The following is a 71,606-nucleotide window of genomic DNA, read 5'->3' as shown; positions in this document are numbered from 1 at the left end:
TTTGATCATAAAAATGTAGGAGCAATCTGGAAAATGACAGTTTCTCTGCTAAATGTGAATTGCCGTCACTTAATTGAAGGTGTTTCATTGTAATAAATGAGGGAAAATCTGTAAAATACCAGTGTTTCTCTGCAAAACTGTTAGGGCTGCCACTTTATTGAAGGTGATTAATCTTAATTAAAGAAGCCTGACTTAATGAATGGTGTTTGCTCGTTATAAATTAGGAAGAATCTGTAAAATAACAGTATTTTTTGCTGAACTTGTAGTACTGTCACTTTATTGAAAGTGTTCGATATTAATAATAAAAAAATCTGTAAAATAACAGTTTTTCTCTGCTGAACTGTTAGGGCTGCCACTTTATTGAAGATTTTTAATCTTAATTAAAGAAGCCTGACTTAATGAATGGTGTTTGTTCGTAATAAATTAGGAAGAATCTGTAAAATAACAGCATTTTTTGCTAAACTTGTAGTACTGTCACCTTATTGAAAGTGTTCGATATTAATAATAGATACAAAAATCTGTGAAATAACAGTTTTTCTCTGCTGAACTGTTAGGGCTGCCACTTTATTGAAGGTTTTTAATCTTAAATATCGAGGAAAACATTGTAAAATAACAGTGTTTCTCTGCTATACTTTTAGTACCCTAACTTAATAAAAGGTGTTTGCTCGTAATAAATTAGGAAGAATCTGTACAATAACAGTTTTTCTCTGCTAAACTGTTAGGGATGTAACTTTATTAATGGTGTTTGATTGTATTAATTGAGGAAAAATCTATAAAAAAAACAGTTTTTCTCTGCAAATCCTTAAATGGAAATATCTGTAAATATAGGGTTTTTGCACTTTATTTGAATTAGGATGTTTTACTTTAATTTTGCGGTTTTTGTTTGGCAGCCGTAGCTGCCAGTAATTTACTGTTTTTTTACAGATTTTTTTTTTACAGTGTAACTAAAGAGACTGAGTTGATCCCCATCATGCTATATGCTAGAATGGTGTAGATAACTTTTCTGTGTTCCAAGTTAGAATTTGTGTGTGTATCTTTTGCGACCAGTTTAACGTGAATGTCTGTTATAATTTAGTCTGTGTTGTCTGTGGTAATGCTGTGTGTGTAAGTTAGTCATTTGTGTACCATCATTGTCTTTGTTATGTTGAGAATACACCTACCTGTCCCTCCTGCCTCACTGTATCCTGTTGAATATGCTTTAATAGTGAAGCACATCAGGTAGGTAACACACACATAGAGAAACAAGAGGGAGGTTTAACTTTGACATATCAACAACACTGATGGCGCACAGATACACTAACTAAAGCAGGCGCTAACACACAGGCATTTACAACATGATACACAGATGAGAATGATAACAGTGACACATGCTAACATTAGACACCAAAGGGAGACTGCCAGGGGTGCTGCAAGCCTCAGGCTGTGTGCGGTGAATGGCCCACGAGTTTCGAAGGAAATTGAACACCAGGGCCCTCTGTGCGCACAGTTCAAGCTGACCACTAGGCCCCTGGGTGATCATAGCGTGAACTAACCACTAGGGGGCCCTCAGACCCTTCAGTATTTATAATGTCAGGCCCTACCTTACTAAGATTGCGACCGCTGCTTAATCTGCGGTCGCACATTAACGCACGGTGTTTTTGCGCATTTACCGTGGTATTTATCAAACCAGATCTGCGCTGGGCAATCTGTGCTTACACCGCCCTTTAAAGGGCCTGATTTACTAACATTGATTTGCGACCGCAGCTTAATCTGCGCCTTTGTCAGGCGCACATTAACGCAAGGTGTTTCCCCGCATTTTCCGTGATATTTATCAAGCCAGATCCGCGCTGGGCAATCATTATTTAGCACACAGTTAAAAGACGGGAGAAATTGCCTGTAAATAATATGCTATTGGTGGCATTAATGCATTAACTGTCTATTATAACAATATAGATGTGTACATGGCAAGATTAATACGTTCTACAAGGGACATAGGTTCACTACATTATATCCCCACTGAAACAAATACATTTACCAAGTAGCCAGGCCTCTCCAAAATCACCGTTGCTCAATCATGGATAGATGGCACTATTCCGGAAGATACAACTGTCATGGACAGACCACTACCACGTAAGTAATGGTCATGTTGGCATCACATATGACCTGGACATTCATTGAATATGTGTGCTTTCTGTTTCGGTAAACATGTTCGTGGATTGAAGGTGGGACTGTTTGCATGTGGGTGCGATACATGGCTCCAATTACGTTTGGAAAGTTTAATTTCAGCTATCTTAGTGGGGAAATGTATATTGACCAGTGCGCCGTAGCAATGTGTCGAGCACCTGGGTGAATATTTGGCTGAGTGAAGGCTGAGATATACCAACTGCTGATGCTATAACTGTTTCAAATGATCCGATGCCAATATTTGTAATGTTGTCCTGAGTTAAGGGTTCGATGTCGTCTCTGATCTGGTCCAGTAATTGAAGTATTGCGTGGCTGGTTAACCTGTACCGTCTAATGATTTATGGTTGGCTTAACTGAAAATGTGTTATACGAGTTGAAAAAAATTATTTCTGTGCGCTGTCTCTGTCTTCTTTCTTCGCCTTGCTCTTATAACTGCTGCCATATCAACGTTTTCAGACTCAATGGAAATGCGCTTCCTGGTTAAGACGTGCTTTTATGAGGCGGAGAATTAGCCCGTAAATCAGAGACGTGCGCTCGACTGGCAGTTTTAGTAAATACCACGCATAGATCATTATGCGCACCCCTCCCATTAAATTGCGCTTCACGCCCTGGTTACCACCCACGTTTTCGTGCCATCCCACCTGTTTGCAGGTACACACCCTCAAAGCGTTAATACGCGGCTCTACTCAAATGCGCCCCCTTAGTAAATACCGTTTTATGTTTACGACCGCTATTTTACGCCAGAAATGGGCGCAATCCTGTTAGTAAATCAGGCCCTTGGTGTTTAAAACATGAGTTGACCACCACTGCTCTCCAGATCCCTTGCCACTTACAATATGATTCCTGGTGTTCATTCTTAGCTTGGTGTGCATTCTTAAAATTAATTGTTAAACTCTGTTGCCAATCTCCCACTTAATCAACATCGGCACTTCTATAAGGTATTACAAACATAAAGGGATAATACGTTTTCATTAATGCTTACCAAACAAATGTGAAGTTGACACACTCAAGAGTGGAATGAATAGAACATTCTGGTAGAAAATTAAGAGTCGAGAAAGATGGATAAGCAAAGGAAGAGATACATTTATTGAAAGAGCAAAAAGATAACAGTGTCTGTGTGTGTGTGTGTGAGTGTGTGTGTGTGTGTGTGTGTGTGTGTGTGTGTGTGTGTGTGTGTGTGTGTGTGTGTGTGTGTGTGTGTGTGTGTGTGTGTGTGTGTGTGTGTGTGTGTGTGTGTGTGTGTGTGTGTGTGTGTGTGTGTGTGTGTGTGTGTGTGTGTGTGTGTGTGTATGTGTGTGTGTGTGTGTGTGTGTGTGTGTGCATACTCTCCATGTCCCTGAGTGCAGTGGGTTGAGATTCCTCCACAGTAGTCTCCATCAGGCTCAGTTGGAGAGGTGAGTGAAGCGTATGCAGTAAGGGCTCCAGGCCTGCCCTGTCCCTCTCTCTCTCTCTCTCTCTCTCTCTCTCTCTCTCTCTCTCTCTCTCTCTCTCTCTCTCTCTCTCTCTCTCTCACACCCACACACACACACACACACACATCTGCAAAACCTGCTCCCAGACACCAATCCAACTGCTGTTTGCAACCACCACCCTGTGTACCTGCACAACAGCCTGTAGGAGCAGAGTGGGTATGCATGGTGTCTGGTTGCTTTAGGGGGGCAACAGTCACAAGAACAGGACAGAGGAAGATGAAGAGAGGAGTGAGGATTGGCACAGAGGAAGATGAGGAGAGGAGTGGGGATTGGGGCAGAGGAAGATGAAGAGAGGAGTGGGGATTGGGACAGAGGAAGATGAGGAGAGGAGTGGGGATTGGGGCAGAGGAAGATGAAGAGAGGAGTGGGGATTGGTACAGAGGAAGGGATGAAGAGAGGAGTGAGGATTGGGGCAGAGGAAGATAATAATAAAAACGAATTTTGATATGACAAAGAGAGGAGTGGTGATTGAGACAGAGGGGAAATCAGCAGACACTTGGCTTCACGTGACGTTGTTATCCCAGAGAGATACTTAACGAGACGTGAAAAAGGGGAAGAGAGGAGTTTGGGTGGTGAATGTTTGCAAAAAAATTGTCACAGGGAAGAAATGGGCTGCACTCAGCTTTCAATTTTGTAAGAAAAAATTGGCAGCACTTGCATGAATTAATGTTTTTAATCGAACATCGTATTTGCGATGTTCGATTAAAAACATTAATTCATGCAAGTGCTGCCAATTTTTTCTTACAAAATTCTAAAAGAAAAAAGCAGTGCAGCCATACTTAGTTACACTACAGAAGATGAAAACTATGACTACAATGATTAACAACATTCGTATAACACTAAGCTCTAAGTTCAACAGTGATTATTTTTAGGACTGAGATCAATTTGTATTCATTATGCTGAGTCATTGCTTTTTGCCATTTTGAGACTTGGGGTCACCCTGACGTCTGACTAGTGGCATTCCCAAACTGTCTGAGCTTGAACTGTTGTCATACACTTAGTTCAGTTGTCACGGCTGGTGAGGCCAGAGGGGTGAATTCAGGACCCAAAAGCAGACACAATTAAACTGAGGATGTGAAAAGAGATGTTTAATGAGTCTATCCCTAAAACAGAAGGCCAGGCAAAAAGATTGTCAGTAAAACACAGTACAGAGTCACAGTTCTGACAGCAAACAAAAATAGCAACAAATACACAATTCAGAGGTACTGAGGAGCATGCAGAGCTCAATGTACAAAAAACAGACAGTGGTGATACACATAAAAACAAGACAAAACCAGGCAGATACAGATCAAGATTTTCCCCAAAAATATCAAAAACACCATGATTCAGTTCAGTCACACATTCAAACTGATCTTAAATTAATAATCTAAATTACAAAAAACTCAGAAAACACAGATGAAACGTGCAAACATTCAGAGGATATGAAATAAAAGTGTGGTAGTCTCTGGCTTCTGAGACCTTTATTCAAAGTAATGTATTTAGCTGCAGGACTAAGATCACTGCACCACTCACACCAAGACCATTAAAATCAAAACAAACATAATAAAGAATTCATATTGCAATGCCATACAACACCTAGTACCCTTCATTTAATTTACTCATCTTAGTTAAACCCTTATGTGTAAAAGCACAGGGAGAAAAACAGAGACAGAGGGTAGAGATGAGAGCATCAGGAGGAGTAAGAGAACAGTCAACCTAGTGAACCAATGCAACCCTGGAATGTTGTCAAACACATGTCCTGTAAACAACTGACCCACACCTAGACGATCTGTGTTTTAAGTTCCAAAGGTTATCAGCCCGCAACTTAGAGCCTTACATTACAACCAATGTCCTCCTTTGTGTTGCATTTTGAAGGGTAGTGGCTTCAAAAGGCACAAAAATGTTCAATGTCTGATTGCTGTGTGTAATGTTTTGCAAGAAGTGTTTAATGAAATTGTAAAAACTACAAAATAGTTATCAACACAATATAACACATGGAAGAAAATGGCTTCTTGTAGGATAAATAGTCTCATGAAATTCGTACACAAAATACACAGGGGAAAAAATCGTAAAGGAAGAAGTGCTGAAAGCTGATGTTTACTGTAATAGCATGCACAAGTATGGAAATCTGTTTGAATGGCTCCAGTTCCATTCAAGCTCTTACTTCACTAAAATGATTTGTACTTGCTGTATGGATTATTCTATGGTTACATCCTGAAGCATAAAAGATACATTTAAAGCAGAACACACTTGTCCTTGTATTTTTCTTCCCATTCTTTTATTCTTTTTCTCAGTTCATCTTGCTGTAAATTGTGTATACCCTCTAAATTCTTGTTGAATTCCTCTGCTTTCTTTCGGAACTCATTCTCGTGTTTTTTAATCAACATCTCAATTTTATTTTGATTCTGTTCTTCAATTTCCTTTAACTTGTTCTTGTGCTCTTCCTCTCTGTCTTCATCCTCTTTCTTTCTCCTTTTCTTTTCCTTTTCCTTTTCTTTTTCAAATTCTTCCTGAGATGCTTTGATCTTCCTCTCCCTCTCCTCATCCTCTTTCTGCCTTCTTTCTGTTTTTTCTTTTCTTTCTCTACTCCACTCCCTTTCTTGCCTTTCCTGAGCCTGCTTCATTTCTTCTATCTTTTCTGCATGTTTTTCCTCAATTCTCTCTCTTTCTTTCCTTTCTTGCTCTCTTCGTGCTTCCTCTTTAGAGTCCCTTTCTTTTCCTGCTCTTTCCTTCTCAGATTCAAAGTCTTCTTTCATTTTCTTTTGCAACCTTTCCCACTCCTCTCTCTCATTTTTCTCATTTTGTTTTTCTTTCATTCGTTCATCTTCCCACTCCCTCAACTTTTTACTTCTCTCCTTGTGAGTCTCCTCAGTGAGTTCTTCAGCGTCCTCCACTTTAGCCTTTAACTTCTGTCTCTCCAGTTCCTCTTTCTCCTTCCTAGACCTCTCTTCTTCATCCCTTCTCCTTCTTTCTGCTACTTGTCTACTTTCAAATTCAGATCTCTCTTTTCTTTGCCTCTCAAGCCATTCCTTGTGTTCTTTTGCTGCTCTCTCTTTCTCTTTTTCCAGTTGTTTTTTGTGCTCCATCTCCCATGCTTCTTTCTGTTCCTTATGCTTTCGCTCAACTTCCTCTAAGGTTCTAATCCATGACTGTCTCTGGGTCTCCTCTTTTTCTCTCCTAATTTTATCCTCTGCTTCTCTCTCTTCCTTTTCCCTCCTCACTCTCTCATCTCTTCTTTGAAGCTCCTTGATGACGTACTCCTCTTTTTCTCTCAGCAGCTTATCTCTCACTTCTCTTTCCCTCTGTATTTCTCTTGTCTTTTCGTCCATCATTGTTCTAATTTCCTCATCAAATTTTGCCTGCAGCTGTTCCTTCTCCCTCTCGATTTCCAGCTCCCTCTCTCTCATCGTGTTTTCAAACTTCTCTTTAATTGCAGCTTCTGCCATTTGGAACATATCATTGGTGTAATAACCCCCACCGTTCTTCTTCACCATCCTGTCAATTTTTTCCATCAGCTCAGTCACCTGTTTGCGATTCTTTTTATCGTTGTTATTGAACACATAATACCGTCCTTCACAGTCAGATATTAGTCGTTCAATTGCACAATCACTATTTTCGATGTACTGCTCAATTGAATGAGAACGTAGATGATCCCCTTTTGTGAAAAGGGTAATTGTAAACTTTTCAGCCCTGGTCCCAAAGGTATCTTTGATGAGTTTCAACGTGTCCTTTTCCTCTGGTGTCATCCTGGTACCAATCGAAAGAATCAGCAAGAACACATGGGGTCCAGGGGCCAGCAAGCTGAAACACTTCAGAATTTCTTTCTTGACATTTTCATTTGAGGCACCTGTATCAAACAGCCCTGGTGTGTCTACAACAGCAACAGTTCGGCCATTTACTTGTGCTGTGTCTTTCTGACAACAGGTCGTCACTGATTTACCCCAAGGTGCAGATTTAAAAACATCTTTCCCCAGAATGGTGTTTCCTGTTTCACTCTTCCCGACTCCTGTCTTCCCAATCAGCACGATCCTGACACAATCTGGGGTGCTGTCTGGATTCTGAATGACTACAAAATCAAAGAATGAGAAATGATAGCACTATTCCCATTGTCCATTAATAACCTTCATGAAAATGTGCAGAAAGTAATCAAAGAGAAAGCTGTTATTAACAGACTGGCCTTGAGATAGCTCTATGACAGCTATGACAGATTACTACGCAACACTGGCATGTTGTCTTTGGGTAGAAAGCTCTAACTAAACCTCCTAGAAACTGTGCTGCATGGGCCAAATGCTGAATATCTGTATTTTTAAAACGTCTTTACACCACGCATGTGGTGTACATAAAAACATTTGTGATAATCACTGAATCTAGAAGGACTTCAGTAGGTAGTAGTATTTAAATATACAAATGTGGAAATAACTTCTCATAGATCAACACATTCAAGTGCTTTCAAGGACTAAGAGAAAAGAAATCTAACATGCTTACGCTACCTAACATACTGTATATGCAACTTAATGCACTTTTTTAAATTATAACCTTTTGTTTTTTCACACCTTCTATTCCATAAATGCTGTGTGCAAATTATTACACCAGAAAAGGTGAAGTAAATCATTTGAAATGCAATATTTTGGGTATGGCGATGTCTCTGGATGTAGCCATGTTTCTGGATGTAGCCATGTCTCTGGATGTAGTGAAGTATCTGGGTGTAGCAATGTCCCTGGATGTAGTTGCAGCTATGGACCACTACATGGCAAAGCAAAATAGGAAAGCAAAATATGTCTTACCTGGTGAGCTGTTGAGCTGCTTCTTCATCTCCTCAATTTTCTTTTTTTCCTTTTCCAACTCTGTCTGGAGCCTGTCTCTCTCCCCTATTTGAGCTTCCACAAACATATCAATGGTGAAACATTTGTCTGATTTGCCCTTAATCTTCTTGAGCATTTCTGATATGTGTTCATGCCCACCCTCCTGGCTAAGCATAAAGCAACCTTTAGGAAACTGCTGCTCTAGATTTGTGTTCACTTGCAGACTATCCTGTTCAGGTTTGTCTTCGGGACATGACGCATTTGTGTAGAGTATCATAATGTAGTCATTCACACGAGGACCAAAAGTGGTTTGAATCATCTGTAACTCCTCTTTGTCTTCATCAGTAAAGGGACCCCCAGGCAGAGAGAGTAGGAAAGCATTGATCCCAGGTGCACACTTGGAGATGCAATGGTGGCTCTTCTCTAGTACTTCTTTAAGTGAGAGAGGCGTTGTGGCAAGACTTGGCACTTCAACCAGAGTGACTGCGTATCCACATACATCAGCTTGCCTCCTCACAAAGTCTGAACTGAAGTTCTGCTTTAAGTAAGACTGTGATAGTATGATGTTGCCGATGGATGTCCTTTGGATTCCTTTCCTCCCAAACAGCACCAAATTCATCGGTGGCAAAGGTGCTGAGATGGCACAAAAAGAAAAGAAAAAGTTGTAAACTCAAATATTAACCTGGCGGCCATTTCCTTCATGGTTATGGCATAAAATGTTTCATTATGTAAACTGAACTCTCATGAAGTAAACTGCAGAATGCTTTGAAAACTGTGTACATATTTGGTTCACCATATCTGCACCATAGTGGTTATTACAAACAACCATTTAGATTTAGTATTCTTTAAAATAGGGTATAGAACTGTTTTTAACGGCAGGGGATTACTTTCTACTAGAAAGTTTCAAGTGATGGTATTCAATGCAATACCAGCGCTAACACGTCAAACTCACAGGGACATATAACAGAGTGTCATTGTGCTATGTTGTCCTTACTTAATTATTTTCATAATAATGTAAATAATCAAGAGTGCAGCTTGCAATTTAGTTGTTATGTTCAGCAACATTATTTTTTTTCTGTTGCCTTTTCCAGGGAAACCCATCAAAAGACAGAGGACACACAATGGCGAGCTAAGCTTGCTGGTGCTGACTACAATCAAATGAAACTAAATTTCAACGTGTCTTAATCAAGTCTCTCTCTTATAACTTTCTCTGCAACCTCTGTTGCTCATGCACAGTGAATGGGCTTCCCATTCTTACTCTTGTAATAATCCAAGAACACAAAATACAAACGAGACTTTGTTCTGGTCCACAACAGTATTAGTAGTTGTGAACAAATTCAAATAAACAAAGATACTAATTCTACGTTCTTAGTCTGAGTCATACATCAAAACTACTGTTTCATAATCATGTTGATAAAGTGAAGGAAGATGTTAGCAACTATTTTGATTAAAAAAAATGTAAGATATCTTTGAGGTATTACATACCTGCTTTTGGTGATTTCGATTTGAATAACTTGCCTTAAAAAGCATGTATTGAGAGATGGTGAATGTGTGTTTGGATCGATGGATGGATGGAAGGCAAAACAAATAAATTGTTGGGATTTCAGTTAGAATCACACCACAACTGTTTATACAGTACAGTTCACATACATGCCATCATTTTCATCACAACTTACTTGTCAAAGATTTCTTCTCTCTTTCTTTGAGTTCAGCATGCTTGGAGGAACTTGCTGTTAGATTGTGGGAGACAGAAAAATGGAATATTAGGTCAAGCAAGTCTGTGGAATAATACTAGATCCTAGTTGCAAACATTTTTGTTTCAAGAAGGAAAACACTGAGTAAAGCAACAAGAAAGAGTGTGATTCTTACTAGACTATTAATGGCTTCAAAGCTAACAATGGGTCCATGGGATTACTTACAAACAATTTCAGGATTTGGTTTCTGGCTTTGTTGCTGAAATGTGGCAGATGCATCGTGAAATTCATCCTTATTCATTATATTGTCAATCTTTTTCAGAATTTCTGCTTGCATTTGGCCCTCTTCATGTTTTCTGTTCAATCGGTAACACCCTCCTCCACAGGCTTGTATCAGACAACGCAAGGCATCACTGTCATTGTCATCAAGACTTCTACTATATCCATCTTTTTCTTCATCTTCATCTTCAGGTAGGAACTTCACTACAAGTGTACGTTCCAAAGCCTGATCAAGCACAGAGGTCAAAATCCTCTCCACGCTCTTATGGTCATCTCCTGTGAGGTCTTGAGGTTGTGCAACAAAAAGATATACCTGAGGACCTGGACCACATAGGGAAACACATTCTTTCATCCTCCGCTGTAAGTCTTCCTGTGTGAGTTGACTATTGATCAGATTTGGGGTGAGGACAACAGTCAGGTGTTCATCATCCACCCATCCTTCTGCAGCTATGCACTGATTTGGAGGTGCTTGACTTTCAAATGCATAGCTGCCCAAAATAACATTACCCACATGGCTTTTCTCTGACCACTCCTTCCCGAAAATCATGATCCCAACTGGAAAAAAAGACATTAGACTGACACATTAGATTTTTACAAAGCATAGCCATGGAGCTCCTGTTGAACAGCTGGTAACAGATCATCAGTTCTTTAAAATTAGCACCAAACAAAAATGGATCCTTAGTTATTTCTGTCATAAACCCGTAAAGCTGCTAGCCTGAGGGCACGGATCACCTGAAAACAGGGACCGGTGAGTGATAACTTAGTCATGGCTGATCACAAACGCATTTTGTTCTTTCTTCCAACTAGTTCATCAGTGTCACATTTTAATGGAAGTGCCTAGCACAGGGTTCAGTGTTTGATTGCAAGTAGAAAGTGAATTGTGAACATGGGCCTCGTTTCCCGAACGCGAAAAAGCACTTGAAATCGGTCGTAAGAGGGATCCTACGTTGCAGAGCAGGTTCCCGACGCCGCACTTAGCTTAAATTGTTCTTTCGCTGAGAAGAATTCTACGTGTTGTCAGGACCAGTAGTAACTTCACACTTAGCGAACTTCACACTTAACTTCACACTTAGCGATGCAATCCACCAGGGGCGTCGTTCGCCCGTCGTTCGGAAGAAAGGGGAATTTAAAAAAAAAACATGGCTCCTTGAAGTGAGAAATATATGGTTACACTTTATTTGAAGCCGTCTACATAAGGGTGACATGACACTGTCATAAGAATGACATGACACATGTCATACACATTAATGACACGTTATTTTTGTTCATGACTGGTTCATGACTGTTGTCATAATGTGTCATTCGGCGTTTGTAGGGTTAAGGTTAGGGTTAGGGTTAGCTGTGTGTACAAACACCGAATGACACATTATGACAACAGTCATGAACAAAAATAACGTGTCATTACTGTGTATGACATGTGTCATGTCATTCTTATGACAGTGTCATGTCACCCTTATGTAGACGGCTTCAAAATAAAGTGTTACCGAATATTTTACATTAATAAAGCTATCTACACAACTTTTTATATGTTTATAATGACTCGGTTTGATCTGAAATGTGCTACGCGACCGATGCAGAGTATGTATGTCTTAACTGAAGCTTTCAAACAGTAGTTTTAAGGCACAATTAGCGCTTATGCCACCACTCCATTGGCTTATATGGTAGCTTTCTAGCTAGATGCTAAATACATTACATGTAAGTATTTTTGGCTTATAATTAATTTAAAAATGACGACAGTCTTGTTTCGTGCTCTACACAGTTGTATACATATATATTTGCAACCATGTTCTTCATTGAAACTTTTTTTAAATCGCTAGTTTCATAGCTCATACAGTCACGCATGACGTACGCTTCAACCCCCCTCGACACCTTATCCAGGGGCGTCGTTCGGCGTTACTATCCCCGCCCCGAATTCAGTGCACAGTGCACGTTCGATGCACGCATAGGCTAGCTAATTTCACAGCAATTAACGTAAACAGGTTAACCTGACGTAAACAGCTCTTAAGATATACTTAAGAACTCGTGCACGTTGCGCTCGTGCACCTGACTTTAAGATGATGTTCGGGAAACGCTCGTAAATAGAAAGTGTTACTGAGTCTACTATGTCTTAAAAATCCACGTAGGCCGTTAAAATACGTCGTTATCGGGAAACGAGGCCATGGTGATTTGCATAATAGTATGACATTAAAACTGATTGTTATAAACTGATTGCAATAAAAATGCTTGTGGTTTGCCAAACGAAACTGGGTTTTTAAAGCAGCATTCCGGATCAATAGCTATTTGCTAACGGTATGCTAGCAGCTAAAACTAACGAAATCTCTTGAAAATGTGCTGACTTTGACATTATGACAAACTAGTTACTGTCCTTACACAGTCAAACATCAAGCAAGTGCAACACAAGACAAAGCAAGAAGGCAAAATAGCTACTTACTAGTTCCGCAGAACGTAAACAATACAGGCCGGCGGGCTGCGTCAGGCAAAACTACAGAACGCAGTTATATGCCTATGGACCCTGGTATGGCAATGGCACGGAGGTGATTCTCCATATTAAAAGTCATTGTAGCGCCCCAATTTTTTTGAAGCTGTTATTTTAAGTTTAAACTGCTTATCCTAACCCTAATCCTGAAGTACAATTGTTGCATACTGGGGCTTTAAAGTGTCAGCATATTCATTTGAATTTGAATGAATGTATCTGTACAGTGGTGAAACTTATTGGGGTGAAAAAGGTGACTGGCCTTATAAAAACCCCTAAGATTGCCCACAACAATCGGTCTGACATCAACCAACAATACAGGGGTAGACTGGCGGAAGAAAGTCGCCCGGGAGCTGTGGAGTAACTTTTTTTTTCATGTTTGTAACCGCCGCCACGCCCCCTCCCCCTGCACACATATTCTGACTATAGCACTTGAAACTGTGACATTGTCAGGGTGGGTCACTTACCCCTGCCCGCATATTCTGCCTTCAGACTATTTCTATTGACGTGAATATATTGAACCGGCCCAAACTCCGTCGGCCTTACCAGGGATTACCCCGGTATCCCCAATGGCCAGTCCTCCCCTGCATCAGTACACCACCCATCAGTACACCACCCATTAGTACATCATCCATCATTACACCAACCACCAGTACCCCATCCTCGTGGTGCCCTTAAATATGACCTACAGTACTATTCCCCCAAACCCCTACAAAGCTGAGCAGTAGGTGGACCAGTGCAAGTAGACCAGTGTGCTCATTCACTCTTGACTGACTCCTCGAGATCAGAGGTGGCCATGGAGTATATAATCTATTTACACAAGTAGTACAAGTAATTGTCAAAGAAAAAGCTCTGAATTCAAAGTATAATTTCAAATAATTTAACAGAAGTACGAGGCAAATGCTCAACGGACAGCAGCACCAATCACAAGAACCTTATTTATTTTCACTATAATCTCTTTACACAAGCAGCACAAGAACACTTTCCTCTTGGGCATCTACACTGTCACAATCATGCACATTGAACCATAGGGTCAGACCCATCGGTGTACCTATTATTACCACCCCACTCCTTTTGAACATGTTCTCCCCGTGTGTATTTGATTTGTGTATGTGTGCCTGTGATTTGTGTAAATTCTATAAACTACTGGATGTCCTAAAATTTCCCTTGGGATTAATAAAGTAATAATCTATCTACTGTATTTATCAATTTTAATTTGAGCTTTGAATTTACTGTAGGTGAAGAGCTACCCTACATGTAGTGACTCATCCTATGGCATAGCGGTGCATAAATTACTGTTTTGTTCCGTTTTTTATAGATCATTTCTAATTATTTAACAGAAGTACGAAGGTGAATGCTCAACGGACAGCAGCACCAAACAATTGGAATTTGAACTTTGAACTTACTGTAGATGAAGAGCTACTCCACAGATACCCCACAGATAGTAACTTACTGTAGGTAAAGAGCTACCCCACAGATAGTATCTCAACCTATGGCATAGTGGTGCATAAATGACTTCCGCATTTAAATATTTTCTGTCCCAAGAAAATTGTGTTATCTTGAAAGATGACATTTCTGGCAATGATAGATAAAAATCTTATTCTAAGTGAAAATTTAAGGAGCTATAGTTTGTGGATGTGGCAGCTGTACACATAGGGTGTGAAGCAGTACCTATGAGTTATGTTGTGTGGTTTTGCAACCTGTCTCGGTGAATATGAGGATGAGTGTGCCTTTATAACAGATATATAGTTGTGCTCAACTTGAGCATTTTGTGAAATTTACATGAGCAACAGTATGACATTCATTGTATAACTGTACTTGGCATTTATTTATTTAGAAATAAATGCATGTAGGCCTATAAAATGTAGGAGAAATTAGTGAAAGGCAAAGATATGTTTGAAAACAATAGTAAATATAGAGTGAATATATATACAGCCGCGGAAAAAATTAAGAGACCACTTCAAAATTATCAGTTTCTCTGGTTTTACTATTTATTGGTATGTGTTAAAGTAAAATGTACATTTTTGTTTTATTCTATAACCTACTGGCAACATTCCTACCAAATTTCAAATAAAAATATTGTCATTTAGATAATTTATTTGCAGAAAAATGACAATTGGTCAAAATAGCAAAAAAGATGCAGTGTCTTCAGATCTCGAATAATGCAAAGAAAACAAGCTCATATTCATTTTTTAACTACACAATACTAATGTTTTAACTTAGGAAGAGTTCAGAAATCAATATTTGGTGGAATAACCTTGATTTAAAATCACAACTTTCATGTGTCTTGGCATGCTCTCCACCAGTCTTTCACATTGCCGTTGGGTGACTTTATGCTACTCCTGGCGCAAGAATTCAAGCAGCTCGGCTTCTTTTCATGGCTTTTGACCATCCATCTTCCTCTTGATCACATTTCAGAGTTTTTTTTATGGGATTCAGGTCTCGAAATTGGGCTGGCCATGACAGGGTCCTGATCTGGTGATACTCCATCCACACCTTTACTGGCCTGGCTGTGTGGCATGGAGCATTGCCCTGCTGGAAAAAACACTTCTCAGAGTTGAGGAACATTGTCAGAGCAAAAGGAAGCAAGTTTTTCTTCCGGGACAACGTTGTACTTTGCCTGGCTGAGGTTTGTAAAAGACCATAAGGATTGAACCAAAGCGGACTGGAGGGTCTCCTAGTTCGTCTTCTCTGATGAGTCCAATTTCACAGTAGGTGCAAGACTCTGTGGCTTGTAGGCCTCTCCAGGTCTCCGTCTAACCATCAGACGACCATGTGTTGGGCAAAGCTGAAAATTGGACTCATCAGAGAAGACGAACTAGGAGACCCTCCAGTCCGCTTTGGTTCAATCCTTATGGTCTTTCACAAACCTCAGCCAGGCAAAGTACAACGTTGTCCCAGAAGAAAAACTTGCTTCCTTTTGCTCTGACAATGTTCCCCAACTCTGAGAAGTGTTTTTTCCAGCAGGGCAATGCTCCATGCCACACAGCCAGGCCAGTAAAGGTGTGGATGGAGTACCACCAGATCAGGGCCCTGTCATGGCCAGCCCAATTTCGAGACCTGAATCCCATAAAAAACCTCTGAAATGTGATCAAGAGGAAGATGGATGGTCAAAAGCCATGAAAAGAAGCCGAGCTGCTTGAATTCTTGCGCCAGGAGTAGCATAAAGTCACCCAACGGCAATGTGAAAGACTGGTGGAGAGCATGCCAAGACACATGAAAGTTGTGATTTTAAATCAAGGTTATTCCACCAAATATTGATTTCTGAACTCTTCCTAGGTTAAAGCATTAGTATTGTGTAGCTTAAAAATGAATATGAGCTTGTTTTCTTTGCATTATTCGATATCTGAAGACACTGCATAATTTTTGCTATTTTGACCAATTGTCATTTTTCTGCAAATAAATTATCTAAATGACAATATTTTTATTTGAAATTTGGTAGGAATGTTGCCAGTAGGTTATAGAATAAAACAAAAATGTACATTTTACTTTAACACATACCAATAAATAGTAAAACCAGAGAAACTGATAATTTTGAAGTGGTCTCTTAATTTTTTCCGCGGCTGTATATACGTAGCTTCAAAGAGCGATGATTGGGGTCCAAGCAGAATGAGCAAACTGCTGAAATCAGCAAAAGATTGAATGATTTAACCGCTTCAAAAGGTTAATGTGTTGTAAGCACCTTTGGACTAAAGCACGAGGCCCCTAGGTTTACCAAATGGTGCTAGAATAAGTTCAGTCTTAAACTTGTTTCATGAAGCAAAAGAGAACCAACCGTGTAAGATTGTGTCCTTAAGTGGGGAGATGGGTTAACGTTAGCTTTTTTTACCATTAAAATCAGGGGTTTCAGGCACACCATACTGATGCCAATGTCAATAAAATGCTCCTAATGCCTATACATGTATATGTAGATTCTATATCAGTGTGTCCAAATTACCGCAGTAAAAACAGACGTTAGGTGTCACTATGTACGACCTCTCCTTCCGGCCTTTCCAAGGTTTTCCTACTTACAATTTGGGCGACCAGGATTTGAGCGATCGCTTGCGTCTGAGCTTTTCCTTCCTGTTGGAGGTCTGTTTGACTCTGTAAATAAACAAAAAAGGAATTTTCAGCCAATTTTAGTCAAATTGACTACTTCGTCATATTACATTTACTTATTTAATAGACGCTTTTATCCAAAGCGACATACAAGGAAATGTTTTACAACAGGAGCAGTTCAGTGTCTTGCTCAAGGACACTAACACATGGTATGGAACTAGCAACCTTCCAATTACTAAACGACTGCTCTACCCAGGGCCGGATTAACAATTTTCTGTGCCCTGGGCAACTAGGCTCAAGGGCCCCCCAACAACTGGTCTCTCCCTTAAAGACTGAACTCATGACTACACAAACAATTATGAGGCCTAATGACCTATCTTTACTTTTAAAACTTCTCTCATTAACACTAGGGGTGGGCGATATGGGCAAAAAAGAATATCTCGATGTTTTTTTTTTCATTTTGACGATAACGATAATTAAACGATATTTAAAACAAATGTGATTGGAATTCTCAGAGTTATACCTTCTTGGAAATTACAATAATGGGCACAATGTTTAAGGAAAACACTTCTTTATTGTCTTTAAACTAAAATATCTTAATTGAACTGCAATGCAGAAATATTGAACTCTTGAAATAAAGTGCTCCATGCATCCATGAGAATAGTTGCACATCAACAGCAGTGATTATGGCCTTATTAAACTTAAAATTCTGTCCCGGATTGTACAAAAATACAAATACATGAGCATTCGAGCATGGATTGGGACGATTTTTTCTGTCCGAGCCCGGCCCGGTCCGACAGAATAGTAACCGAGCCCGGACCCAGTCCGACAGGTATTCAAATTTTTTTTTTTTTTCGAATCCGAACCGAGCCAGAAGGAATCAATCTCAACTGTTCATAGTACTAATGCCACATTGACGTACGTTTTTTTTATGAATAGCCTGGCTTTATTAAACTGAGGCATCAACAGTTATATGCTCTCTCACACAAACAAGCGCTGTTAAACGCACAAGCGTGCACAATAAGGCCAATAAGTATATTTAAATTAAATGATTGACATTGCAAGAACGTTTAGTAAAATGGTGCGGCTCCTTTAAGAAGAGCACGTACAGGGAGGGAGAATGGTGACGCATAGTTTGGATGCAGCGACAAAGATTTATGTGCTGTAACAGTGTTAATCAGTATGTGAGTAACGTGAGTTTTAATAAAGCATAGCGTGTGTAATGTGTAGCTATTAACCTGAAGTTAAAAACATGTAGGCTAATCTACTTCGGCCGTGGAGCATTTTACTCCCCTGCAATCTCCAACTACGAGACAGCCTCCGACAGCAGGAAAGGTTAACAAACGGAATGAAATAGCTACACATTACACACGCTATGTTTTAATACAACTCATGTTTTATGCTATACCAACGGAGGCACAACAGACATCACCATGCGCTGCCAGGACTGCGTTCATAACGTGATATTTGTCAACAACGTTGTCAAGTGCCCCTTCGATGTCATGGGCCCTGGGCAAGTGCCCAGTTGCCCTAATGGTTAATCCGGCCTTGGCTCTACCTCCTGTACCACTGTGACCCATATGATATATACCCTAAAAAAAATCAAGAATGCATAGGCACATTTTTTTAATATTTCATTCCTGTTTCAATGAAGCCTAATTTTGCTTTTCAACAAACTCTCACAGTAATTGATAGAGCCTAATTGGGAACGGCACTGACTTTACATCGGCATATGATATACATAATTTTAGTTTTATCGTACACTATCACACCTGAAAGATCAACACACAAAGATTGAACACAATTAAAAGAAATCGTAGTCGAAAAGTCTGACCCAGCCAAAGGGCATGAATGCTGACATTTTGCCCCCTATCTCAAATCTGAATCCTAATAAATACAGCATTGTACCATTGCATTGTTAAGGGAGCGATTCTCAGGGAGGACACATAGTAATGAAACATATGTCTATCATGTTAACACACTATTATCATATATAGCTACTATAGGCTTATCTACTTTGTTATCATTGTTGTCATATATTATTAAGGCCTACTGTAAAAAAGGAACCTGAGTATAGTATATATTTAAATTACAGGAATTCACTGATAAAATCATATATTTATTTTCCAAACTTTTTATACGTGTTCCTTATGTGGTGGTACACCATATGGAGTATTATTATTAGCCTGCAGTGTTTAAAGGGTGATTTTGTTCATTTTAAGTGAACAGGCTACTACTCGTTAACCGGCATACTTTCTAGAAAAGGCCAAGCGATAGCATACATTTTTTTTGTTATTCTGAATTATTAGTCATTCAGTATACCATCCAAAATTCCTCATTGTTGGATTGAAAGTTACATTCTAGAAATCTCCCTTCTTTCACATGAATTGACTCACCATCTGAAGGGCTGTCGTTGGGTTCCTTCATTGAGTCTGTGCTTTCCCTTCGTCTTGAGGGATTTATCTCTGACACTGTAAGCATCAAGAAATAAGTCTTCAGGAAAATATATCATATTTCAGTTCTTGCACTCTGAGGGTCTTTTGTGCGTGCACAGACCACCACCAAGTTAAAAGGCAATACAAATAAATTGCAAATAAAAAGAAAATGTCTGTACAACACAAGACAAATTATTTATCCTGAATTGACTTACTGTTTGGATGATCACATATGTTTAATTAAATAATAACTGGATAGTGATTCCTCTTCATCTTGTGGGTGGCAACTGTAAGAAAAATGATTTCACTCAAAATGCACCATGTTTCAGTCATTCATTCACATCCAACCATGTTACTGTATAGGTAAGTTGACAGCAAAAACTGGTGACATAATGGAAGTGAAGGAAGTGAGCCAACAGAAACAACACTACCTGAAACCATTAAAATACACTACTTTACAGATGTGCATTTCCAAAGTTTCCATTCATGGTTTGTATTGGAAACCAAAGCACCAATTTATTGTGTGTCTATAGATGAGTGTGAATCGAATATTGCAAGTCTGGCGTGCTCATTCTATCATGTGTGTGTTTGTAAGCCAGAGCCTGAGAGATCAAGACAATGAGAGCTACACAAAACACGCTGATAAACTGTCCTAAGATCTCATATTTTCAAGTACTAACATGAAAGGAGGAGACATTTTCCAAGACCGTTTGCATTCTTACCTTTTCCTTTTTTGTAAAAGGGAAATGAAACAAAGATCATGCCCGTCCCTCACACATCCATAACATTTCATTGGCTGGTCAGCATGATCTGATTTTGTATTCGCTGATACGCAGTAAAGAATTTGGAGGACAGAGACTGTATAGGCTGCAGCCGAATTTGATACAATCATAGACATGAAAAGACCATTAGCTCAGCACAATGTTTAAATAACTAGGTAGCCATTTAGAACACAACCAAATTATATCCCAGTCCGAAAGTGTCGTTCCACAATCTGTTAATTCTTTGTGTCATGTGCAGTTAAAAATAGGCCACAAAAATAGACAACATTCCTTTGTAAAGTTGGTATTACATAGGCTATGAACATAGTTCTATCAAATGGTCCAACATTAAGAGTTGTCATAATTTAAATCCGTGGTATTTATCAAACCAGATCCGGGCTGGGCAATCATTATTTAGCGCAACGTTAAAAGACGGGAGAAATCGCCTGCAAATTACTGCCACCATGGAGAGTCGAGGAAGAAAAAACTAAGGTTCAGCGAAGAGGAGATAGATAAATTGGTTCACGTTCGCTCAATCACTGAACCTGATTCAATGTGCACAGGGTTATATTGTTGTTCTGCCCGCCATCACCTACAATGAGATGTTTAAAAGAACACGATTATAAAGAATTTGCTATTGGTGGCCTTAAAGGCACCCAGTGCAACTTTATGTAAACATTCAATGAAAAATAAACATTCAATTTCTAGTCTTTTTTACACGTAGTAAGTTTCAATAACTCCATACCATTACATATCGACATTCAAGGAGCAAAGATGAGACGTCGTTGTGTGGTCAGAACTGATAGAAAATCGTAAACAACAACAATCGCCGGTGGGGAGAAGCCATTTTTCCATTGACTGGAAGCCTGCTTTATTTATTGTAGGTTACAAAAAATAAAGAAAATGGCGGCGATTGTTGTTGTTATCGATTTTCTATCAGTTCTCACCACACAAGGACGTCTCATCTTTGCTGCTTGAATGTCGGTATGTAATGGTATGGAGTTATTGAAACTTACTACGTGTAAAAAAGACTAGAAATTGAATGTTTATTTTTAAGCCTCGAAAGTTGCACTGGGTGCCTTTAATGCATAAACTGTCTATTATAACAATATAGATGTGTACATGGCGAGATTAATAAGTTCTACAAGGGACATGGGTTCACTACAATATATCCGGAAGATAAAACGGTCATGGACAGATCCAGGGTATTTGGCTACCACGTTAGTAGTGGTCATGTTGGCATCACATATGACCTGGACATTCATTGAATATGTGTGCTTTCTGTTTCGGTAAATGTGTTCGTGGAATGAAGGTGGGACTGTTTGCATGTGGGTGCAATCAATGGCTCCAATTACGTTCGGAAAGTTTAATTTCAGCTATCGTAGTGGGGAAATGTATATTGACCAGTGCGCGGTAGCAATGCGTCGAGTACCTGGGTGAATATTTGGCTGAGTGAAGGCTGAGATATACCAACTGCAGATGCTATAACTGTTTGAAAGTATCCGGAGGCCAATATTTGCAAATGTTGCCAGGAGTTTATCAACTGATGGAATGGAATGTGATCGCCGGCTGGAGGGTTCGATGTCGTCTCTGATCTGGTCCAGTAATTGAAGTATTGCGTGGCTGGTTAACCTGTACTGTATAATGGTTTGTGGTTCGCTTAACTGAAAAAGTGTTATACGAGTTGAAAAAATTCTTTCTGTGCGCTGTCTCTGTCTTCTTTCTTCGCCTTGCTCTTATAACTGCTGCCATATCAACGTTTTCAGACTCAATGGAAATGCACTTCCTGGTTAAAGCAGCACAACGGAACAATAGCTATTCGCTAAAGGTATGCTAGCAGCTTAAACTAAAGAAATCTCTTGAAATTTGCTGACTTTGGCATTATGACAAACTAGTTACTCAACGACTGTCCTTACACTGTCAAACATCAAGCAAGTGCAACATAAGACAAAGCAAGATGGCAAATAAGCTACTTACTAGTAGTAAACAAGTCAGGTTGGCGGGCTGCGGCAGGCAAAACTACAGAACGAAGTTATATGCCTATAGACCCTGCTATCGCAATGGCACGGACGCGATTCTCCATATTAAAAGTCATTGTAGCGCCCCAATTTTTTTAGGCTGTTATTTTATGGTTAAACTGCTTATCCTAACCCTAATCCTGAAGTATAATTGTTGCATATTGGGGCTTTAAGCTTTTATGAGGCGGAGAATTAGCCCGCAAATTAGAGACATGCGCTCGCCAGGCAGTTTTAGTAAATACCTCGCAATACATCGTTAGGCGCACTTTACTTATCTCCTCCCATATATTTGCGCTTCACGCCTATGTTTCCACCCACGTTTCCGTGACCTCCCACCTGTTCGCAGTTCACACCCATAAAGCGTTAATATGCGCCTCTACTCAAATGCGCCCCCTTTGTAAATACCGTTTTATGTTTACGACCGCTATTTTATGCCTAAAATGGGCTTAATCCTGTTAGTAAATCAGGCCCTAAATTCTTGTTACTTATTATACGGCTCTTCAGAACGGTACAACGTTCATTCCGCCAGAAGTCCAGTCATTTTAACGCAACAGTAGACAGTAATTTTAAGTCAGCAAGTAATGGGTTGCTATGCAACACCTGAAACTTCAAAGTTCTATTAGCTTGAAGAACTTTTTATTTCTAAACGGGACTCATGAAACGGCAACTAAATCATTAAAAAGAGGTATGTTGGAGGAATGTCTTCTATCGTTTTTGGCAAGTAAACGTATATTAAGCGGGATAATGTATTGTCCGTCGTTCATTCTCCAAAAATAATTCCCTTCAGGACGCTGCGCGTCGGGGTGTTGTTTGCCCCGTCGGGAATTATTTTTGGAGAATGACCTCCGGACAATACATTATCCCTTACTTGTGGTAAAAATACTCAGAAAGTCCAGCAGACTGACAGAGTGTGAAGCAAGGAGTTTATTCGGTCAGTGCGATACCAACATCACAAACCTGAGCATGTCCAAAGACAATACTCCTGATACAAAGTTTGCAATGGCTTATATACAGTAGATGTCACCCTATATTTTCTAATCTCCCCCCCTCTGTCTACAACGCAACTTCTAATTTCTGCTGAGTAGCCAACGTTTTGCAGGTGCAAAAGATGAACTCTATTTGACTCTGGTTGACACATTCAAGGGACTTCATTGGAGACACTGGGACTGTCCCTACGGGACTCTCCCAGCCTAATATGTGTGTGTGTGTAGGGCTCCTGCAATCTTATGTCAGTGGAGTAGCTCATGCTGTGTTTTAACTTTTATCAGCTTACTATCATGAACATTCTATTGATTACTATAATATTAATATCTTACACATACTGATGCAAGCCTGTGTGAAAATAAAGTGAAAGGTGAAAATAAACTTAAAAACGTGACAATGCCCTAGCTCACAGCACTAATTAATTAGGAATTCTTTCGGAAGGAAGCCTGTTGAAACCACTTCAAATATCCCACAACCTCTGTCTACTTTGTATATCTTAATAAAATGAAATACTAACCTCTGTTTACTTTGTATATCTTAATAAAATGAAATATCAGGCTTCAAAATCTAACTTAGTCCATCACCAGAAAGGTCTGCATGATTCAGTTCAACTTATCAAGAGCAGATAGTGGAGTGTGTTTGAATGATTTTTACAGTGTTGCAAACCTAGAGACATGATTGCACCCCCCAACTATTAAACTAAACATTTTCACAAAATAGTTTTGCCTGAAATCCATGTCATGCTAACAAAGCTCTCTGACCGAACAATTTCTGCTATTTCAGCCAGGTTTCTGCATTATATACATAACTCTTTATGTCTGTATGTGGTGTTTTTACATCAATCTTTTAATCCCCAATGTTGCCAACTCCATCTTTGAGCTGAACAGTTATCATGCATCCCCAGGACATCTGAAGCTCCAGTAAAAGCAACTTTGTTAAAGCAACAGTAAGGATTCTTTGGGGTTTACAACTAAAAAGCTAACTACCAAATGCATGCAAAAACCTTGCAAACACCAACAACACCACTGTTGGCACTGATGACTCTTGCTTGCATGCTACCTGTTGTCTTTTGGTAATGATTGGCAATGTCGTGCTGTGAAAGCTTTTCTTACATTTTCACTGGGTGTTCCATTCTGGACCACAAATTAACATAGTGCATATACTATAATCATCCTTAAAGAATAGTGCATATACTATATTCATACTGTATTCATCCTTAAAGGCAAATAGTATAAACACAATCATGTTTCACTAATAATGTCAGACTTACCTAACCTGAGACTGCCTCACATGAACCGCCGAGCATATACCAGTTCAACTGGAAAAAGCAGGGACTACTTTAGAAATGCATTCATAGGACATAGTCATGGTAACAAATGTCACTCCCCTTCCAAGAATAATAAGTTACAGATTAGACACCAAAGGGAGACTGTCAGGGGGCTCCAAGCCTCAGGCCGTGTGTAATGAATGGCCCACGACTTTCAAAGGAGGTTAAACACCAGGACCCTCAGTGCACACAGCTCAAGCTGACCACTAGGGCCCCTGGGTGATCATAGCGTGAACTAACCACTAGGGGGCCCTCAGACCCCTCAGCACTGACTTAATTATGTGAGGCCTATGGTGTTTAAAACATGAGTTGACCACCACTGCCCCCCAGATCCCTTGCAACTTACAATATGACGGGTTGGTGTGCATTCTTAAAATTAATACCTGGTGTGAATTCTTGTCTTGGTGTGCATTCTTAATATTCATTCCTGTCTGGGTGTGCATTCTATAAATGCTTTGCTAAACTCTGTTGCCAATCTCCCCCATGGTCAACATCTGCACTTTTTTAAGTTATTACAAACATTATGGGATTATATGTTTTCATTAATGCTTACCAAGCAATTTAGAAGTTGACACACTCAAAAGTCGAATGGATAGAACATTCTGGTCGAAACTTAAGAGTAGAGAAAGATGGATAGGCAAAGGAAGAGATACATTTATTTAGAGAGCAAAAAGATAACAGTGCCTGTGTGCGTATCTGTGTGTGAGTGCATACTCTCCATGTCCCTTAGTGCAGGGGGTTGAGATTCCTCCACAGTAGTCTCCATCAGGCCCAGTTGGAGAGGTGAGTGAAGCGTATGCAGTAAGGGCTCCAGGTCTGTCCTCTCTTACTCTCTCTCTCTCACACACACACACACACACACACACACACACACACACACACACACACACACACACACACACACACACACACACACACACACACACACACACAAGCTGCTCCCAGACACCAGTCCAACAGCTGTCTTGGCAACCACCACCCTGTGTACCTGCACAACAGCCTGTGGCAGCAGAGTGGGTATGTGTGGTGTCTGGTTGCTTTAGGGGGGCAACAGTCACAAGAACAGGACAGAGGAAGATGAAGAGAGGAGTGGGGATTGGGACAGAGAAAGATGAAGAAAGGAGTGAAGATTGGGAAAGAGGAAGATGAAGAGAGGAGTGAGGATTGGGACAGAGGAAGGTGAAGAGAGGAGTGAAGATTGGGAAAGAGGAAGGGGTGAAGAGAGGAGTGAGGATTGGGGCAGAGGGGGAAGCAGCAGATACTGTATGTGTATTTGCGATGTTCGATTAAAAACATAATTTCATGGAAGTGCTGCCTATTCTTACAAAATTCTAAAAGAAGACTACAGAAGAAAAACTATGACTATAAAAATAAACAACATTCGTATTACACTAAGCTCCAAGTTCAACAGTGATTCTTGTTAGCGGTGAGATCAATTTCTATTCATTACGTTGAGTCATTGTTGGTTGCCGTTTTGAGACTTGGGGTCACCCTGACGTCTAATCAGTGGCATTCCCAAACTGTCTGAGTTGGAACTGTTGTCATACACTTAGTCCAGTCGTCACTGAGGCCAGAGGTGTGAATTCATGACCCAAAAGCAGACACAATGAAACTGGGTTTGTGAAAAGAGATGTTTAATGAGTAAAAAAGACTTTCAGTCAAACACAGTACTAACAGAAACCATAAACAGCAACAAACAATCCAGAGGTACTGAGGAGCTACAACAAATCTGGAGTACCAGGTCCAAAACGTTTTTCAGGCCTTATGCCGCCACCTTGTGGCCGCTGGCGTATAAATCAACGATTAAAAGTGTCGCAAATATAAATGCATTACTGCAGAGCTACTTTACGGGTGTCGTCATTACTAACCCTAGTTTACCACGCGTCTTGTGTGAGGTGAGTAGGCTATCGCAAATTATAAGCATTTCTAGGTATGTGTTTTTGTACCTTTAAAATAACAATACTTGTAAGTAAGACGATCGTATGAAATACATATTGCTATAGTTCAATAGATATCATAATTGCGTATGTACCACGTATTATGTCAAGTATATGTTTAAGCTAAGTAAGCTAGCGATAGCTATATTTCCCACTACCTCAGTTAACTCCAATAAGAATGTTATAACGTTTCTTTGCACATGTTGCTATGTGTTTACCACATGTGTCAACTTGCTGGTACCTTACGCTATATTTCAGAGTCTAAACTTTGGTCCTGGGTTCAGCTGACGTTAACGGTGTGTCTCATGTGTTGGCCATGCCTAGGTTCTCTAAAATGGCAAAAAGTTTACGTAGCAAGCGGGGGAGAAAAATGCGTGCGGAAAAGCGAAAGAAGAACGCACCTAAAGAACTGGCAAGACTCAAGGCGGCCCTGGGCCACCAGGGGAACGGCGAAATCACCATGAAAGACATATCTGAGGTCGCCACGGTAGTGCCAGCGGAGAAGCTGAATGTAAACAACGGTGAGTTGTTTAGCACTTCTGTTGGAAATGATCTGGCTAACACTACCGAACTTCAGTATAGGAAGCAGAGCTAAGATTCATCCTCACTTTAATGTTAATCAACAGAGATAGTCTAGTCCACATTACTATGCATTTGTCCGAGGAAAATGCGTGTGAAAATAATGTCATGTTCATTTGGTAGGTGGTTTGCATAGCGTAATTCTGTTCTCTGTCACACTATTGTGGTCTTTCTTCTCTTTAGATGGTAAAATGGATATGGATAGCACGATGAACAAGAAAACCCTGCTCAATGAACATGGACAGTACCCAGCATGGATGAGTCAACGACAGATCAAAAAACAGAAGGCCAAACGCAATCCAAAGACGAGCCTAGGAACATCCAAAGGCAAAGGCAAACGCAAGAAGCTGTCATGGTAGACTGTCCACACAATTGATCCATGGAAGGATACTGATTGCGTGAGAGCACGGTACCTCTGTTAAAATGACTGTCAATCTCGAGCTGGTGGAAATGGCAAATGTTCCCTCTGTGTTCTCCTTAAGCATTTACATTTTAATTCATGAAATGTATGGGAGTTATTATCCAGAAGTCTTTATACTGGTATTCTCTGAATTTAGGAGAATTGTGTATCTGCTTGTATATACATTGTCCATACTTGGACAGCCACAAATCTCAAGCTATTGTTTCTGTTGTGTGATGTACAATTTTTTTGTAATGAGGTGACTACACACAGGCTCATTACAAAACCTTATTTTTTATTTTTTTGAGTATTTCTTTAACTGGGGGAAAAAAGTGATAACTTGTTTTGACTTTCAAAATCATTGCATAATTATCATTAAACCGTTAAAATTGTAGAGACAATTTTTCACATTGAATGTAACCACCAGTGGATATACACCTACATTTTTAGGACAGGCATGTTGGGAATATACAGAGATGACGTAACATTGGACAAACTGCAAACATATAAAGTTTTTGACAGACATAATTATTCTGGCCCCCACCAGTACATACATTTAGCCTGCATTGTGAAGCCAAGAAGAGGCCTGGCCCGGACTCAAACTCACAACCTTGGGCATAAGAGACGGGCCTGCTAGCAAGGATGCTAACACCCATGAGTGCACTTCATTATTCATTGTCCAAGGGTGGGGGCTGCCGTGAGCACTATGGCAACCACTGATTGAGAGGGTGATGGACAGAGTTCAGTTTGTCTGCACATAGTTTGCTGGGAAAAGGCCAGTGCGCCCGTGACACGTGCCTTTCCACCATGACTCGTCCACCATCTCGATGTTTGTGATGATGTCGTCCGGGTCGAAGGAGAGCTCATCGTCATCCTCTGTAGGAAGAGAGATACAGAGTTCATCACCACAGACGGAGACCTGTGTCTGGACTCTGTGTTCTCTGGTTTATACTCTATAAAAGTAGTGCCAGCCAGTGTTGGAATTCAAATCGTTTTGTAACGGGGGTAATTATAAATGGAGAAATACTCACGTCCTTGATAGTCGTACAGGGCAGTGGCTGTTGTTCCAACAGGCAATTCTTCATAAGTATTATCACCTGAGAACAGGTATAAAAAGTGTCATATACAAAAACTGTCTAAGGTTCACAAATCACATGTTTTGATTCAAGATATGGATATAAGAAGATCACTGAGTACAAATACCCCCTAGTGCACATGACATTACACACACCAGCACAATACCGACACCTAGAAGCAGGACCTCTTAAAATCTTTTATTTTTAGTTTTTAAGGTGCCAAACTGTCAGCTTATAAAGTAAGTAATGAATGTCACACTAAAGTAGCGGTTAAATTCTATTAAGAGCTGACCTGGGGTCTGGGGAACCCCGATGTCCTCATAGTCCTCATCGCCATCCTGTACAGGCTCTGCCATGGCAACCCCGATGTCCTCATATTCAGGGTCATCGCCCTCCTGGACCGGCTCTGGCTGTGGTTCTGGTTCTGGGTCAGTATCCTCTAACAGGTCCGTGGAGCGAGGGGGCAGACATGGTGGCTCCTCATACTCTGGCTCATCTTCTTCCTTTGGGTATCAGAGCGCTTAGTTGCTTTTCATGTATTTATTTTTATTTGATTTATTTTTTTATTTAGGCCTCGGGAGACACATTGAGGATTAAGATCCTCATTTTCAATGGTGCCGAGGGTACAACAGGAGTATACATTTATGTGACTTCTTTAAATTTCCAATGTAACACGATTAAAAATTCATGTGGATAGTGTGACATTGTGAAGGAGAGTTAGGGGCAGGGGTTACATTTTTCCTTCAGGAAATCACGTCAAGGTTTGGGCAACACAGATTAAAAGAGGAAACCAACCAAACTACTGTAGTGCCAAGGTGTACCCACACAGATCAACAATGCCGAAAGGAAACGAGATATCCGAGAACATCAGGAAGAAGGTTCTGACAGCCCATCAGTCTTGGGAAAGCTATAAGACCATCTCCAAAAGATTCCAGCTCCATCCATCCAAGACAAATCATTTAGAAATGGAGGGCATTCAACATGACCGCATCTCTGCCTAGAAGTGGACGCCCATCAAGACCATCACCAAGAAGCACCAGAAGAAGAATAAATCAGGTAAAAGTCAACCCACACATCACCTCTAAAGAGTTTCAGACCTCTCTGGCAGCATCTGGGGTAAATGTACATGGGTCTTATAGCTTTCAATGTACAGATGGTCTTATAGCTTTCCCAAGACTGATGGGCTGTCAGTACCTTCTTCCTGATGTTCTCGGATATTTCGTTTCCTCTTGGCATTGTTGATCTGTGTGGGTACACCTTAGCACTACAGTAGTTTGGTTGGTTTCCTCTTTTAATCTGTGTTGCCCAAACCTTTCCCTAATGATGTCTCAGATGATCGGTTTGCTCAATTGACTAATTAATCACCCAAATAAGTTTCACTGAATCTGTTACCTGCTTGACTTTATCAATTCAGCTGGGGGTTCACTTACTTTTGAAATGGACTAATTCCATGTTTCATGTAGTTTTTCAGCTACTCAAACAATTTCCTCTAAACAAGTACATGCAAATGATAAACATAAACCTGACATTTCATCTATGGAAAATTGGTGATAAAAAAATTAAAAATCATGGTAAAACAACAGAAAACGCTTAAGTGCTCAAGGGGTTCACATACTTTCAAGTGGCACTGTATGTTTAGTAGTGTCTGGGATCAGTACCTGTGCCACTGGTTCAGGCTTGGCTCTGGGAGTTTCGGGGAGAGCCCTGGTCATCTGGGGGGGCTCAGGCTCGCCTCTGGGAGCTTCAGGCAGAGCCCTGGTCATCTGGGGGGGCTTGCAGGCCTTCAGGGGGGGAGGGGGGCTCTGCTCCTCTGGCTCGGGCTCTGATTCTACTTCCTCCCTACTGATCTGCTCCTGGGTTGGCACAAAAAAAAAGGATTGAGTGATGTTACGTGGCCCTCTTTTTCCATCCCTAGTTTGGCTTTCACTGGTCTTAATTGTAACCACTAATTGTTGCCCTGATTGCGCTCTGCTTCCTCTAGTGTGGTTGTGTGCAGGTGTGCCCATGGGAAGGAGTGCCCTCATTGGCCGAGCCGTGGATAAAAGTTCCAGCCTCCAATCTCCACTCTCTCTGCTCTGCTCTCTCATGCTGCACGTCGCGTTCTAAGAAGCTCTTGGCAAAACTCGAATTACTCTGCCCTTAGCGCATAATCATTATTGTCTTGTTAGATAACCTTGACTTTTGTAATTGGTGGCGAGGTGGTGATTATTTTCTTTCAACTTTGAGCACGACACAGGCTTTAGTTAAGGAGTCAGGAAGCTTGCGGAAGATTCACGTGTTTTCATTTCGAGGAGGTAAGAAAGTTTCTGGATTTTAAAGTTAGGTTTTTATAATAGGGTTTTTATTTTCCTCCTAGACTTTTGAGTTACGTGACATCCTCTGTTTTGTTGTTGTCCAGGCGTCCGACGCCGTTTTTGTAAACTTTTGAGATCTTGACAAATAAAAATCGCCATACTTGACCCCGCACCAGTTGTTTCCTGGTCTTTATGTTCCACTCCCATGTTTATTTAAAATGGGTTTGTAACAAGTGATCATAGTCGTCATGATTTTATCATTTGTAAAAAATAATAATAATAATAATCGAATTATTGACATGACTCAGAGGTTGTCAGAAAACCCTTCTAAGATAGTAATGGTCCATACAACTTACTGTCTTGTTTCGTACTGTATGTACAATAATCAGGAGCACACCGGCATGCTATAAACTATTTATTAATACTTATGCGGTAGTAACTTAAAGTGTGACCTAGCTGTGTCACTTCTCACTCTGAACACACACTGAGGATCCGCAGTAAAAATGCAACATATAAATTATGAAGCGCACTGATTGGTCAACAAGAACATATCAAATAATATTCTGTGTGAATATTACACATACAGTTTTTTTATCTTAAGGTGTTGCGTGTTTTATTTACTCCACGCCGGTACCTGTTGTCTGAGTTTTATTTACTCCACGCCAGTACCTGTTGTCTGAGTTTGGCCTCCTCCTGCTCCCTCTTCTCTCTGGCCTGCCTCCTGGCCTTCTCCTCATCAGCCCGTTTACGGTTCTCCTCGTCTGAGGCGCGGGCCATGTTCTCAAAACGGGCCTTCAGGTTCCCTGCTCCAGCACTGGCAGTGGCTGGAGGAATACCAAGCATGAGTAAATGCCGAAAGACCACCTCATTTTCAACCTCGTCCATAACAAAGGTTTGCATCCAGCAAAAATACTCAACACATTTCAAGCTGAAATATTTGACCAATTCATGTTCTCTGGTAGTGTATATCTGGTGGTGAACACATGTCATCAACCATTGAGCACACTTTCACGCCTCTCCTCCACATGGTAGAGGTATTAAGCAATTTAGCAACTTACAGGCCTCCAGTGGCTGTGTCTTCTCATAGGCCGAAGTCGGGGATTCCATCTCAGTGAAAGTGGACGCACTCTGCAGAAGATTTTGATTGGATTGAATGCATTGACTAAGAACTGTGTAACAGTAGGAAGCCTGTGTAAAAGAACAGTTTCAGTTTGCAGTTCATAACCAGAGGTAAATCACACAGGTAATGAAATACCTTATCCATGCGATCTGTTTCCACACCATATCGTCCTCCAAAGCCTTTGGAAGAATCTGAGTATGAGAGAAGAGTTTTGTATGACACCTTGCTATTGTATTACTGAAAGGTATTCCACCTATTATGTGTGAAGATGCAACCTGCAAACACAGAATTTTTACTTTTGTTAAAGTTTTTTGCATCACCTTTCTGAGACTGGTGCATTTCGGTCTGTCCCTTGTAGTCATAGCCCAACGCTGCTTTGTCAACCTTGTCTTTCTCCACTCCATACTTGCCCCCAAAGCCCTTGGAGTAATCTACGCATGATAGAGAGACACAGCCATACATAAGGAAAGTGTTGGATGGTTGGATGACTATTTAAAAGTGATTTATGATTAAAGCTAAATTCCATCAAAATAATGTTTCCCTGTCTATAGTTATATTTATTACAAATGGAGTCTATGAGATAGTTCCCATGACAACAGAGCACAGATTATAACTAGAGCTCATATTGCAGCTTCTGTCATGTATGAACCTGACATAATGACTGCATGACCAGACATATCCTTTCATCGAGGTCATGAAATCGGCATATATCACCTTTCTGAGACTGGTGTTTCTCTGTCTCTCCTTTGTAATCGTAACCCATGGCAGCTTTGTCCACTTTCTCTTTCTCGACACCATACTTTCCCCCAAAGCCCTTGGAATAATCTGACAGAAGCAAATGTGCAGACTATAAGGAATCAAAGCAAAGTTCATTCAGAGCTCAAACGTGATCTTGGATATAACTACATCTACTAAACTGATTTTAAAAATCAGTCCCCCACTGGGAAACCCTAAACAAGTTGTTTAAGATACAGATTATAAGGTGCCATTGAGTTTTTTTTGGATTATGATTATGAGGTGCCATGCTTGGTTCACCTTTCTGGGACTGGTGTTTCTCTGTTTCTCCTTTATAGTCGTAACCCATGGCAGCTTTGTCCACTTTCCCTTTGTCGACTCCATACTTTCCCCCAAAGCCCTTGGAATGATCTGAGTGAAGCAGAGACAGGTTACAAAACTTCACATAGTTAAAAATATGGTGTAATGTACCACAACCATGACTGACTGACTGCAATGTGAGTGTAAGCAGAGTCATAACACAGATGTGTTTTCCTTGAAGGCTTGATTGCTTGATAGCCATCCAAATGGAACAAACCATCAACCATCCAATGAGTGGAAAATCAGTGGGTGCCCTTTGGTAGCAACAAATCTAGTGAGGACTTCAACTTTCCTGGTCTGATCTTTTCAAACTTGGGACTCAATACCTTTCTGTGAGGCGTGTTCCTTCACCTCTCCCTTGTAGTCGTAGCCCATAGCTGACTAAAAGCAACAGAGACAGATCATGAACATTTTAAATCAATGGCCTTTGCGGTCATACCATACAACATGACCGTTTATATTGACCATACTTTAGATTAACACAACAAAATGACGTGACGTGAAGAGTGTCACCTTATCGACACGCTCCTTCTGCACTCCATACTTCCCACCAAACCCTTGCGCCCCGTCGGTCTGAGAAGAGTGCTGCTCCACCTCTGCCACATAGCTATTCCCCATTGCCACCTGGGTAATGCCAATCACAAGGAACACCACAACAGACATGACGCTCTGGCGGTTCTCAAAAATGGAAGAGGAACTGATCGTTTGTGGAAACAATGCAAATACTTTGTTGAGTGCCGAAGCCTGACCTTGTCCATGCGGTCCTTCTCCACTCCAAATTTGCCCCCGTAGCCGTAAGAGGCCTTTGGCCCCTGCTCCAGCTCCTTCCTCTTCGCCCCTGCATGCTCCTGAGACACCGTCTGTCTGAGCTCTGCCACACTATACACACAAGCAGGAAGGGCACCAATCAACAAGCACAATACATCTGAGGTACATCAGTACAGTTGTTGTTAAATAGAAAGAGGGCAGGAGTCCTGTTGTATTTCTCATAAGTATCTTCATATCAGTTGCCTGTTAGTTTGTGTGGTTGTTGTACAGGATTTCGTTTTTCATTGATGGTCACGTGATGAACTCAAACCAAGAGCAGAAAAACGATAGTATAAGATTATCAAGAAGTTATGTCTGTCCAAAGACTATGTTTTTTCTCCCTTCAACATGCAAACTAGTCCAGGCCCTACTGTTAATATTGTTTCTCAAGTCTGGTGTTAATTATTTTTTACCTTAAAACTGTCCCATAGTCTTATATTGATTGCTTTTAAGTAGCAACTGTGGAAGAAAATATTCCATGGAGTTTTGTGCCATTCCAGTCCTAAACTCGACATTCTTCAAAAGACTTCCCAGAGTCAGCAGCAGAATACGAGTCATTTCCTACGGTTCACCACATCTATTTTGGGGAACACCTTTAGCAGTTGTGTGCAGTTTATCCGCATCAGCTGACATTAGTACAGAACCTACACAGCATTTTCAGGCCTGACACAGCCACAGCCATGCTCTCAGGGCTCCATATTTGGTAATGCATCAACACATCTGAGTCGTATTTCTACTTCCCTTTCCTGTTTCGGCTGTGACGTTGCCCCAGATATAGTTTCAGTTCAACACTAAATGTCTGCTAGTTTTTGTCATGTATTACCACAGTGTCTTATATAACAAACTATGACGCACTTGGTCAATTGTTATTGCCTCATTGGACAGCATAGCTATAGTTTAAAGCATTGCCTCATTGGACAGTATTACTAAAGCATAAAGTATCGCCTCTGTTAGGATATAAACATGTTCAGTACCTGATGTGTTCTTTCCGCCCTGAGCCCTCTATGGTCTTGGAGCCCCATCTCTGCTCCTGCTCAGACACATCATTCTGACAAACACACACACACACACACACACACACACACACACACACACACACACACACACACACAAACAATCAGATTTGTATGGAATTGAACCTATGATTTTGCATACTCACACATTAAGGCAGGCACTAAAAAGGTGACTGTTGCAGTGCTACTAGAGTGACAGAAGATAGAAGGGTGCATTTGTTTGCAAACAGGTGCAACAACACCTTGCCTTGCTTTTAAGCTGGTTCTGCCTACCTCAAAATCCGCACACAGACACACACAGACACACAGACACACAGACACACAAACACACAGACACACACACACACACACACACACACACACACAACCTACCTACCTACCTACCTCAAAATCCGCATCAGTCTCCCAGTCATCTCCCTCTGATGCCACCTTCATGGCCACATTGTGTCCCACTGCTGACTTCCACATCTGTGTACAGTTCAGCATCAAAATAATGGCAAATTTTCATTTCACAGACACACACACACACACACAAGTGGGATCTTCTACATAAACACAACCTACTGATGGTCTAATGTGCTTATTCTTTTACTTTTTGTGTGATCTGCCTCATACGTATTTGTGTAATATGCATCACATTGTCGTGGGTGGTTGTAGCAGAGAAAAAAAGAAGTAATACAGCCATGATGTGTCTTCCCTTTACTTGCGCAACATACGTGTTGCATCTAAATTTACCGACAAAGGAAGTTGAGACGTGGTGGGCGAAATTTGTCACGCATAATACTTAAACATATTACATATCTGATATTTATGTATATGCATCTATAAAATGACACGCTACAGAATATTTACATGACAATTTCTTCTTAATGCCACCATGTGTATCTGCTTCTCAAACTAGTTCACAACCCCTGTTTTGAAATCTATGCTTTACATGTCGATGTCAATAACTATTACGGTCAACAAAAGAGTAGAGTTCATAGAGTTTAAAGATTCCAATGTCTCATCCTGCTTAATTTTTTCACAAGGTGTAGGCCTACATTTAATATGTACTGACACCAGGATTACTTCCTCAATATATATGTTATGTTCAAAGTTTAATTAACTGCATGCAATGGTACAAGTTCGTGACTGACTGAATGACATTTTAAGGAAATAACCCTAATCGATTAATGTTACTGGTGCACTTACGACATAAGCATAATTCTTGATTCAAATACGAAAAATCAAGATAACGGTAACTTCCTGAACAGTTTGGAAGTGCCCAGTAGAGAACCTTCACTAAGATAATCAAAGCCCATCAAAACCTATGCATAATAATTTAAATGCAAACGTTTTTGACCGCCAATGACGATAATTACCTTTTCAAATGTTAAGTAGTCCGTAAGGAAGCAGGTTAAGTAATGTGTATTTAATCCAGAGGCAGTTTCACCTGCTCGGAGACAGACGGGCACACTTTAAAGGCTAATGCGCGTTCTCGAGGAAGAGGTGGCCAGCGCGTTCTCTGTGCAATGGTATTTCTATGAAGACAAGATCACTCTGACGATGTCCGACTGAAGCGCCCGTAGCCATTAATAACTCGGAGTTTCGGCTCATTGAGATCAGGGGTAACATTGTGTCATTTCGTGAACCTGTTAAAGGCACCCAGTGCAACTTTCGAGGCTTAAACATAAACATTCAATTTCTAGTCTTTTTTACACGTAGTAAGTTTCAATAACTCCATACCATTACATATCGACATTCAAGGAGCAAAGATGAGACGTCGTTGTGTGGTGAGAACTGATAGAAAATCGATAACAACAACAATCGCCGCCATTTTCTTTATTTTTTGTAACCTACAATAAATAAAGCAGGATTCCAGTCAATGGACAAATGGCCTCTCCCCACCGGCGATTGTTTTTGTTTACGATTTTCTATCAGTTCTCCCCACACAACAACGTCTCATCTTTGCTCCTTGAATGTCGATATGTAATGGCATGGAGTTATTGAAACTTACTACGTGTAAAAAAGACTAGAAATTGAATGTTTATTTTTCATTGAATGTTTATATAAAGTTGCACTGGGTGCCTTTAATATAAGCATCAGAACACACAAGAAATCCTTCGGTCTCCATTACATGTATAGGATTAAACAGACGACATTAAATAATAGGCTAATCACAATTTACGTCTTCCCATAAATATTTTTATTTGAAAAATAGCCCTAAAGACAGAATAAAATGGAAATATAAGCAGAAGTGTATTTTACATTTCAGATAGAGATAAAATAATTAGCCCACTTTGGGCTGTGCTTCAAATTCCACTGTCGATAATAACAACATAACCGTCCAAACAACAGTCTACAGTATACAGCCATACATATGGTCAATTATAGTATACAGCAGTAGGGGTACACTTAGATGAGACATGAAGATTCAGTCTATTAGCAAAGGTACAAATCATGGAACAAATTATTCTAAAAGTCATGAATAACAGTACAGTTTCGGTAGTAGTACTATCGAGCTTCATAAAATTAACCTTAAACTGATTGGTCAAGACGATGAGTGAGTCAGATTAACACGATTAAAGGTAAAGTAAAAGGGCACTCCCCAGGAACCAATCTAAAGTATGGTAATGTCAGTATTGCACAGGTTTGGCAAACTAGTCCACCATGGGTGATGACACTGTTGTACAAATACTGGGTGCATACAGTAGAATCCCATGACCACACACACACACACACACACACACACACACACACACACACACACACACATACATAGACAGACAGACAGAGACACACACACACACTGTGTGTCTGTATTCACACCCACCTCTAGGGCAAGGTGAATGAAACACACCATTGCACATCCTCCACTATTCTATGTGCTCTCCCTTTCAGGAATAAAGAGCTAAAAATAAAATATAATTTAAAAACTTGCTCATAATCACTGGGAATGTAGTAGAAAAGGGGTCTCTTTTTTTTTTTTTTTCATGTGACAGTGTCCTTTAGTGCAGCTCGAGGCGATGGCTGGTCGTGAGCAAAGAGGGGGAAGAGCGGGAAGGAGAGATGAACAAACCGTGAAGCTCAGCGCCCCCTTTACTAAAATCCCAAGGCACCTCATATACAAGAAAGTGTCCGCAGTTCTTGCTCAAACATGGTAGGTGTGACACTTATAGGTTCAGACTGACATCCCTTCATAAAATGTGTGGAAGTGCCCAAACGCAGGCAAGGACATGGATCTCGAGGTAGTGCACAGCTGCCGTGCTTATCTTTATTAAGTTTAAGTTTTAAACTTAAGTTTTTATTTGATATATTTAAAATGTGTATACTATGTATTTTATCTACCCTGCTAATTTGGTGTTTGTTGATTACACATTATAACCTGAATTTAGTAGTTCTGAAAGGCCAAGGACCATGTTAGCAATCCACCCTCCAACTGACTTGACATCAAATCCAGGTGGAGCTGGAATAATATGGCCCTTAGGTTTGTACATAACCATCATTTCTGAGGTCTTGCTGGTGTTTGTTCATCTCTCTGACCCCTAGGTGGCGCTCTCTCTCACAGGTAGCCTCCCATGCACATGAGTAGCAGCACGTGCACTGTCAGCAGGTACAGAGACACAAGCAGAGGGGTACGCTGGCGAGAGCAGAACCCTGCCCTCAGCATTCGAACCAGGCCGGGTCCGCCACTCCGACCCTGAGAGAGAGAGAGAGAGGGGGGGGGGGATAGAGTGAGAGAAAGAGAAAGACAGAGAGAGAGAGAGAGATAGATAGAGAGAGAGAGAGAGACAGAGAGAGGGAGGAAGAGAGGAAGAGAGACAGCGAGGGGGACGGAGGAAGAGACACAGAGAGAGATTGAGGGAGGGGGGGGGGAGAAAAAAAGAACCAGAGAGAGGGTGAGATGGAGCGGGGGGGGGGGGACAAAGAGAAAAGTGAGAGAGATCAACAGACAGATGAATAGATAGAGTAAAGGGGAAGAGAGAGAGAAGAGGAAGATTGTGGTGGTCAAAAAGAGAAGGGAAGGGAAGATAAACAAACATTAGAGTCAAATAAGGCAGTAATGCAGAAGTAAATATGCTGAACTACAAAACACAGGAAGGCAAAATTTATATGATCATTACGTTTATACAATACAAGATAACGGACACCATAACAGGCCAACTAAAAGCATGCTCACCCGTATCACAGCACCCTCTGGTGGTTCAATGAGGACAGCCGTCTCAGAGAATCGGCCCTCTGGTGCAGACTGCCATTCAGCCTGTGCAAACCTAAACACAGGAGGAAGGCACTCAGATTAGTAGAATACTTTTATTTGATATTCACGTGGAATCTTTCATCAATAATCCCTTCTATTTTGTTTCAACTCGTTCAGCTTTGCCTGGCTGTTTGAATATAGTAACACACACACACACACACACAAACAGAGAGAGAGAGAGAGAGAGAGAGAGAGAGAGAGAGAGAGAGAGAGAGAGAGAGAGAGAGAGAGAGAGAGAGAGAGAGAGAGAGATAATGATAGAGAGAGAGAGAGAGAGAGAGAGAGGAAAGAGTCAAGTTGAGTCAGTCTGTCAAAATAGCAGACAATAGACAACCTCAAACCTAGTTAGGCCTCCACATGTCTGGTAGCACAATACAGGCTGATGTCTGACTAGAGCAGGGCTGCCCAATTTGGGGCCCGCGGGCCAAATGTGGCACGCGCTGGATTTATTTTGGCCCGCGCTCCGGTCAGAATTATAGTTAGAACGTCATTCGTTAGACAGCATTTTAACCCATTTTTAACAGGGTCTCTGTTTCAACGTCATATTTAACTAAGACTGGTTGCAGTTCACTGCTTGGCCACAGTTTTAACATTGTTTCAGATGGGTCAAGGGGGGCGCTATTGACCTTTTGTCAATACAGATCCATATCTATGGTTATCTTGTTGCTATGCTAGCTAACTAGCTAGCTTTTACCTTAACCTTAAACGATTTAAATGGAAGAGCTCCGTTTGCATGAAATGATAGCTAGTTATCTAGCTGATGTTATAGTCTTCTCAACTTACATGTAGGCCTATAAATGGGAAAAGGTAGAACAAGTTCATATTCATGAGTTCAAATTCACACATGTCAACACGAGTTTAGCAACTGCCAACTGTAAGTACCTTACTTATGTTTGTGTAAAGAATGTTGATATGAAATATGAAATCAACCAGTAGTCAATGTGCAAGCTCTCTCTCTCTCTCTATCTGAGTTGGGGCAGTCTGTCCTTCAGTTGAGGTCAAGGCATGACGCTCTCTTGCTAGTTGCTACAAGTTTCACCTGCTCGTGTTAGCTTAACAAATGTTTGTGGAGGTAGCCTTTGGAGTCAAGTGCTGTCACGGCGCTTGTTTCCACGGCACAGCTTACACGTAACTGTTATATCTTTCTCTTTTGACGGATACAAATAGAAAATAATGGGAGTATTTCCATCGAAACATCAGCAGTCACTCTTGTTGCCTGCAATCATGTTTATTAGCCTTTAACTTGCTGTTAGTTGATTGGCCATTATAGAAGTCCCCTACCTATCTTCCCTGTGTATACTAATAGATTACATAAAATTAGTATGATATGTTAATAAATGTTTCTTTTTTTACCTGAAGCAAATGTTATCTTTCCCCATTATTTTCGTCTTGGAGTATACCAGAATGCTTAATTTACATGTTAAAATAACAAAAAAATCTGGGGGGATACCCCCAGACCCCCCTACAGGCAGGGCTTGGTTGGTCACCTTTTTTTTTAGCCCTTCTGAGTTTGCAGGTATGTACATTAAAGGTAATGTTAATTGGGTACACATATGCAATACATTTCAATATAATGGGACATGACCTAACATGAAACTCTGGTTTTGGCCCGCGGCCCTCCACTCCGATTAATATTTGGCCCCTGACAAGAAAGAATTTGGGCACCCCTGGACTAGAGAAACAAACGACAAGACTAAAAGCTGACTGCAGGGTTGCTGATTTTCATTGGGGTCATGGGGGGGTCGTTTGGGGCGTACCGTTTGAGGCGGTCCTGGGCTGCCATGAGCTGCTCCTCCACTGCTGTCCTCTGCTCCAGCTCTTCATCCAGCCTGACAGGGGGAGAGCACAGGCCACGCTTACAACATGGACATCTTCACGCCAGGTCACAGACTCTGGTGTGTGTGTGTGTGTGTGTGTGTGTGTGTGTGTGTGTGTGTGTGTGTGTGTGTGTGTGTGTGTGTGTGTGTGTGTGTGTGTGTGTGTGTGTGTCCATGTCTGAGCTTGTGTTTCCATGTGTGTCTTTGGTAGTGTGTGGGTGTGTGTGTGTGTGTGTGTGTGTGTGTGTGTGTGTGTGTGTGTGTGTATGACATAAAAACTGTATTTGCTCTGTGTGGTAATACCCTAAGATCCTAGACTGCCAGAAATGTTATGTTTTCTTCATTGTGAAACTGTTTAAGACTAGTCTTGATAGGCTAGCCCTGGGTGAATTTCATTTTTGCCATCAAGACTTTTATTTATTCTTTTAAGTGGTAAAAAAGAATAATTTGCAGTGTCAAGTCCCTCATATACTACAATGGCTAGCTCTGACAAAGTTTACCGCACCCCATAGTCAACTCTGCTTGAACTGCTTGAAATAAAATCACCTCTAGATGTCGATACAGTGATAGTTGTAGTTCACGGTTTTCTGTTTGTGTGCAATCACGTCCACCATTTCAAATAGTTTTCTTATTCTGCTCACTACCACCATATCAGTGTAGTTTGGGCTTTTGCAGACTTTGTCTCAGGTCTCTTTAAAGTAAAATGTTTCCCTCTTAAATGACTTGTTTTGATTGGGTACCTTCGCTGAAGCTCCAGGACCTCTGCCCTGTAGTTCTCACTTTTCTCCTGAGGACCTCCGGGGGCGCTGTCTGCCAGGTTCTCCTACAGAGGACACACACACAAGCCGTATCATTGCCTGCATACATTCTTTGACAGCTGATAATAACATTTTTGAGTCACAATCACGTGAAGGATTTTAAATGGTGCCCACAGTTATCACATTGTCTAATAATAATTCATACCCATTTGAACATTTCTGTATGATATAGCATGTTTAAGTTTGACAGTAAAAAGTACTTGTTCCAGTCATTAAACTGAATTTAGGAAACACACTGATTCTCATACAGGTTTTCTCAAGTGTTCGCCAGACTGATTAACTTCTTGGATTCTTTTGTTGATTTGTGTGACACAATTATTGACAATTACAAAAACCCGACTGGTGCCATGACCCATCATTACTCCCATCCCTTACTAGCATGTGAGCCAGATGTTCTGTAACTGCTTGAGGCCCAGTCTTAACATCAACATTGCTCACTGTAATAGTAGTCAAAGCAATAGTAGTTCAATAGTTTAAAATGTATTTTTAACTAATTGTCTCGTATTTTAACTGGTAGAGATGGTGCTTCCAACACAGTGGACTTGGAACTATACACAAGGAAGCACACATACCAGTAAAATGAACACGTAGCCCTGTGTAGTGTACTGTGCATTTGCTCAAGGATAAGTAGACCCCTCACCTCTCTTTCGTACTGCTCCTGTGTGTAGTGTAGTGTGTATATGAGTGGACCCCTCACCTCTCTCTGGTCCTGCTCGTGCATGTAGCCCTGTGTTTGTAGTGTAGTGTGTGTATGATTGGACCCCTCAGCTCTCTCTGGTACTGCTCCTGCATGGCTTTGGGCTGCTGGGCCCGGGTTAGTGTACTGGTACTGCTCCTGTGTGTAGTGTAGTGTAGTGTGTGTGTGTGTGTGTATGAGTGGACCCTCACCTCTCTCTGGTACTGCTCCTGTGTGTAGTGTAGTGAATATATGAGTGGACCCCTCACCTCTCTCTGGTACTGCTCCTGCATGACCTTGGGCTGCTGGGCCCGGGCCTCCTCCAGCATGGCCGCCATCTGGCGCAGCTGCTGGTCGCGAGCGGACAGGGTGGCGAGCGTCTGCTGCTTCAGGAGCTCCGCCTGGTCCTGCCAGTCCACCTGCTCCAGCCTGCAGCCACAGGGTGGCATAGGGTGGGACAGGGTGGCAAAGAATTAAATTCAATTGGGGGGCACAGTAGCTCACACAGTAGCCTCGACCACATTCGGGCTTGAAGCTCAAGGAGGTCACGGGTTCGAATCCGGCCCGATGCCATTTCTCCTGTCCACTCCCTATCATTTCCTGTCCAACTCTGCACTATTCTATCCATTAAAGGCATAAAATGCCAAAAAACAAATCTAAAAAAAAATAATTAAATTCTACTGTATAGCGCCATAACAATACAATTGCCTCTAGGCGCTTTACAGAGCCCAGAGCCTGAACCCCCTTAGTGCAAGCACAATGGCAACAGGGCCAAGAAAAAACTCCCTGTTAGGCAGGAAGAAACCCATCTGCTTGAGGTCGGCCAAAGAAGAAACATGGGCAAAGAGATCACTTTATCACCGTGGTTAACGCACTGGCGACTGAGGTCAATCTTCTGACCACAGACAGACACAACAGATACATTTGTTATGAATCAATACGTTTCCAATAATGCTTAAAGATAAATCCACACAAATAGTTTTCACCTCACAGGTAAGTATACTATGGCTTACATACCTAAGCACTTCTAGTTCCTGATTGGCCACCTCGTGCTGGGCATCTTTCTCCTTCATCTCTATACCCATCCTCTCCACCTTCTCTGTAGCCTTCTTCCTCTCCTCGGCCAGCTCCTGGATGAACTTGGCCACGTCCCCGGAGCGCAGCAGGGTCAGCTCAGCATCCTGCCTCTGCAAGTGCTCCAACTAGAGGTAGGAGGACGGAAACACACGTTATCACATTATGATTTTGTCAGTGAACAATGTTTAATATGGTTTTGTGGAGCAATGACACGTCATACATCTTAGCATAGTTTTTTACTGCATAACGAAAGCAGGACTTTAGGATTTGCTTTGCTGCTCTCAGTTTGGGTATAAGGAAACACACGTTATCAAGACAAATTTGTATGATTTTGACAGTGAACAATGTTTCAACGTATGGTTTTGTGAATCAATGTTACTGTAATACATTTTGGCATAGTGTTTTAACTGCTTTCCATTACTGTAACGGTGTAAAACAGGATTTTAGGATTTTAAAGGACACTTGAATATGCAAAATGCTTCTCTCAGTATGCAACTGCACTATTTATTCCAGTATAATGACCAAAGTTCACTCTAATACGACATGTGTTTCTCACCAGTCTCTCTCTCTCGTTCTGCAGGGCAGAGAGGGCGTTCTTCAGACTCCACACCTCTCCCGTTGAGCCGCCACTAGAGGGCGCCTGTGGTTTCTGCCCTCCCTTCGCCATCTCTTCCACCCTGCGCCTCAGCTCCTTGGCCTCACTAATTGCCCCGTCTCTGGCGTCCTGCAGCGAGCTCATGGCTCGCCCGAACGCCTGGTTCTCTGCCCGTATCTTCGCCGCCGCCTCCCTCTCTTCCAGAAGCTTCTGCTCGACCACCATCAGGTCGCGAGCCAGCTCTGCCACGCGCTCCTCGGCCGTCTCCGTCTCCGTCCGCAGCACGCCGCCCTCCCAGCGCAGCTCGCTCAGCTCCTTGGAGTCGGTGGCCTGCACCTCCCGCTCCATCGTCAGCGTCTCCTCCAGGTCCTCCGCCCGAGTCCTCGCCGCCTCCAGCTGCTCCCGGAGCTTCTCCACCTCCGCGCCAGGGGCGTCCCGCCGCACCTCCTGCCTCCTCTCGGCGGCGCTCGACCGGCTCAGAGTCTCCCTCTCGACCGCAATCACCCCTTCTACTTCCTCCTCCTCCACAGCCTCCCTGCCGAGATGCTGCCGGCCGCCCAGGTCCCTCACCACTGCCTCCAGCTCCTGCTTCTCCCGCTCCAAGGAGCTGATCTGCTCCCTCTGGCCCGCCAGAAGCTGCCTGTGCTGGGAGTCCTTCATGCTGAGCACCTGGTTCAGCTCGTCCCTGTAGTAAGTAAGTAAGTAAGTAAGTAAGACTTTATTTATGTAGCACATTTCGTACAAGAGCTGCAATTCAAAGTGCTTTACATAAAATCAATAAAAGCAAGCAGCAGGAGCAATAAAATAATGGTCAACATCGTATCAGAACCTGATGTTTCCGATAGGCTTCTTGAAATATTAAAATCATAATAAAAGTGATAAAACCCTTCTGACTGGTATTTAGCTCAGTCGAAACCATAGTGCTGCTTCATAGATTCCGCCCTACCCAGTGGTGTAGTCCAGGGTATACGCAGGTATACGGAGTATACCCACTTATTTTTCAGTCAGCATTGAGTATACCCACTTCTCAAAACAGGGTGTTTATCCTGTGCTGTTTGGGCTGCTTAAAAATAAATAAGAGTATACCCACTTCTCCAAGGACCACTACACCACTGGCCCTACCCTGTTAAATATTTTCCCTAGCTATGTTTGCCCACCTGTAGCTGTGGAGCTTGGCGGCCAGCTGGGCCTTCTCAGCGTGGAGGTCGTCGCGGTGGACCAGCAGGCGTCGGGTCTCCTCCTTCAGACTGTTGTTCTCCCCTGCGGCCTCCTGGATGAGGCCGTCCTTCTCCATCATAACCTGTGGCGTGAGAATGAGGTCGGTTAGATAAACAATAGCATCGACTCTAAATTGGGGTCGTTGAGTCAGTGGGCATGCCAATGTTTGTGATAATTAAATGTCACAGATGCAACAAGATAATTATTTCTTTTTAAAAGCCAGCATTATGTATTCTGATGTAGAATAAAGAAGAAAAAAAGCTCCCTCTAAATCCTGAAAAAAATTGTAAGTATCTAAACAAATGCTCCCATGACAAATCCAAACCAGCAGACTACTGAAGTGCATGTAGTGCCTTAACATACCTGCAGATGGCGCTCCTCCAGCTGTTTGTACTGGGTAAGAACCCGGTCCCGGTCGTCTTGCAGGGAGCCCATAGCCTTGGTGAAGGCCTCCAGACGGGCTTTGCTGTGTTTGACGTCCTCCTCAGCCTTACGGAGCTTCTCCTTCAGGTCTCGCACCTCCTCTCTCCTTTCCTCCACCTCCTTCTCAGCTATCTCTGCTCTCAGGTCTGCTTCCCTCCTGGCTTCCTCCACAGCCTAGGTACAATATGAGTAACAAAACAATTTAACCCAATGAAAAAAGGGAAGCGAGTTCTGTGACCGTGGAAGACTTTTCGTTTATCACATTAATGCAAAAAGACAAGATACATCACATGGCTGTAACATCCATTATTAAAATGGGGTAACTTCATATTTAAACCTTCTTAGAATTTATTTTATTTCGAGTATGACCATGCATGCAGTCAGTATAGCAAAAAATGATTGTATAGAACCATTATAAAACATGTTAAGAAACCTGGTTATCTTCAGTGACCGTAAATATTTTTCTATATTCCTGTTACATTTACCTGAGTCACTGCCTGATCTTTCTCCCCCAGAAGTTCAACTTCTCTCTTCTCCTTCTCACTCAGTTCAGCCTGCAGCGACTCCGTCAGGTTCTTGGAGGCCCGCAGATCTGTCTCCAGCTGCTCCAGACTGAGGCCCAGCCTCCGTTCCTCCGCCTCCTTCTCCCTCAGCTCCGCCCTGGACTCGTTCAGGGCTCCCTGCAGCTTCCCCACAGCCTCCTCCAGAGCGCTGGTCCTGGGACGCTGGCCCTCCACCTCCGTCTCCAGGGAGGTGAGCTGGGAGCGTGCCTGGGCCAGGGAGCTCTCTGCCTGGGTAAGGGACTCCATCAGGTCCCCTCGCTCCTTCTCCAGAGCGGCCATGCTCTCGCTGTGCTTCTTTTCCACCTCGTCCCATCTGGCCTGCCACTCCGCTTCTGCTTTCTGTAGTCTGCAGGAAAGACGCAAATAAGTGTTAAACATTAAATAATAAATTGATATATTTTTTTCTTTAAAGAGTTCTATAATATGGAACAGTTATGTGAAATTGAATGGAAAGTGTAATTCAGACAATGCTAACCTTTCTAATGACACCTGCAGCTCATCTTTTTTTGTAGTTTCCTTCTGCAGTTGTAGACTCATATCATGAGCCTTTTTCTCTGCTTCCTGCACTTCCGCCTCCTTCCCCTGGAGGGTGCTGCGGAAGCGGTTTTCCCACTGCTGGGCCTCATCCATCACTCTGTCTCGATCGTCTTGCAGAGAGGACATGGAGCGTGAGAATGCGGTCAGTCGTGCCAGAGACTCGTCCAGTCTGGCCTGCATTTCCTGGGCCTCTCTCTTGGCGACATCAGCATTGTGTCGAACCCCCTGGATCACCTCTTCGTCCCTTTCCCGTTCCCGGTATGACTCTTCCAATTGGAGCTCAAGGTGTTTCATCTCCGCACCGAGACGGTACCTCACCTCATCTAGAGTCTCCTCAGCCTCAGCTTTGATTTTGGCCTCACGTTTAAGGGCTGCCTCTTTCAAGGCAGAGTTCTCTGATTGCGCCTGAACGGCTGCTTTCTGAGTCTCCTCCAACTTCCCTTTGCATTCAGACAGCTCCTTCTCCGTCTTGGCCTTCTCCTCGAGTGCCTCTGCGGTCTCCAGGCGAGAGGACTCCAGCTCCGATTTGACCTCATCTCTGATCAGAAGCAGGGCTTTGGTCTCTTTCCCGAGCTCGCTGATTCTCTCCTGGTACTGAATGCAGTCTTTCTGCATCTGCCGCACCTAGATAGATAGATAGATAGGTAGATAAATACTTTATTAATACCGTGGGGAAATTCTGGTATCTTACAGCTTTCTCTAATATTTACAATAATTACAAACAATATATACAGGCAATATACAATACAAACAAACAATAAATTCAGCTATGTACAGTGTAGGATGAAGGATGTAGGGTGTAAAGTGCATAATTAAAGTTTAACCTCCAGCTGCTTGTCTCTCAGGAGCTCCTCCAGCTGTCGCGCTCGGCTCTGGCTTCCCTCCTTCACCCTCTGGGCGGACTTCAGCTTCTGCTCCAGCTCCCGTTGTTTCCCCGTCTCTGCCTCCGCCTCGGCTCGCTCCCTCTGCGCCTGCCGCTTGTCCTCCTCTAGCCGGCATCCTCGATCTTTCTCGTTCTCTACCAGCGCTTCCAACTCCGCCCCTTCGCGCTCCAGCCTCTCGACTTCTCGCTGGAGGTCTGCTAAGCGGTCCCTGCTGTCGGCGGCCTCTTGCTGATAGCCAGCAATGCTGCCGTTGATTTCGGCCAGCTGATTCATCAGACGTTCTTCCAGGTCGTCCTTCTCAGCTTCCAGACTGACACGAAGCTCTTTCAACTGCTCTTCTCTCGTAGTGATCTCCTCTTTGAGGACATCTTCTTTCCCTTTGGCACCCTTTAACTGCTGTTGTAGGGAAGTTAGCTGAGAAGTGATCTCAGCTTCCCTTTCTTCCCTCAACCGCTTCTCTGCTTCAAGGGCAGTTATCTCAGCTTCCCTTTCTTCCCTCGACTTCTTCTCTGCTTCAAGGGCAGCCTCAAGCTCCTTCACTGAATTCTGTGCTGTTTGGAGAGAAGCCTCCAACTCCCTCATATCCTCCTGTGTTTGGTCCTGCGCATTTTCAATTGCGTCAATCTTTGGTGACTCCTCTGCTGTTTCCACTAGTTGTGCTACAGATTCTTCAGACTGTTGTGGTGGTTCTTTCTGCTCATCAGGATCTGTGGTAGGCTGAGGTGGACTGTCAACTACACCCTGGTCCATTTCAGTCAGGATTACACTTGACTCCTGTGCCACTACCACCTCCTCCACCACCACAACGCTTGTGCTTGAAGATACCATCTCTGAATTTACCCTCTTCTTCTCCTCACTCAGCTGCTGCCTCAGATCTACAGCCTGCTGTTCCAATGAGTCTCGTTGCGACTTGGTAGATTCCAACTCAACTCTGAGTTTTTCCAACTCCTCCTTAACTCTCTGACGTTCCTGCTTCAACTCCCTGTCATCCCTTCTAAACCCAGGCCTTTCGTCTTGTTCTCGGAGTCGTTCATTCTCCTCCTCCAGCTCCATAATCTTCTGTTGTTTGGTCTTTGCAAATTTCCTCATCTTGTCTTTGACGACGTCTACCTCCTTCTGGGCTTCCTCTGCCAGTTTCTCAGCTTCGTGTCGGGCAGCGTCATGGACACGAGCCTTGGCGGCCAGCTCCTGCCTCTCCTGGCGAGCCGCTTCGAGAACTCGCCTCACTCGCTCTGCCTCGTCGCTGACGTTCTCGTAGGATTTGAGCAGAGTTTCGTACTCGTCTTTCAAGCCTTGCACCTTCTCCTCCCATTCGCGGGATTCTTGAGCAGCTTTTTCTTTTGCCGAATCAGCCTGCTGTCTGCAAGTCTCCTTTTCACTCAGCAAGCTATCCATGGCTAGCTTGAGGCTCTCACAGGAAGCTCCCAGGCTCTGGTTTTCGACCAGGCTTCGATCCACTTCCTCAATTAGCCTCTCCCTTTCTGCTCTAAGCTTGCTGAGCTCCACCTCTCTATCCTCAAGTTTCTTCTGAAGCTCTACCACAGCTTTCTCTGCAGCGGCATGCTCTTCTTTTAGTGTCGAGTTCCCTTTCAAAGCCTCCTTACGAGAAATGAGAGCAGCTTGTAGCTTTCGCTGAAGATGTTGGATTTTAGCGTTGCTGTCTTTGTCCTCCTCCTGCCTCAATGGGACCTCAGCTTCGAGCCGCTGACTCTTCTGCTGTTCTGTTGCCAAGCTTTCCTGGAGGGAGGTATTAAGCTGGTCCTTCTCAGACACAGTCTCCTGCATCTTCTGCAGTAGTGTGTTCTGGTCAGACAGCTGCTGGCTCAGATTCATGATCTCATCATTCTTGTCGTTCAGGAACTGCTTGAACTCGTCCACCTCAGCCTGCAGCAAGGCAATAGGAGAGGCAGAGTCGGAGAGGCTAGCCTTGGCAGCTGCCGTGACCTCCTCAACTTCCTTTTTCAGCATTTCGGCATAAACCTCGGCCTGGACGCACTTCTCCCTCAGGGCTTCCATCTCAGTGGAGAGCACATCGATCTGCGAGTCCTTTTCCTTCAGCGTCTGTAACTCTTGACCCAGCTCCAGAATCTCAGCCTCTCTGAGTGACAGAGTACTCTGGGTCTCCTTCAAGCAGCCGTCCAGCTCCGCACGGGCAGCCTGCTCAGCCTCGATCTCCTCCCTGAGAGCTCTGAGGGTGGCCTCATCTTTGCTGCTTGTTGCTGCTGCTGCTGTTGGAGCTGATGATTGGTCCTCTGCCTCTTTCTGCTGTGCCTCTGTCTCAGGAGCAGCGAAGTCCACCCAGTCTTCCTGGACCCAATCACCGGAGCTTGATTTCTCTGATTTCTCTACTAAAGGTTCAGCTTGAACCTTTGTCTGTGGTGCCTCCTCATCCCCTCTTAGCATCTGCATCTCCTCAAGCTCTTTCAGGTGATTAAGCAACTCGTTCAGCTGTCCGCTCTGACCTTCAAAGCGGTCCAGCAACGCACTGTGGTCCACCCGCTGTTGTTTTAGCTGGTCACGGTGATGGCGGTCTTTCTCTTTAGCTTTGCGGATGGTGTCCTTGCGTGACTCCTCGGCATCCTGAAGCTTTTTCTGAACCCTCTCAAGCTCAGATTCTAAGGATCCTACTTTGCTTTGCAGACCTGCCTTCTCTCCCTCACCCTGCTGTTCTTGCCCCGTGCTCTGGCTCGTAATGTTAACCTCCTCAGCCAGTCTTTGATTTTCTTTCTCCAGCTCTGACATTTGATGTTCAAGCTTCTCCAGTTCCTCTTCCTTGCCCCTTAACGTCTGTCTGGCTTCTTCTAGCAGCGTTCCCATTCTGTGCTTCTCCTCCTCTTCCTCACTCACCTCCTCCGTTGGAGAGGCACTGGTCCTCACCTCTGCGACTTCGCCTTGCTCTTTAGCCTTCTCTGCTTGAGTCTCGAAAGCAGCAACCTTTTTCATTAGGTCCTTACGCTGCACCAGAGCCGCCTGCAGTTTCCGCTTTATCACGTTTCCGTCTTTTTTCATAGTAGACACCTGCTGTAACAAGTCCTCTCTCTCTTTACGCCATCCGACAAGCTCTTCGCTGTCGTGGGCGGCATCACTCTCTCCTTCTGCTCCTTCTTTCCCCTGTTCACCAGACACACTCTCCATCTCCAGAATCTGCTGTTTAAGCTTGTCGACCTCACTGGAAACCTGGAAGCTCTCCTCGCCAGCCTGCTGCAGTTTGGCGTTCATGCTGTCATTGAGCTGCATCATCTCCTGCTCCTTCTCAGTCAGGCGCATCTGGAGGTCTTCGATCTCGGCCGTTTTTTCACAAAGGGACGTTTCCGCCAGCTCCTCGACCTGGGTGACCTCTAACAGCCTCGCCTCCACGTCCCTGAGTCTCTGCTCCAGCTCTGTGGCAGTAAGCTCCCTGTACTCCAGCTGGGCGCTCAGCATCCTCGCCTGGCCCTCTTGCTCCGCAAGCGAACGCTGAGCTTGATTCAAGTCTGCCTGCAGACCGAGGATCGTTTGCTCTTTGGTTTGAGAGTCTGATTCCAAACTGGATAATTGCTCTTCCAGGACCTTAGCTGCATCCACCTGCTGTGCCAGCCTGTCCATCTCAGCCTTCACAGCCTTCAGTTCCTCCTCGTAGCCCCCAGCCCTGGTCTCCGCCTCTTCCCTGCTGGCAGTGACAGACTTGAGGTGCTCTTCGAGCCCCCGGGCCTTTTCTTCAGATTCAGGGGCCAAGGCTCTCAGTCTCTCCAGCTCAGCCAGCAGCTCGCTGTACTTCTTCTGGAGCTCCTGTGCCAAGGCCTGAGCAAAGGCCTGACCAGGACCAGACTCTCCCTCCACAAGGGAAGCCATCTGCTGGCCAACGGTCACCTGCAGCGTCTCTCGAATAATGACTGAGGAAGACTCCACCTGTACGATGGAGGAAGTGGACCTATCCTGCTCAGAGGTTTCCTCCCAGGACTGTAGCTGGCTCAGTTCCTGCATCACAGAGGGCCACTCCTGACCTCCGTCCTGGTTGACGGCCTCCAAGAGGGTCCAACTGCTGTGGGCCACTTCAGAGTCGCTGCTAGTCACCATCTCATCTGAAGAAGCGCCTTTGGATTCTCCGGGAGATTCATTCTGAGGCTGGAGGAGCTCAGGGCTACTCTCGGTATCCGCGGAGGTGAACATAATGGAGGACTCGTCTGCCAAGAGTGTCGTTTCGTCCTCTGTTGTGTCGTCCAGGTTATCCGGCAGGGCTGCAGCGCTGTCTTGCGTGACATAGGTGCCCTCGTGACACTGGTCTTTACCAGGCTCGTGGCTTTCCGTTTTTTGCTGACTTGAGACAGCAAGCTGGTCCTTGAGGAAAACAAGTTCATTCTCTTTCTCTCGCAGCTGCTGCTCTAAGGCAACGATATTTGATTGCAGGCTGGAGACCTCAACTTGTCCTTCTGCTGTGCCTGAGATTAAGAGAGAAAAGTAAACAGAAAGAAAACAGGATTTGATAAAGAATTCGGGGATAAAGACGTATGAATGAAGAGGAAAATGGAATTAACATAGTGCACATATTTCAGTAATTTAGTATAAGGTGTAACAAATTCTTAAGTTACAAAGGATTGGAACAGGTCTATCAGGTTTTGCTATGCATTCACATAGAGGTTGTGTCAACAAAAACAACAACAATTTAATAACTTTGCTCAAAACTTTCTAATGTGTTCATTTTAAACCGGGCCTTGGAATACAATCAATTACTGGTGAACAAATCAATAAAAAGTCTGTGTTGACAGTAGGCAGGGGAAGCAGCAGGTCGAAGTCCCTTTGCTTTGTGTTCTCAGCAACATAGGCAAACAAAAGACTGTATGACCAGTCACCTGTGTCCACCCTCATCAAATCCTCCTGGGACGGGTCAGTCACATGGCCACTCGCTGACTCACCGGTGACCTGGGAGAGAGAATCCATGCACAAGGGATTATGTTTAATTCTCCAGTGGCAGAACGGCATATAAATAACCAAACACACCATAAAAAGACCAGCTCCGTGCTGGGGACTGTTAATTTAATATGTCAATCTTGTGAGAGTGCAAGTTATCGTACTTGCTATAGCAGTTAAGTAGACGCTCTAGCATGAAGGTCAATGCTGCAGTCATAACAGACAGTCAGAGGAGAGCGGATTAAAGCTGAATAGACCTAAGGAGGTGGGCTGGGCTATCTGTGTATTAACCTCGATCTGTGTCTGTGTGTCTGTCTGGTTGCTGTTACATAGCCATTCCCCTCTTGTCGGCCAAATGGGATCGGGGTGAGGGATTGCCCCGTCGCCCCTGATATGAGGGCATGTCTCATGATGACATACAGGTGAGTCTGCCTTTCTTCTGACACCCATATCATTTGCTTGTGCAAACCTTTGTCTCTTATGAGACTATGTAATGTTTATTTTGTATACAGAGTATCATATGTATATATTATTTTTTGTATATATTTGATGTTACAATATTCTATTCATGTTCTTGATATCTTCACATCTTAAAACTAACCATATTTCAACAAAGACAAAATAAAACTGAAACTAACCTGGATGTTGATTTGTTGTTCCAGTTCCTGTATCCTGGCAACAGCTTCTTCCCTTTCAGCTGTGTTTTGATCCAATTGTCCTGAAAGAAAAACCTCTCAAATCTCATTTGAACAAATAGGACCCCTACAGTCTCTTATTAGCAGGAAGACACCACTTATTGACCTTAGAACATGCAGTTTTACTTCTCAGCAGATTTAGGATTTAATGTAAAAAAACTCGGCATAAATATAAAGTGCCTAGAATATAAATAAAGACAAGGTCAAATCTGACCCTGTGCAAATGTGTAAACTAATTTTACACAGAAGATGTGCAGGCTGTTTAGTACTGCACCTAAAACACTGCAGTGTAATTAATAAACAACCATACCTCTCAGAGAAGTCATGCTGACCGTGACCTGGTCCAGCTGTGCCTCTCTCTCCCCCCGCTCCGCTCTCAGACGATGCATCATGGCCTCCAGGGCCTGAAGGGCAGCCAGGCACTCTCCGGGGTCACTGGGGATGGCAGGCACTGCCGCCCCCGCCACCCCCTCCTCCATCATCCCCTCATCCACCAGCCCCTCCTCTACAGGCCCTCCAGTGGTCAGAGAGTGTAATCGCCTCCACAGCTCTCCCAGAGTCTCCTTGAGCTGGACCCCCTCGCCCTGTGTCTCCATGCCCGCCTCCAGGCTCTTTCTGAGGGTAGCAAGTTCCACCTCCAGCCTCTGCACTTCCTCCCCTTCTCTCCTCACCCCCTCCTCTTTCTCTTTCTCCGCGGACGCCAGTTGCTCTCGGAGCTCGGCCAGTTCTGCGTCTCTCGCTTCTGCGCGCGCCTCCATCGTTCTCTCCGCCTCCTCCCTCTCCCTCGTCGCAGCCTCCAGACTGGCTCGCAGCGCCGCCAGCTCTGCCTCTAATCCGTCGCTCTTTCCCCTTTCCATTCCAGCGGCGTCCAGCTTTCCGCGGAGCTCCTCCGTCTCCGCCGCCCGCTGCTGGGCCTCGGCTTCCCTCTGCCTCTCAGAGGCCTCGAGGCTGGCCCTCAGGGAGCCCAGCTCAGCCTGGGTCTGGGCTGCATGCTGCATCCACTGCTGCCTCTCCTCCTCCCTCAGTCTGCCTCTGTCTGCCAGCTCCTGCTCCATCTCACGGAACTGTGTGGTCAGGATCTATGGGAGGAAAAAAAATAGACATTACATTTACAATCATTAATTCACTGAATGCTTTCATCTAAAAGTGAACAGTGATTTTCAGCGTCTTGTTTTACCAGTTAAGCTACAATAAATATTAAATGTAGACAGGCACTGCAATGCTGCAGTAAAGGCTACTGCCCAGTTTTGTTTTTTAACTAAGCAAAAGAGGCTGAATCTTTGCTGTAGTTCTGAGTCATTCTGAGTCATTCATTAGGATTTAGTTGCGGAGGTGAAAGTATGGCAGAACATTCTGTGCTTCATTACTTCAATTTCCAGGTGTGATTTGGGATTTGGAAAGGCCAGCTGCTTTAGCTTTGCTGTTGGAAATATACTTTCACCATCACCAAGAGCAAAACACTCAAAGCAAGATACCAAAAGCTGGGCAACTGCCATTCATAAAGGTTTAATAAAGGTTGGAGAAATTGAAGCATTAATAAAGGTTTTACATTTCATTGATAAACATGACATTTTTATACACAAGGTGTTATGTCTATGGTAATGTTTATGGTTATGTCTATGTTTGCATGTGTGTGTGTACCTGTTTCTGCTGGTCAGCACTATTCAGCTCCTGTTGGAGCATCTCCAGTACTTGCTGGCGTGAATGTAAAGACTCCTCCAGCTCCTCAACCCGTATCTGAGATGAGCGCAGCGCCTGTAGAGATCGTCAAACACAGAGCAGGGTTTACATTAGCGGAACACATACCACACATCCAGTGCTATGCAAATGGGAGAAAATGACTAACACTTAATTACAGTAAAAATCAGTCTACAGGCCAATCCTGCAGCCTGCCAGCTTGCACCAACTATCTGATAAGGAACATAACACTACAGCCCCACACATTTCTAAAACGACGACTTATGTCTGTGGCGAAGGAAGAGAGCAGTCTCTCCAACCGGCCTCGAACCCGGTCTACAGGGTACCAAACCTGCACCCTAAACGCAACAGCAAAGAGCCAGAATCGTTCGTATGGCAGTCAGAGCTCATCCGCAACCATAGTAACGGCACCTCGTCACAATGTCCCTTTGGAGCAAACCAAGACCAGGTAATCAGATGCACCATGGGACCCAGAGGAGGAGGCTGGGGTTACCTGCTGTAGTTCGGTGTCCACTGGAGCTTGTGTAGACACTGTGAGCAGCTCCTCCTCGTGCTTCTGGATTTGCTCCTGAAAGCGAACATCCTTCTCTCCGATCACAGCCTGCAGACGATGTACCTGAGAACGACAGCAGCACAACACTCATTGAACCTGATCTCGCGCGGGATTCAACTATAATTCTTTGACACTGCACATGAAAAGATACTCAGCACTCACGCCAGGACAGGCCTGTAACTGAAAGCGTTCAAAGATGTTGTGATTCTGGCAAAAAGTTGACCAAATTTGAGCTCTACAGCCAATCAAATTACACCGTCCCTCCCGTGCTCCAGAAACAATTGTGTTAATTGGCTGGATTGCTTATTGCTCGGTCCAAGCCAGTATGTTTCCTATTTACTGAGTATGTGTATGAACACAGGACTATTTTTGGGAGTGCACACTTGAACAGACTGCACATTTTATTTCTCAAGCCCTATTCCCTTCCTGTTGGAGACATTATCTAAGGATGGCTCACTCACTCCGTCGTTGTTTCCATGATGATAAAAAAGTAAACATTAGCAAGCCTACGACTCCGGATGGACATTTAATTAGCAAGATGGACACCTGTTATAATGTAACATTCTGTTGACATTTGACTGGACAAGCTGGATTGAAAATGAAACTATGTGAACTCATTGGGAAAGCCCTTCTGCCATTTGTGTTTTCTTTGTATTTGGTATAGACATGTATTATATATTGTTATTATTATATTGTTATTTTAATTATATATACTATTGTATGACATGCTGTGTGAATCTAACTAAACATTGTTTTACCCTTAGGCAGGCCACACTATTTCACAGAATATTTCCTCCACATTAACCATACCAGTAAGAAACCACAAACAAATGATGTTCGGCACTGTACCGTACACTAATTTGAGTATTTTTAGAATATGAAAAAGAGAAGTTGTGTAACAACGAGGGTGAGGCTTCTACAAAAAAAGACTACGCCTTGTCCCAATCCATGCAGTCAGTGCTGTGAGACAAAGACATCTTAAGCACACACAAGTCTAGCCCTTCATTACTGTTATTGTTTTATTTGACACCCTGTTCTATGTGGGTTTAACGTGGCATCCAGAGTCATGACAGTGTGAGAGCCAGGCTAACCTGTTCGGCGTGACCCTGTTCCTTCTCACTCAGGAGCTGCTCGGCTGCCTTAAGCTGCTCCTGCAGGGTCCTAGAGCCCGACTCCTCCTCCTGGAGCTTGGCTCTGAGCTGATGGAGCTCTTCTTCCACGCCCGGCCCCACAGTGAAGGACCCCTCTGAGCTCTAGGAAAACACAAGAACAGTTGCACAAATATGGACATTAGCGGCGCAGGGGCTTGGTTTAATGGGTGGGGACGAGCTGTGAGGAGTAAGCGGTGTCTCCAGGCAGTAATTGTGAATGGTGTTAGTCTCGGCACAGCAGGCGCTGTCAATAGGTGTTTTGTCTTCATTACACAGTAGAGCCAAACAAGAGCTATCTGTTAAGGCATTTCTTCTCTCCTCTCGCTAATCTGCATTTCTTATCAGTGAGAAAGGCGGAAAATTATAGTGATTCCTCATAGCTATAAGACTCACATATGACTTGAATGTGGTTTTATTCTCACTACCTTACTCTGTGGAGAACAACATATTTGTGTTATACAGATGTTGTGTAAATGGCACTCAACCCTTATTGAAGGTCTCAATAGAGAAGCACAGAAGGCAAACATAATCCATTGGACACAAAAGTACTTTATTTTTATATTCTTTTACCTGACTGACGTTGAGCCCCTCCTTTCCTTTCAGCTCGCTTATCTGTTTGTTCAGAGCCGCCATCTTGGCTTTAGCCTGGAGCTTGAGCTTTGTGAAACGTGCATCTCCGGCTTCTCTCTCTTCCTGAAAGTGCAGCAATGCGCACACACGTGAACACACATATGCATGCACACACGCAGACAGATGGACACACACACACAAATTCCTGCCCAAAAATAATGCTCATCGCTATACATGCAATAGACTAAACAATGATATATGTGTGGTTCAATGAAGGACACCAAAACGGCAAAATTAAATTCCTTTCCTAAACCATTTGCTGCCATTATAATATTGTTATTAAGCAGTAATTCCTTTCGATTTTGCAGTTAAAACGAATTTTCTCTCAAACAGCCAAATATCACCAAATTCCCCAATAACACAAACTCTCACTTCACCTCACTATCTAATCAATCTCTCTCTCCCTCTCTCCCTCTCCCTCTCCCTCTCCCTCTCCCTCTCCCTCTCTCCCTCCCTCCCTCCCTCCCTCCCTCCCTCTACTCTTCTCTGCAGTCCAGAGGCCCTCTCACCTTATGCTGTCTCTCGGTGCTGGCCAGCTGGTGGTCCTTCTCCCTGATAAGCTCCTTCAGCTGGACCACCAGCTGCTCCGTCTGGGCCAGCGTCTCCAGGGTTTCGTCGGCCTGGACCCCGGGGTCCTGCAGGGCTGCCTCATCACCTCCATCAGGCAGGGGCTGGGGGACTAGGCCCTCCTGGGGTAGGGCAGAAAAGGACATGAGGAAAGATTGCTTATTTCTCCTCTGTGCTCCAGCTTGTAGGTTATAGTTTGAAAACTGAGCCAAATCCAACAGAGCACAAAGATTAAGTACTTTTATATAAGGCTCTGAGCAAAATGATCTGTGAAATATTAAAATTTAAGTGCAGTCCCTATCTAACTAGTCTAAGGATTTTAAGTGTGGTGTATGTCGCATAGCTTAGTGTTTGTGCCGTATACTCTCTCAATCAATATCATCTCACAACTGAGCCGCCAAGGAGACATACACTAAGCTTGAGACTGAACTAAGAGCACAAGTAGTTTTCGCTAAGGTTGAACACTGAAAGCCTGTTAACAGAAAAGACCATATTGTTCTTCATTTTCAAAACAAACCTCTTGCCTTAGATAACAGTGCTACAAACATCCTGCCCTGCACATTCAAAGCAGATGTGGAAACATTTCTCCTTAAATCTTTCTCCTACGTCCAATTTGATCGCAAAAACGTCATTGAACAACGACCACGGTTAAATGATAGAGAGGCTTATTTTGAACACTCTCTCTCCACGGATACCGTGATGGTTGCTCAACAACGCTTTCGAGAAACGCAGCTGGACATGATGTACTATGGGCCTACGCCAGAACAAACCCAGATCTGTTCAAGTGTCAGTACCTATCTGAGTTAGCCTCCAGTTCCATATGAATACAAGCACAGAGTACAGTGAAGCCATTCTCTTCAGAAGTTTCTTATGCTGTAAGCAGGAACTAGAACTATATCTAAACCCATGTCCTTGGCACTGATGTTACTGCATTACCAGCTGCCAAAGGTCATTACAGTGGGGAACCTCACCTGTGGGGTCCCGTCGGGAGGTTCCTCTCCAGAGAGCTCCTGCAGGACGGAGTTCACCCCCTGGGCCAGTCTGCTGAGCATGATGACCCTGAGAGCAGCAGCAGCACGCAAAACAGTTCATTTCAAACCCAAAGCAAAGTATGGCATTAAAATAAGAGCCCCTTGGAATTCTGGATATCTTTCCACTTGTGTTTAGAAAGGCGTAGATTGTTTAAGTCAGACAGTGAGGTTACATAGATCACGTAAAGGTGAAACACAAAGATCTAAAACAGTATGTGGTCAATTCTCACACAAAGACAGGTGGGGAAAACACCAGATAGTCATGCTCGTATGACATGATCTAGACAGACTTCATCACTAATTAAAATGCATTCTTGATTGAATTTGACATCTGCAACAAAGTATTCCGTTGAAGAACACAACATACTGACAATATGCGCTTTCCTCAGTTTTCGAAGACCGTGCACGGGGTGTTATGTAAGTAATGAATTTACATATGGAATCGATTTCATGTTTAATCATGTAATGACCAAGCCACAAGATTCGGTAAATCTCGGCCAGAACCGAACACCACCGAAATAGCAGGACATACGACTGCGACTGCGTCATTTGGTTTTGTCTACAGAACAGTAAAGATTGGCGAGATGGATGTCTTACTTTCTCAACCCATATATGACTGTTATCGCATGGGTCATATTAAAGGTATGAATTCATCGATACGACTGTGACTTGCACATGCACAGTTTTGGTATTATTTCGAACAGAGTGCATTACGTTCACCAATGAGACTACGTGCTAGCAGACAAGCTAGCTAACCTAGAAGTGGCCGCACGGTGTTGTCTGGTAAACAGCAGCTATTGAGGATAATTGTAACACTCTTCTGCTGCAATATTTGTGTGTATGACAGCCATTCCCTGCGCCTGGCGAAGGAATGAGAAGTCATTGCTGGTTGACATCTTTACACTTACCTGTGTGAGTGCTCCGTGGACGGATTGCTTTTTTTTATTTCAGAAAATCCTTCTCCTGAATTTCTAAGCTAAGCCACATCACCAAACATCCCGGAAACAAAATTTACTGAGCAACGATTGGACTACTCCGTGCTGCTCAACAGCAAGGGACCGTCTGTAAAATCCAATACTCCGATGGCACGACATTGATCCGGGGATTGTGTTGTTAAGTGTGAAGTGCGGCATTTAAGCATGTATCGAGCATGATCTCGATGAATGTATAGATTAATTCTGCTACATAATTTAGTTTATTCACGCCGTGGACCATGGTGCAACACAGAGCGAACGGTCTTGACCTCAGGATCAACCTGCTCGTCAACTACGGCAAGCAATTGGGCCGCAGCCTGTTGCTTCTTGCCCACTACACCACACTTTGTGCACAGTTTCTCTCAAGTTCTGTGAGGTGCATGGTGGCGGTGGCGAAGTGGACCTCACTGTTTGCGCAGGGCACCTCGGCAGCCTTCGGGTCCGTCTATAGACACCTGAACAGGTGGGGCAAGAAAGTCAAACCCCCAGTGCCACAGGGGACATCTTCGGCAGTGACACGCAGCTTCAGCGATGAAATTGACAGATGAGGACAAAAACCCTTAGCGTTGGTCGTTTCGGATCCATCGACAGCTTATCAGAAAAGAGTTAAATGAGGGTTTTGCACAACAACAACAACAACAACAACAACAACAACAACAAAAAAACATTTTTATTTTAGGTTTAGATCAAGTTACAGGCCATCATTTTTGTACCAATCATGGACGGCTTTGAGAAAACTGCACAGAGCAGATACATACACTGACATAATGTAGATTGTATCATATCCATGAGTTTTGATTCATACTTTTTTCATACGCGTTTATTTTTGCTAGAAAAGTTGTTTTTTTAATATACATACTGTATTTGAATGTAACCATGTATTTTTTTATGCAACTGTTGCACTTCAGCCTTCATACCCTAACCACTACTTAAATGTATCGTGCTCTAAGGTAGCAGAGATATATTCCTATAACTACCAGGGGAGACGCTGTCATGTGCTGAGCCACTACTTATACCCAGCACATGGGTCTACCCAGAAAGGGGCATTAAAGCGTTCTGTCTTCTTCTGTACCATTTAAGGGGCCAAAAACAAGACTTTTGAGCTGTGATTACACAACCCACCGCTGATTGTCAAGCCTGGAAGACACAGGAAAAAAAGACACATTTCTACATTTGATTATTCAACATGCTAGATAACGCTAGACATTTATTGACTATTTCAGAGTTTTTCTTTCTTTTGTTGTTTTGTTTGTGTGGATCTGTAGTTTAAGTCAGCGAGTCAGGAACTCTTTTAAGGTTGTATCAGCTCATGACAACAAGTTGATAAGGAATCAACCCATGCACCACCAATACTGCATTGTATTACGATTATTTTATCCATACACAATATAGTTCCATTTAACCCACTATTATAAAACGTGTTATAATGAGCCAATACAAAACACATTTCTGTTACATTTTGCTACTGATTACAAAATAACAAGATCAGAAATCATTGTAAAGCTTGCTTTTCCCGATAACTATGTTCTAAATCGAATATTTGAAGTTATACTGTATTTTATACTCCTGTGGTAACCTAAACAGTCTTGTTACAGTAGCCCAAATATATTTCACAATAAAAAAAACTCTTTATTGCAGTGTATGATTTTTAACTTTAATTTAAATCAAATTGGTCAGCCTCATATGACATTGTATAAATGCCTGTAAGTTCTACAGCAGTTTTCATTGTTATACTGTAGTATAAGGTGATTCATTGTCAATATAAGGAAGGAAATGTAAGATGGCTGCTTCCTTTCAAGTTCACCGGATGCTTGCTAGAAATTAACAGGTTAAAAGGTTTATTTTGAAAATTGTGTCAGGCTGTACATTTTCCAATTACATGTAAGTTTCACTTGACTTGACAAGTTTGACTTGATTTGACTTGACAATTAACACTGCCCTTGTTTTACAGGGAATCTAGACAACGTAGCCTTGAATTATTAGCATAGCCTTTCTATTTTTTTCTCCAGATAATTGCTCATGAGGCATCACATACAGTATGTGAATGACTAATGAGTGCCATCACTGGCATTGTTCTCAGGATCAAACCATCACCTAGCCGTATGAAAGTAACCTTTTGAGTATAAGACCATCACTATGTTATAAAACAGATTTGTTTGTTTTTTATGCTAGCTGCCCACTTTCCCCCATCTATACCAAATGGTGTTTTTAATATGCATTGATGTGAATGCCAATATGTATACTCATAATATCAACACTCAACATGTGTGTGTGAGAGTGTGTGTGTGTATATGTACTGTATGTATGTATGTATGTATGCATGTATGTATGTATGTATGTATGTATGTACGTACGTACGTACGTATGTATGTATGTATGTATGTATGTATGAGTGTATGTATGTATGCATACATGTATGCATTTTGATTCTCTCTGCTTTGCCTCCCTTCTTTCCTGCCCCAACCCCTTTCCTCTTTCCTCTACCCATCCCTCCATCAGACAGACCCCAAGCAGATGCCCCCCCCCCCCCCCCCCCCCTTCTGAGCTGGGTTCTGCTCAAGGTTTCTTCCTGTTTCTCGCCTGTGTGCATAGCTAGGGTTCAGGCCTTGAGACAGTGTCCCTTGTTAATGGCACTACATCTATAAATGACATTGAATTGAACTGTTACTTAAAAAAAAAAACACGTATTTTCTGAGGTCAATTGGGATGAGGAGTATCCGCTGCTTTTATAAGTGGTTTAAGTTAAGGATTTTTGCAAATCTTCTATTCCCGTCCCTAGAAATGGCAGTTTCCGAAAAAAAAGAGGGCCCTTTATGCAACCGCGAGGCAACAACAACCACAGTGCACCTGTTCATGCATGAGTAATGAGTAATCAGTGATGGCTGGGAAGACAGCCAAAATGTAAGTCAGCATGTCCCCGTCCGAAGCACCTGAGGAGCGAACAATCCTTCGCTCCCCCACCTCCATAGGCTCCCTAAGCCGTTTAAAGTGCCACTCCTGCTGGATTACTTCCAGCGATTAGGGGCGAGCAAACCAAGACAGGGGCGTGGCACGGCTTCTCGCCTCCCAGTACAAAAACCCGTTCCTGGACCCCCCCCCGCATCCTCAGGACCCAGAGTTGTGTGACTGTGAGGCGAGGCCGTCCACAGTAGACCAATCGGGTAACCCGCAGGAGCCCCGAGATTTTTCGATTCCGCCGTTGATAGTTCTCTTGTTTTTCCGATTTTCGTCAGTCAGTCACACAGTCACACACACAGTCGCAATTCACCCCTCTTGATAGAAGACATGGGCAACACGTCAGGATGCACTGTGGACGACCTCCAGGCAGTAGAGATGCACCTCTGGTACAAGAAGTTCATGACGGAGTGCCCGTCGGGTCAGCTCACGATGCACGAGTTCAAGCAATTCTTCGGGCTTCGGGGCCTTGATCCTGAGGCCACCGCCTATATCGAGCAGATGTTTCGCACCTTCGACATGAACAAGGTGAGCTGGACCTGAGTGACTGTGACTGAGGGGATGTGAATGTATGGGGTTCAGCTACCCAAACCACTAGGACCTGTCAACTTGTGGTGTGGCACAAGCTCTTTGTTTTGTTTTATGAATGTAGGAAATTATTAAAATAGAGAAGAATTTTAGAATCTATTTTAGAATAGAGACTAAAATAGGGATACTTGAAAACACAGAAGACTTTGACCTGGAACTTCACAGTGTCCTTCAATATACCTTTGTAATTGTTGTACTCAGGCATGATTCAATAAGATATACTGTCTTGCCATAAGTAGGTTTATGGGTACATTTGGCAACCTCAAATTCAGTCAGCTCAGTGTTGTTGTAAGGATATGACTATAGGTGTTTTACCTGTTCACAGTGTCTGCACACATGTGGTTAGGCTCTTTGTTTTGTGACAAGATTCAAACTATTTAACTTTTAACTATTTAAGATGCTTGGCACTCTCATGTCAGATAGAATGTTCTCTGAATGCAGGCCTGGAAGTATGTTCATGTTAATATACATGTCAGGTAAACCAGGGGTTCATACCTCAATTTTTTCTGTTGACAGGCTTACATATACAAGGCAGAAATCCAAAATATTAGAACCACTTTTACAGAAAGGAAGGTCAAAATTTTGAGAAATACATTTGCTTGGTTTGAATCCTATAAAATTTAAGTTGAGACTGATGACCCAAGGCTAGACCAGCTGAGAACTAATGAGAAAGAATGTATTAGTCGGATGAGGAGTTTATTTCGACACAGGGAGTGCAGATCTGGCTTAGTCATGAGGTCCAAAAAACAAGATGTCATCTCCGCTTTGCATCGTCTTGCACAGAACTTGCGCAGCATATCTATATTGGTAACAACCAGACAATGTGTCATATTAATAGGCTTAATGTGTGTATTGGGACTTACACTGGCTATAGAGATTTATCCGATGTATTTTGGGATTCCCTTGCTGACCTTAACCTTTCGGCACGTGCCGTACCTCCTTTGCTCTGGTGAGGGCTCCGTGACCTTTAGCAAAGAGGTCTTGGAAACTGACAGGTAAACAAATCTGTCTGGATGAACTTCCTGCAAGACAAACAGCAAGAAAGTGCTCAATTATGATATAAATCTCCACAAGGGAAGCAAAATCTCTCTCTACTCAGACTTCGGCCCTGATATTTTTCCCGTGATTTTTAAAGCTAGCTGGGACGTTATTTAAAGTGCATAGAAGCAGCTCATTAATCTGACAAATTGATAGAGTTTCCCGTTCTGTTCACTGATGAGATGGCAGCGCAATCGCGAGATACAGACCTAATTAGTGCTGCGCATCCATCACAAATTGATTGCTTCTCACCTCAAGGTCAGCCAACCCAATAAATTCATCTAATAGAAGACCATTAGGACTTCATCGAGACTGTTAATGGGAAAAATCCTCTTACTCATGCATAGATTCAATGATGGAGGTAAAAACTGTGTGTGTAAAATTAGTTTACCAGTACAAAATAGGACATTTTCAAATGTGTCACCTTTGAGATTAATAAAATATGTGGTAGGCACCAGTGGGTCAAAACTCCGGTAAAAAAGTAACATAAGAGGACGTTGGATGAGTGGAAGGGCAGCACTGACACAAGTTATTAAGGTAGAGGATGGATTGAAGTTATTAAACAACCGTAACACCCAGATTAATATCAGTCAGGGGGGATTTCAGCACCGTCTCCGAGCTTGATAGATTACATTAATAAGTTTAGCCAGTAAAGGCTTAAGGTCTTGTTAATTGCACAGACGAAAGTAAAGGCCTTTGCCTTGCCCTAGGTCTCTGTACCCAGACAAATCCACTGTGAGCTCCACCTCTTTTAACACAAGGGTTTAGTGCCAAGGTGAAACATTAATGTTAAGTGCATTTTTGGGAAACATTAATGAGGAACATCAATACAGGTGATAGAAAAGGGTCTTCGCTTGTCCATTGCAAAAATTATGGCCAAGAGATTTCCAAGCATATCCTTATGTTTCTGCTAGGTTTCACAACAGAGTTACATTCAGAAGTGTGAATAAGAATAAAGTATCCGTATAATGCTTAAAGTAAGCCAAATCGGGGGGCTAGCCTAGACCACATTTGGGCTTGACGCCCACGGAGGACACGAGTTCGAATCCGGTCCGATGTCATTTCTCCAGTACACTCCCCACCTCTTCTCCCTCTCATTTCCTGTCCCACTCTTCACTAATCTATCAATTAAAGGCATAAAAAAGCCAAATCTTAAAAAATACATTCAAAAAAAGTAAGCCAAATCGATGTACCACCCCAGACCTTAATCACCATGATCTGAAGGTGACACTGTATCCGACTCCTTTGCAGGATGGCTACATAGACTTCATAGAGTACGTGGCTGCCCTGAGTCTGGTGATGCGAGGCAAGATGGAGCACAAACTCCGCTGGTACTTCAAGCTATACGACGTGGACGGCAACGGCTGCATTGACCGACATGAGCTCCTCAACATCATAAAGGTGGGAAGCCTCATCGAAACTCCACTCTGTCACTTCAGTTGACTTCATAGAGGTCATTTATCTTGAATTTATCTTAAATGGCCCTAGTGTGTCATGTCTAATGGGGTTGTTATAGGAGGAAAAATGTCTTGTGTACTGTGGATGTCAAGCTGCAGTTTTTTCTATGTATTCTTAAATGTTTACGACATACGTATGTGGCACAGTGGCTCAGGTGCTTGCACTGCCGCTCAGAGCAAGAAGGTCATGGGTTCGCATGAGGCGTTGTTGGCATTCGGGGGAAGATCCTCCCCAGGCCTTCAGTGCTCAGGTGGGCTATCTCCCAGGCCTTTCTGTGTGGAGTTTGCATGTTCTCCCCGTGTTCACAAGGGGTTTCCTCCACAGAAAATCATGCAAAAAGACACATTTCCATCCCTGACCCTCACTTCACTTGGTCCCCGGGCACTTGAGGGTCCAGGAGCAGTTGGCCAGCATCCTGGAAGAAGTCCTGGAGGAAGGATGGTCCAGGATGGGAAAAAGCAGAGAATAAATTCACTGTGACTGCATGCCTGCGTGTGTGTGTGTGTGTGTGTGTGTCTGTGTTCCATATATGCACGTGTGTGTGTGTGTGTGTTCCATTTATGCACGTGTGTGTGCCAAATCTGACAATTATTATTATGACAATTACAACTCTTTTCTCTCAGGCCATTCGAGCAATTAATGGAAGCGACAGTCAGGAGGCCTCAGCTGAAGAGTTCACCAACCGTGTGTTTGACAGGATCGATATTAATGGAGATGGTAAGTGTCCCCATTGCACCTCACGCAGACCAATTCAAACAGCAGCTACTACAACAGTACCCTACATGTAGTCAGGGATTACACTATTCAGAGCGACACTAAAAAACACACAACTGTTCATAATCTTATGATCTTGGTATTAATAGTACTCAATCATGTGACTTATATCTATGGATTGACCGCACTTAGTACACCTGACCTGCCTATCCTAATCCCTCTCTCAGAATAGACATGCACTTTTGAATTAGGTATGAAACCGATGTAATGTCAGAAGAGACATGCACTTTTGAATTAGGTATGAAACCGATGTAATGTCAGAAGAGACATGCACTTTTGAATTAGGTATGAAACCGATGTAATGTCAGAATAGACATGTACTTTTGAATTAGGTATGAAACCGATGTAATGACAGAATAGACATGCACTTTTGAATTAGGTATGAAACCAATGTAATGTCAGAATAGACATGCACTTTTGAATTAGGTATGAAACCGATGTAATGTCAGAATAGACATGTACTTCATGGTACCGTCCATGTTGAAGTTGACCAGTCCATTGGTATTGTCAGGATTCTTACATGCACATTTTTCACGTAATAGGGGAGCTTTCACTGGAGGAGTTTGTGGCAGGTGCCCGTAGCGATGAGGAGTTCATGGGAGTGATGATGAAGAGTTTGGACCTCTCACACATAGTGGCCATGATCCACAGCCGCAGACACAGTATTTGAGGAGCATGTCCTCATCCCTGAGCCCCATACTGCAGTGTTCTCAATAAATAACACTTCTTAACCAGGATTGTAACCTACCAGATTGAACATGTGCAAAACAATTCACCAGTTGCTTATAAACAGGACCAAGAATCCGATGAAAAGTATCTTCTGGAGACAAAAGGTTTCTGGCAGCCACAGAGCCCAGGGCCTAACTAGGGTGGAGTGTTAATCACTGACGTTATATGCTCCTGATTTGTCGATGAATCCTGGTTGAAAAGTAAGTTAATCACTTTGATGGTACACCGATTTACACATGAACCCTGCGTCGATATAAGGTCAGAAAGGATGTTGGAAAAATAACACTGAAATAAAACATTCCAGATCTTTTTTTTAGCTCAGTAGTGGGCAGACAGACCAGTAGGCATGGGAATCGAGTCCTTAAAGATTCAGCTATCGATTCCAGTGCCGTTTGCGCATGCGCGATGACGTCACGCACGCAGCCTTGTTTTATTTAGACCGCAGCAAACATGCCGTCTAAGCAGAGGTGGTTGTATGTCATGCGAAAAGATGACCACAGGGCCACTTGCAAGGCTTGCAAAATGTCTTTTTCGTCAAAGGGGGGAAATACTACCAATATGCAGAATCATTTGTCCACACAGTATGCAATAACTTAGTAGGAAATGCCTGCGAGGAATGTCACGTTTTTGATGCGCTACGGAGTGACGATAACATTAATTAATCTCAACTAAGCAACAGCAGCGTGGCTTAGGTTAATATTGAGGGTAAACTCCTCCAGATCCTGTCTATTGTGTTAGTGCCATTTGTTCCATTGTGCATATCAGCTTTCACTATTTGTTTATGTCCGTCTGATTTTTAGTTCAAGATGAATACATAAAAATAAAAACAGCACTGTAATTGGCACTTTCAAATATTATTTAGCACAGCAGTTCTCAAACTCTTGTATATCATGGACCCCTAAATTGCCACAAATTAGACCAGGGAGGGTTCCCCATTTGATAAGATTATTTTCCAGGATTTTTGAGTTTTATTACAAAAACGTTATGCAACCCATTACCAAATCAGTCATGCATTATGTTACTTATGGTTGGAGTTATAGTCAATACTTTTTTTTTTATTCTTTATTTCCCCCTGGCACCCTATCAAAGAAAAGGATCCCTAAGCTATGGTTCTCTGGACCTTGCTTTGAGAGTTTGTTGACGTATTTTTAAGTTTGTTTTTGGGTATTTAAAATATGTGAATGTATACATACGTACATACTGTATTTGCTGTGCATCATCTATTCAGAGAATATCATATAAAATAAATGAATGTGAATAAACCAGTTTGTACTCTGTTTTTTTTTCCTTGCCCAATGAGAATCGATAAGGAATCGAAAATGGAATTGGAATCGTTCAAATCTTATAAATTCCCATCCCTACAGACCAGATAACACATAAGATATTTTCCTAACGTTAGCCGGGCAAGCGTTAGCTCTGAGAAGGGAAATATGTTATTGATATTTAAAAGAGCCAGGTCTTTCTTTTTGTTAATGTCACTGTTTGCACTTTTGGCAAAAAAAAGAATCTCAAAAAGCCTCCTGAATGTTATAGTATTTGTGATTTCAAAAACTTTCAAAGTTTATTTAGGGCTGCTTAGATCTTCAAACTCTTTTTAATTCCAAAAGATCAAGATAGTGTTTACTTTCTGTACAGATATCCATAAACATGACGCAATATTAGGAGTTTGCTGATTAATAAGAGATACCTGGCTTCCAGCCCTCAGACAGCATGGTTTATATAGTTATATTTAAAGCAGCATTATTTACCAAACTTTCATGGAAATGTCTTCAAAAGCCAGTTGGCACTGTAAAAACTTGCCATAATGATAACTGGCATCTTTGGGCGATACAGATATCCATAAACATGAAACAGAGAAACGACAGGGCTTAGAAGACTGTATGTGTAAGTATATTTACTGCTTTGCTACTTAGACTGTTTTAGGTTACTCTGAAGATGATACCACAAATAGAGTGTAGCACCTGACTGTAAGAGTCTCTGCCTCTACCATGCGATCACTAGTGGGTACGGGCTTCCCTTTCAAACCAACCTTAGCCATGCTGAATGTGTGCCTCCTGTAAAATGACTAAAATCATTTATTTTTGAATCGCTTTTATTTCTACAATAAAACCTGGTTCTGAACACCCAGGTGTCGTTTACATTGATCTGTTAAGCGTTACGAAAGACATGGGTGAACAGTAGACATTGGTGCTTGCTGAGACTTCTCATTTCAAAGCACAAATAAGTCTCAGACACATAAGTCCCCCTAAGGCAACCATGAGGGGAGAAAAGAAAAAACAGATGAGTCACACGTCAGACCGTCCCTTCTCTGTACTAACCAGTTTCTATGACAACTGTGATGTATTCCCATAGCAACACATTAATTCATCATCACGAACAGTGACATACAGTAACTGGCAGCATTTCCTTTCAGACGCTGAATCACTGAACTCAAATATGAATGGATGCAAAGTGCCAAAGAATAAATGAAAGGTTTATGATACACATATGAAAATATAACAACTACATAATTACACAACACATAAATATGCAGATGTAATTCACAGACACATATGCCTGTCTAGGTATACATATGCATATTTAAAGGTAAACACATATTTCCCATGAAGTATCCCTGAATCCCTGTGATATTTCACAGCACTCCTTGAACAAAGCCACAGCACAGTAGCTACAGCGTGGCTGCCTGTTTCTGGGCCACCCTCACCCCCTGCTGACAGCAGACAAACCGTGTAAGCTGGATAGAGGCCTGACTCTAATCACCTCCCCCGAGCGTCAGGACATGCACAGCCACGGCGTGTACTTGCAGGGGGGACGTGACAGGCTGGGGATGAAGGCTGCCGACGGGTAAACTGGCACACACCAACAGGCCAGTCAGGCAACTTGCACAAGCACTGGCAATATCGGGAGGGGCATTACTGCACATCTGATACACGACATCTATACATATAAGGCTTCTAAAAGCACTAGAACAAGGAGATAGACGGTAAAGAGGTAATGTGTTCAATTAGCAAGAGGTTTACCCACACACACACATCCTACTGTTTCTGAAGCTGAGTAATTAAATATGAATACATTTAGTAATTTACGAGCCAACAAACCAACCTTTACCAATTTTACCCTTTTGATTATTTTTGTGTATGACCAGTACTCATAAGCCCATTTACTCATAAGCCCATTTATATCACTGCAGGAGAGACCTTATTGGCCAAATATTTCTGCTGAGTGGTACACGTTGATCGATATGGCAACCTGTTCAGTTGCCATGGCCACTGAAAGAGTGATGTCATGGAAGGGGTGTGCTAACAGTCCCACCCCAACACAAACAGATGAGAAAAAATAATCCATTTACATTTGAGGAGACTGAGCTTTCATATAAACATTTATTACCAAATTATATTACATAGTAACAAAAAATTCAACAAACAAACACAAAATGTGGACAGTTCCCGCCCACGCCAAGTGTTCCAGTAAGCTGTGTAGCTGTTGATGAGTTGATGTGTTCATTTACCGCTGGTCTTCAGTGATGCAACACATGGCTCCAACCACTGTTCAGTGGGAATGCCAATCAAATATATCCCACAGCTGGATCCAATCAGCAGCCAGCAAATCCACGGGGAGGCACTCACAGGAAGTCATACAGGTACCTCACAATGTCAAAGCTCACAGTCCTACAGGAAATAAAACATATAAAGCAAAGATTAATTATCATAAATGCTGTCACTTAATACTGTACTAAAGTCACTCAAGAAGTCTTAACATTCCCTAACCATACTTATCAGTGCATGTACTCATAATGGAGTAGGGTATAGAATTATCCTTCGAGAAAAGCTACCTCACGGTTTGCAGTAATACCGTAACCAAACCCCCCTGTGTTTATTTTTTTCCTGGAAGGAGGTTTTCGTTTGTTTTCGTTGCAGTTTGTTTGTCTGTCTGTAAGCAGTATAATGGAGGTCTTAGGAGGAGGGAGCATTTGGAGGTCTGCACTCTCCAAATGCTCTTCTCATTCATTCATTTGATGTTACTTGTCCCTGAATATGTTGACATTGTTGTTCTTGAAGTTTAAGGAATTAAAAATAAACATAATTAAAGACAGGAATGTCTAGCCACTTACAATTATACGTCATTAAAATCTATTTGCATGCAATATTTATATATCTATTTTGTGTTTTCCAAGCAATTGATGGTCAGTCGACCAGAAGGCTTCAATGACCGGATGCACTAGCTATTATGTTTGTGCTCAGTGTGGAGGCCTGGGCATTTTAGAATCGTTTTGTCGTTCTCGTGCAG

The 71,606-nt window shown here is 42.7% G+C and overlaps 5 protein-coding genes across 5 annotated transcripts in view; 2 read left to right on the top strand and 3 right to left on the bottom strand.

The window, feature by feature from the left end:
* The first annotated feature begins 26,286 nt into the window (after nt 1-26,286).
* llph (LLP homolog, long-term synaptic facilitation factor) lies at nt 26,287-27,660 on the top strand. The gene is made up of 3 exons (XM_080851612.1): nt 26,287-26,320; nt 26,687-26,883; nt 27,125-27,660. Exons 2-3 carry the CDS (start codon nt 26,697-26,699, stop codon nt 27,298-27,300), a joined length of 363 nt encoding a protein of 120 aa, XP_080707738.1. The 5' UTR covers nt 26,287-26,320; nt 26,687-26,696; the 3' UTR covers nt 27,301-27,660.
* Nucleotides 27,661-28,021: 361 nt separating this feature from the next.
* Nucleotides 28,022-36,170, bottom strand: hcls1 (hematopoietic cell-specific Lyn substrate 1). The gene is given in 17 exon segments (XM_080851638.1): nt 28,022-28,217; nt 28,373-28,438; nt 28,710-28,920; nt 30,076-30,270; nt 31,381-31,535; nt 31,770-31,839; nt 31,967-32,025; nt 32,028-32,145; nt 32,147-32,262; nt 32,546-32,656; nt 32,867-32,977; nt 33,253-33,307; nt 33,440-33,550; nt 33,676-33,805; nt 34,708-34,781; nt 35,131-35,214; nt 36,108-36,170. Coding segments are annotated over 16 exon segments (1,800 nt in total). The 5' UTR covers nt 36,108-36,170; the 3' UTR covers nt 28,022-28,083.
* Nucleotides 36,171-37,145: 975 nt separating this feature from the next.
* On the bottom strand, nt 37,146-59,771 carry golgb1 (golgin B1). Its single transcript, XM_080850907.1, has 22 exons — nt 59,712-59,771; nt 58,744-58,831; nt 57,715-57,894; nt 57,146-57,268; nt 56,516-56,677; nt 55,365-55,487; nt 54,815-54,928; nt 53,484-54,252; nt 53,117-53,196; nt 52,421-52,490; nt 47,532-52,009; nt 46,646-47,331; nt 46,093-46,516; nt 45,548-45,781; nt 45,124-45,266; nt 43,928-44,651; nt 43,312-43,496; nt 42,564-42,723; nt 41,541-41,623; nt 40,741-40,812; nt 38,906-38,996; nt 37,146-38,425 (listed from the first exon to the last, which is right to left on the bottom strand). The coding sequence occupies exons 2-22, from the start codon at nt 58,822-58,824 to the stop codon at nt 38,288-38,290; spliced, it is 9,120 nt and encodes a 3,039-aa protein (XP_080707033.1). The 5' UTR covers nt 58,825-58,831; nt 59,712-59,771; the 3' UTR covers nt 37,146-38,287.
* Nucleotides 59,772-63,062: 3,291 nt separating this feature from the next.
* On the top strand, nt 63,063-67,260 carry guca1aa (guanylate cyclase activator 1Aa; the record flags this gene model as incomplete). The annotated part of the gene is made up of 4 exons (XM_080850868.1): nt 63,063-63,260; nt 65,610-65,759; nt 66,440-66,533; nt 67,133-67,260. The coding sequence occupies 4 exons, from the start codon at nt 63,063-63,065 to the stop codon at nt 67,258-67,260; spliced, it is 570 nt and encodes a 189-aa protein (XP_080706994.1).
* A 3,681-nt stretch (nt 67,261-70,941) lies between these two features.
* Nucleotides 70,942-71,606, bottom strand: part of orc5 (origin recognition complex, subunit 5) — a gene marked incomplete at both ends in the record, with an annotated part of 9,405 nt that continues 8,740 nt past the window's right edge. Inside the window, one exon of the mRNA XM_080850836.1 lies at nt 70,942-70,987. Coding sequence (XP_080706962.1) covers nt 70,942-70,987 — 46 coding nt within the window. The remainder of the gene's footprint in view (nt 70,988-71,606) is intronic.

This window comes from Sprattus sprattus (genome assembly GCF_963457725.1).
Source record: "Sprattus sprattus genome assembly, chromosome: 14".
Lineage (NCBI taxonomy): Eukaryota > Metazoa > Chordata > Actinopteri > Clupeiformes > Clupeidae > Sprattus > Sprattus sprattus.
The sequence above is the reverse complement of the archived record's forward strand: the minus strand, read 5'-3'. Positions and strand labels throughout refer to the sequence as shown.

Coding starts and splice junctions, on each gene's coding strand:
- llph (XM_080851612.1), top strand. CDS start 26,697: ATGGCAAAAAGTTTACGTAGCAAGCGGGGGAGAAAAATGCGTGCGGAA. Junction 26,884..27,124: donor GAAGCTGAATGTAAACAACG/GTGAGTTGTTTA, acceptor TCTTCTCTTTAG/ATGGTAAAATGGATATGGAT.
- golgb1 (XM_080850907.1), bottom strand. CDS start 58,824: ATGCTCAGCAGACTGGCCCAGGGGGTGAACTCCGTCCTGCAGGAGCTC. Junction 54,253..54,814: donor GTGCTGACCAGCAGAAACAG/GTACACACACAC, acceptor TTCCTCCCATAG/ATCCTGACCACACAGTTCCG. Junction 43,497..43,927: donor AGAACGAGAGAGAGAGACTG/GTGAGAAACACA, acceptor TCCTACCTCTAG/TTGGAGCACTTGCAGAGGCA.